Source organism: Benincasa hispida, chromosome 12 (genome assembly GCF_027475165.1).
Source record: "Benincasa hispida cultivar pf3 chromosome 12, pf3_genome.v1.1, whole genome shotgun sequence".
Lineage (NCBI taxonomy): Eukaryota > Viridiplantae > Streptophyta > Magnoliopsida > Cucurbitales > Cucurbitaceae > Benincasa > Benincasa hispida.
The window spans coordinates 15,082,238-15,154,152 of NC_143489.1; the positions used below are offsets into that span (position 1 = coordinate 15,082,238).

The 71,915-nt window shown below is 32.5% G+C and overlaps 5 protein-coding genes across 13 annotated transcripts; 3 read left to right on the top strand and 2 right to left on the bottom strand.

Annotated features, from left to right (window-relative positions):
* The first annotated feature begins 23,151 nt into the window (after window positions 1-23,151).
* Window positions 23,152-25,248, top strand: LOC120067256 (leukocyte receptor cluster-like protein). 2 transcript variants are annotated; one of them, XM_039018781.2, is made up of 3 exons: window positions 23,152-23,367; window positions 23,794-24,476; window positions 24,873-25,248. In XM_039018781.2, the coding sequence occupies exons 1-3, from the start codon at window positions 23,200-23,202 to the stop codon at window positions 24,889-24,891; spliced, it is 870 nt and encodes a 289-aa protein (XP_038874709.1). In that variant the 5' UTR covers window positions 23,152-23,199; the 3' UTR covers window positions 24,892-25,248. The 2 variants fall into 2 exon arrangements, with proteins under 2 accessions (XP_038874709.1, XP_038874710.1); XM_039018782.2 differs by having other exon boundaries at window positions 23,175-23,367; window positions 23,787-24,476.
* A 585-nt stretch (window positions 25,249-25,833) lies between these two features.
* PVA12 (plant VAP homolog 12) lies at window positions 25,834-29,379 on the bottom strand. The gene is made up of 8 exons (XM_039018784.2): window positions 29,097-29,379; window positions 28,874-28,944; window positions 28,486-28,567; window positions 28,274-28,389; window positions 28,032-28,196; window positions 27,903-27,953; window positions 26,547-26,624; window positions 25,834-26,281 (listed from the first exon to the last, which is right to left on the bottom strand). The coding sequence occupies exons 1-8, from the start codon at window positions 29,146-29,148 to the stop codon at window positions 26,171-26,173; spliced, it is 726 nt and encodes a 241-aa protein (XP_038874712.1). The 5' UTR covers window positions 29,149-29,379; the 3' UTR covers window positions 25,834-26,170.
* Window positions 29,380-32,142: 2,763 nt separating this feature from the next.
* On the bottom strand, window positions 32,143-38,116 carry HINT4 (histidine triad nucleotide-binding 4). Of its 4 annotated transcripts, none has more exons than XM_090307922.1 (10): window positions 37,977-38,116; window positions 37,773-37,830; window positions 37,463-37,576; window positions 37,258-37,304; window positions 36,645-36,736; window positions 36,248-36,324; window positions 35,286-35,349; window positions 32,848-32,925; window positions 32,614-32,726; window positions 32,143-32,488 (listed from the first exon to the last, which is right to left on the bottom strand). In XM_090307922.1, exons 5-9 carry the CDS (start codon window positions 36,704-36,706, stop codon window positions 32,645-32,647), a joined length of 363 nt encoding a protein of 120 aa, XP_090164048.1. In that variant the 5' UTR covers window positions 36,707-36,736; window positions 37,258-37,304; window positions 37,463-37,576; window positions 37,773-37,830; window positions 37,977-38,116; the 3' UTR covers window positions 32,143-32,488; window positions 32,614-32,644. The 4 variants fall into 4 exon arrangements, with proteins under 4 accessions (XP_090164048.1, XP_090164047.1, XP_038875695.1 ...); XM_090307921.1 differs by having other exon boundaries at window positions 36,645-36,739; XM_039019767.2 differs by lacking the exons at window positions 36,645-36,736; window positions 37,977-38,116 and having other exon boundaries at window positions 37,410-37,576; window positions 37,773-37,910.
* PRMT7 (protein arginine methyltransferase 7) lies at window positions 38,089-45,224 on the top strand. 5 transcript variants are annotated; one of them, XM_039019760.2, is made up of 15 exons: window positions 38,089-38,503; window positions 38,674-39,068; window positions 39,292-39,514; window positions 39,865-39,990; window positions 40,446-40,610; window positions 40,688-40,806; window positions 40,898-40,977; window positions 41,113-41,384; window positions 41,535-41,771; window positions 41,942-42,015; window positions 42,457-42,550; window positions 42,650-42,793; window positions 42,894-42,968; window positions 44,603-44,699; window positions 44,808-45,224. In XM_039019760.2, the coding sequence occupies exons 2-15, from the start codon at window positions 38,719-38,721 to the stop codon at window positions 44,963-44,965; spliced, it is 2,214 nt and encodes a 737-aa protein (XP_038875688.1). In that variant the 5' UTR covers window positions 38,089-38,503; window positions 38,674-38,718; the 3' UTR covers window positions 44,966-45,224. The 5 variants fall into 5 exon arrangements, with proteins under 5 accessions (XP_038875688.1, XP_038875691.1, XP_038875687.1 ...); XM_039019763.2 differs by having other exon boundaries at window positions 38,089-39,167; XM_039019759.2 differs by having other exon boundaries at window positions 38,089-39,068.
* Window positions 45,225-64,881: 19,657 nt separating this feature from the next.
* Window positions 64,882-71,770, top strand: PME5 (Pectin lyase-like superfamily protein). The gene is made up of 5 exons (XM_039051161.2): window positions 64,882-65,257; window positions 66,459-66,648; window positions 69,176-69,382; window positions 70,943-71,181; window positions 71,459-71,770. Exons 1-5 carry the CDS (start codon window positions 65,031-65,033, stop codon window positions 71,613-71,615), a joined length of 1,020 nt encoding a protein of 339 aa, XP_038907089.2. The 5' UTR covers window positions 64,882-65,030; the 3' UTR covers window positions 71,616-71,770.
* Window positions 71,771-71,915: the final 145 nt, after the last annotated feature.

Sequence of the window (71,915 nt, forward strand, 5' to 3'; positions counted from 1 at the left end):
CATACAAACCTGAGTGGAGAAACCACCCAAATTTTGCGTGGAAAAATTAACAATATAGCTTTCAACCAGTGGTGCAAAAAGAAGGGCCACCTGGATTTTTCCCGCAAACAAACGGTCCAATCCATAGTCAAGCCAGTAGTTCGCAACCACCGTAATCCTCGTCCTTAGAGAGCTTTTTGAAGCAGTACATTGAAAAGAACGAATCGGTGCTTCAGAATCAAGCAACGTCCATTTAAAATCTTGAAATTCAACTGGGACAAATTTTGGGCGAGCTAAAAAATAGACTGCAAGGAGCGTTGTCGAGCTCAACTGAGCTTCTGCGCAATGCTAGGGGTATGGGGAAGGAACAATGCTTAGCAGTCTCCTTGCTAAGCGACAAAATGGCTGCGGAAGTAGGGGAGGAACCTATCATGACCAACCTGAATGCAGTAATAACTAAGGACCTGTTGACTTGTACAGAAGATCCCGAGCAAATGAAACCAGAAGTTGTGTCCATCCTCAAGCCTCTAGATCATGAGACAGAAGAAGTCCAACTACCACCAACTCCACAAGGATTGAAAGAGAAACAAAATGATGAAGACAAGATCACAACATTGGCAGTAACGCAAAATTCTATGATCCCACCAAAAATGTGTGACCTAGGAATCTTCACGATACCATGCTCCATTGGAAGGGTCTACAGTGGCCAAGCACTATGTGATCTTGGGGCGAGTATAAACATAATGCCACTATCAATCTTCAAACGATTGGATATTGGCACACTCATGCCCACAAAGGAAACTCTCCTGCTGTGGACAGATCTCGAATACATCCTGAAGGAGAGTTGAAAAATGCTGCAATCTCAGTTGATAAATTCATCTTGCCGGCAGACTTCCTCCTTTTGGATTATAAAGCGGATGAAGATGCGCCCATCATATTGAGACGACCATTCCTTTCAACCGATCGAACTCAAATTGATGTGCACCAGGGGGAGATTATGATAAACATTAACGGGGAAAAGCTCCGGATTAAGGCAGTCAAGATTCCAGAGGACAAAGAAAAGAGGAAAAAGTCGTCGTGGACGTGAAAAGCCCAGCTTGGGAATAAGCAGTCCCTGAGTTACTATATGACTCAACCTCATTAGGGACACAAACCTTTTGAATATCCTTTTTCTACATCAATACTTCATGAACTTTCATCATCTTGTTATTATCTATTATCGCATATTTACTTATGTACTCTAAAAAAAAAAATCGTGTTAAACGATTGCGGTGAGCGATTTTGTTAACTTTGTTTTTTTTATATATTTGACCCTCTCAATCTTTTTCTTGCAACAATCAAGGCATACAATTGCGGAGGCACTACACGAAGATGCAACTACTTTATTCCATCACCGCAATCCAAAAGAAGAAGATCACCGCAAAGTAGGATGCGTCAACAAACAATGCGAGCAACAATGCAAATTTGGGGTTGTATTCTTCCTTGACATCGCATTTTAATTTTGAAAGCTTTATCACCGCATCCTCTTTGATTACCACAATCATTTAACATTGATAAATTTGGTGAGTCGTCGCATGTTGTCTCTTTGCCAATTATGATTTCAATGATGAAACACATGCTTCTATTTTTTTGTATATACTAGAGTCAACTTAATTTCAGGACAGTCACCTCATGAAATATTTCTAGAAGTTAGTGGTCTGATAGCTTTCTTTCAAACTAACTCTTTATGTAGCTTCCTAAGAACATCGCATGACTTATTTCACTCTATTGGCAATGAGGACATTACCGCATTTTAAATTTGGGGGTGAGGTATTTATTTTCGACCTTGCTATTTTTAGCTCTATATTAAAAAAAAAAAGGAGGAAAATTTTGAGAATAACAACTCTACTGTCAATGCAATGGGGAAACCCATGTTGATAAGAGTTAAGTTGTAAAGGGCACTTACCCGTAGTTGGATGTCCGCATGACACACGTGGGGGCAAGCCAAAACGAAAGTAAATCGCCAGGAATAACGCATAAATAAATGACCGTAACTCTGCTGCCAAGTACGTATGAGTTTAGTCAGAGAAAGAGCGCCTTGCTTGTAGTTGGATGTCTGCATGACACACATGGGGGCAAGCCAAAATGAAGGCGAGGCACTTGGATCAATGCAAGGTAAGAGAAAAATAACGATGTCAAAAATATGCAAGGATAAAAATCAATTAACACCCCGGGGAAAAAGTTTTTTTGAAATAAATCATGCGATGTCCTGGAATCTAGTAAAGTCCTTTTGAAGGTGAAGCTTGCAATCCCTAGGTCTTAGAAATATTTTAAGAAGAGACTTGAATAAGAATTAGGAAATTTTGGTATGTATGATTTGAATGAAGTATCCTTGAGAAATCTAGGAAAAGAGATTGCGATCGACTTTCTAAAAGAAATCTGTAGCTTATGCTTGAGGACAAGCATTGTTTAAATTTGGCGGTGTGCTAATGGGCAGAAATGCACGTTATTACAGTGCTAAAATATGTTAGATTGCGTCCAAAAAGCATTAAGTTCATAACATTGCGGTCGCATGCGTTCATCGCATAAGAACAATTACCTTTTGTATTTTTATGCAGAATATGCATTGACACAAGGAAAAAAGTGCGATCATAAGAAATCAATGGTCGAGCGCAGCGTTACCGCAAGGCCTTGCGGTGATTTGTGCTCGTAAACATCTGCTCAATAAGGATTGCTGTATAGAGCCGGCGTAACTTGGTGGGCACATCTGGGTGAAAAGTATAATTAATCACGATGGGACAAAAAGCTGATGACGGTCAAATCCAAATTAAGTTGACAAGCCGCTAACGATAACAAGTATGCTCGACTTTTCGGTGACAAATATTTGATGCATCAGTCAGAGAATTAAAGCCATCCCATCTGTGCAATCATAAGAGAGAATCCACCTTTCACCCCGAAGCTCTATAAATACCGAAGGCAACCTTCAGAAAAGGGGTTCAGCAAGTTCGGATACTTAGATAATTTTTCTCCATAGTTAGAATAGCCTTGTTCTTAGATTCTCTTTTATTTTAAGGCGGAAGCAAGAGAAGCGAGATTGTGCCGATAGATCGTTCCGGTGAGCTTGGGAAAGTCCCAGAAGCGTCAAGATCGGAGAGAGGACCAGCTCCTGCGGAAGCAGGATTATCTTTTGGACAGAATAGAGTTGATAATGTAAAGGCCTTGGGAAGCAAGGGATTGCTACCAGGCTCTCTATCCTTATCTTCCATTGTCATTTTGTACTCAAACTTATCTATAGAAATGGAATTTACTTCTCTCTACTTGTTCACTCTCAGTTTATTACGCATGAGTAGCTAAATCTGTTGAATGGGTTGAGAAGCACTTAGCTAGCATAACTGGGGATCTTCATTCTATGCAAATATCTTGTATTATGTATGCTTCATTTGTCCATTAGAGATACTCGGGAGGGTAGTCTAAGGACAGTATCTAGGTTTGGGAAAGTCAGGTTAGAATCTAGGCTCGGGAGAGTCAGGTTAGAACGCATAATCAAGAGATAAGAGCTTAGAAATAAGCACTGTTTGCTATTAACGCATCGCATGCATCCTAGAGATAGGATATGATTGTGTGCAATCATCTTGTCTTTGTGTGCATCTTGCATCATCGCATAGGAAAAGAGTAGAGACTTAGGAATAAGCTCTATGGACATTGTTGAATTCAACACATACGTCCTAGAACTAGGAGCACCGCATTTGCATTGGAAAATGATCTGCTGTCGCATGAGTGTAGCATGATCGCATAGTTTGACGCATTCCCGGGAAACGTTAATGATGACGGGAAATTGGAAGTCAATTTTACTCGACAACCAACTTCCCTTGGACGCGTTATGCAATGCATGTTCTTAAGATTTGCGTTGATAGTCATGCGTCGATGGTCATGCGTTGGAATGAAAAATGCGTTAACGAGTGTATGCGATGACCATGCGTCCTGCCACAAGTTTTCTTGCATTGACGCCAAGTATAACATGAACACAAGTTTCTCGGGTAATCCGAGGTCGAACACAGGGACTTGTAACTATATGTTTGCGGTGATTGTGCATGCGGCGGTTAAATAAAAGAATGGAGGGGATATTGCTACATTAATCCTACTCTTACTCCTATGTAATAGACAACGCAATGAGAATTATGCATGAAAGGTAGCGATGCGACAAACCTTGACATGAAATAAATGTGTGGAAAAATAGATAAAATGCAGAGATGTTTTCATTGCAAAACTTAATAGTGATCACAAAGGCAACCCTAGTCAACGCAATCCATGCAATCATGCTATAACCATACACGGCAAGTCATTTTCCAATGGAAATGCGGTGCTCCTAATTCTAGGACGCATGTGTTGAATGAAAAAGTGTCCATAGAGCTTATTCCTAAGTCTCTACTCTTGTCCTATGCGATGATGCAAAATGCAAGAAAGCAAGGTGACCGCATTCAATCGTATCCTATCTCTAGTATGCATGCGATGCGTTAATAACAAATAGTGCTCATTCTAAGCGCCTATCTCTTGTATTATGTGTTCTAATCTGGCTCTCTCAAGCCTAGATTCTAACCTGACCTTCCCAAGCCTAGATCCTGTCCTTAGACTACCCTCCCGAGTATCCCTAATGAACGAATGAAGCATACATAATACAAGACAATTGCATAAACTTTGCTGACCTAAGATTGTCACTATCCCTAGTGAACAATGCATACCTTGCTTAATGCATTCAACCACTTACCCTCTCAGGCAGTTGATTGTTGCTGACTTCACTCATAGACAAGCAATGCGTTAGCCCATAAACAGGCGTTGCAGCAGCTTCACACTAAGCAAATAAGATTACTCACATACTCGTACAACGCACACCTCTCGGTGGGTTGCTACATGCTTCATATCCCTAATCCACATGATTAAGTATGCAATACCCAAGCACTCCCACTAAGTATTGCAATGAAAGTAAATATGCTAAGCAAGAAGATGGAGATGAAATCGAAGGAATAGAGAAATGCATTGAAAAACACATTGTATTAATTTCTTAATTCCAAAATGTCATACAATACAATATAGAAAAAGAAAGGAAGAAGAAATGACCGGCTGGAAGCAAACTTTGCTTCCAGCGAATGCGCATCATGCCTACTGGTGGTGCCATGGATGGGCGGATGAGCTGACTCTCTCGAGATCTAGCTCCGGTCGAAGGCTCTGGTCGTCACTCGGAATGGATAAATGAGGTGAAGAACTCTCAGCGCCTTCTCACAGAGTTTGTCTGGATCACAAGGATCCGCCCCAGGCGAACCTCAGGCGAAAACCTGGGATAAAATGAATTTCAACTCATCGGCTTCTATTTATAGAGCTTAAGTCACCGACAGCATTAATTGGACTGCTTTGAGTCTGACTTTCAGCGCGTTAGTCCTTTTCTGAACCTCTACCACTAACGGCATGGTAGGTGAAATGTCAACATTAGCTTTGGATTTTCTCGAGGTAGATGCATTGATGTGTTCATTCCACCTACCTTACGTTGATCCCATTAGAATGCGTTGTCGCATAGCTGCAATCATTCAATGATCGCATTCGCTTAACATCATAACTCTACATGATGACCGTAATCGCTTGACGAGCGTAACTCCCATGTGATGGACGCATATGGCTGATTACCGCAACATCCATACGTTGATCGATGCGTTTGCCTTGCAATGGAGTGTTTCTCCGCATGCGGTCGTCTATGCAATGGTCCAGTTTCTATGTTTGCATTCATTTCCTACATTGGCTACAAAAATAGAATATTGAACGCATAATTAATGCAAAATAACGGGTTAGCTGAGATTCGAAATGCTGATCGATGCAAGCTCATATTCTTGTGAATTCTTATCATGATCGAAGCATATTCTGCCTAACAACCTTCATAATTCTAAGTAAAAGGCCTAAGATGACATGCATTTCTGCATGTCATCAGCTAACGAAAGACCTTCTCAACCCATTCCTCCGCATACTCAGTGTATCTACCGCATAATCGAACATTTCTCAAATCTGCCGCATACATTTATTTTTATACCTCAACCAACAACACAAACAACTATTTGATTTATTTGGTTACTGCAAGGTCTTCTTAGAAATTATCACCGCATACTGTTTTCCCTAGTCCCTGAGTTCGACCTTGGACTTACCAGGAAACTCAATGGGGTTATACTTGGATTCCACTGAGAAAACTTGTTGCTCAACGCATTTGCATCACCGCATCTCATTCCATAAATTCATCACATAAAAGTCTATTTTCTTGCCTGGTCACACAACGAAAATGGAAACAATGTTAATCGAACTTCCTCAGTGGAGATGTTTAGGAACACAAATATGTTGCATTTCAAGGAATTTACTTAAACAATGCAAGAAGACGAAAGGATGTCATAAACTTGTTAACGATACGAATTAAATGTTATGCTATATTATGTTTTGTATCGCTTATACACATTACTAATGGATGAATGTAATACAAGCTCATATTGCCATAAACTTGTGAGGATAAAATGGAGTGTTTTCTTTATCTATTGCGTTGATGAATGAATGAATGATGCTCTATATGCGCTCAAGTGATTTGCGATAAAGAAATTTTATGTGTTCTAAGTGTATGCGTTGATAGTGATATGTTTGTAGTATGCGATGAAGTAGTGCGTGTCACAAGTTTCCTTGCGCTGAAACCAAGTATAATTTCAATGCAAGTTTCTCATAGTGATCCAAGGTCGAACACGGGGATTTTTGTTGTTAAATACGATACTTATGTGATACATGTGACCGGTTACAATAATGAATAAAGAATTTTAGTTTGCACAAAAATATAAATTGCGCTAAAAGTAAAAATGCGTTGATAAAGTAAAATGCGTTGTAAAGTAAAGATGTGTTGATAAAGTAAATTCCTAAACTACTATGATACATGAAACATGATATAGGGGTCGAGGACTGGCTATGAAGTTGTAAAAAAGAATCTATGGATGCGATGGCAAGTTTTATGAATGAGGTAGAAAGAGAAAGAGTAAATAGTGAAAACATCACAAGTTCGTCAATCGTGTTAAGGACGCAACTAAGGTTCCGCTTTCCCTTGGCGTACACCTTTTAGTGATCGGCCACGTTCCCATACGTCTATGGTGAAATAGAGATGAGCGTGATGAAAGCAAGGTTGTTTCCATCTCTGGAAATACTTCTCGTTTTAGTTAACGCATTCTTCCAACCTTCTCTTGATAGGTGGAATAACATCTTCACTTCTGCTCTCACAGGTGAAGATGTCGTCGAGCATGCTTTAGCTAACCTTAATTGACTTCTTGACACAGATTAACTCACTCGCTTAATTCTCGCTATTTACCCCGAGGATTAAGAACACATCATGGAGAAAATGGATGATAAATGTATGGAAAGAGACGGAGAAATGATAACAATGACGATGATAACATTTAATTCTAATTAAGCGTTTGATACATGTTTGTGAATGAGAGATTAAAGAAGATGAATTAGAGAATAGAAACAAATACGGAAAGAGTATCAACTTCTTGACACAGATCCCGATCGGAGACTTGTGCTTGCCGGCGTATGGATGTGGTGGAGAGGAAAGCTTCCCTCTCAGGCTTGCTTTCCCGGTAGAATTGATCTTTTGCACAGAGCTTCAGCTTCGGGAATCGGAAGAATTCTTTGTTCGGAGACTCACCTTTCGGCATTGTCTCGTCGTTCTCCCGATTTACTCTGTAAGTCTCTTCAGACCAGCCTCTCTCTCCTTTCAGTATATCTCTCTATGTATATATCCCCAGTATCCGTATATGTATATCTTTTCAGAAATTTGAAGAAGTTATTTATAGGCAAGACCTTGGCTCTTTGAATTTGTGGTCCCCACTGTATAATTATGGTAGTTCCTAAAATGGCAGAATGGAAAATTCCTTTTTATTTCACGATCAATTCGTTAGAATTGCACAACTAAAAGTTGTAAACTTGTTAGAATCGTCCGCGAATGCGTTGTTCTTCACATCTTTGATCTATCGCCGCATGCGGTGTTGTTTTTTATTACCGCATGTGGTTAAAATGCGTTGATCACTTAAGCTCTTGATCGATTGTCGCATGTGCCGTCATTGCATTGATCATCTCTTCGTTCTTGATTGATGGGCGCATGCAATGTAGATGCGTTGTACATTTTGTCTTCGAGCCATTAATGCATGCGGTGACATATTTCCTGCAAAACAGAGACTAAAACATTCTATTTTGCCATCGCAATGGTGTTAGTAGGTGTTTTTACGACATTTCATAATTTTCGTATTTCTTAGCCAATTTTTATACTATCGACGAAACTTTCCTTTCTTTTTTCCGCAATATCTAAATAAAATAGCATAAATAACTTGTATTTCTACAAGTTATCAGTGGGTGTGCGAATCCTCACCACGCCTACTACCAAACTGTTCGATAGTTTGGATCATCTGCAGCATCACCGGTTTCATTTTGAACCTTGATCCGTCAAAAGCTGGCCTCATGATTCCTGGGGAGAAATCATAGAGGTTAAGCGATGCATAGTCCCGAATGGGCCTATTGTGGTCGTTCGCCAATAGGATGGGATTCACCATGATATTATTTTCATTTGGTGCTCCATTTCTTGGTTGTTCCGCCATGTTTGGATCTTTCTCTTGTTATTGTTGGTGGTGGCTGTCTCTTCTTCTTCTTCGAAACATTCTCTCGATCTCTAGGTCGTAAATGGGCTCAGGATTTTGTCCTTCGCTCATATGACGCCCGCTTCTTCCCTTACCTAAGGACAAGCAGTGCATAGAGACGGAGAGTCTGCAAAGAAAATCAAAAAGTTACCGTTAGCACAATGTATTGCCGAAGTCCTCGACAACAGCACCAAAAACTTGGTGCGTTTTTTTTTAATGCGATGAAATAATGGTGTAGAATGCGATGGTGGAATATGCATTGTGCAAGCAAGTTTTCTCAGTAAGACCCAAGTATAAATCCTATTAAGTTGCCTGGTAAGCCCAGGGTCAAACACAGGGACTAAGGAAACAGAATGCGATGGTAATTTTGTATTACTTTGCGGTGACAAATAAATCAATATGTTGGTTGGTTTGTTGTTTAAGGTATAAAGTGTATGTGGTGGATTTGAGGGAAAAGTTAATTATGCAACAGATACGATGAGTATGCAAAGGAACCGGTTGAGAAGGTCTTTAGCTAGCGTTTTCTGAGAATGCGTTCAAGCTATGCGATCATGCTACACTCATGCGACAACAATTCATTTTCCAATGCAAATGCGATAGCTTCTAGTATTAGGACGCATGCGATGTATGCGATGATGTCTATAGAGCTTATTCCTAAGTCTCTACTTCTTACCTATGTGATGATGAAAGATGCACACATAGACAAGGTGACTGTATACAATCATATCCTATCTCTAGGGTGCATGCGATGCGTTAATAGCAAATAGAACTTATTCCTAAGCTTTTATCTCTTGATTATGCGGCTCTAATCTGACTCTCCCGAGCCTAGATTCTAATCTGAATTTTCCAAGCCTAGATTCTATCCTTAGACTACCCTTTTGAGTATCTCTAGAGGACGAATGATGCATACATAATACAAGATGATCGCATAAAGTGAAGATCCCAGGTTATGCTAGCTAAGTGCTTCTCAACCCATTCGACAGATTTACTACTCATGCGTAATGTAAAGAGAGTGGACAGATATAAAGATGCAATTTCTATTTTTATAAATAAGTTCAGGATACAAAATGGCAATGGAAAAATAAGGGTAGAGATCCTGGTAGCAATATCTTGCTTCCCAAGGCTTTTACACTAAGTTATCTCTATTCTGCCCAAAAGATGTTCTTGCTACTGCAAGAGTTGGCCCTCTCTCTGTTTTCTACGCTTCCTGGTACTCTTCCGAGTTCACCAGGACGATCTCTCGGCGTAATCTCCCTTCACTCGCTTCCACCTTCTAAGTATGTAAAATCTAAGTATAAGGTGAAGAACAACTCTAAGTCTGAGGAGCAGAACCGAACCATCCGAACTCTTTAAACGAAGGTGGCCTTCGGTATTTATAGAGCTTCAGGGTGAAGAACTTTTTCTCTTGAATGATTGCACTGATAGGATTTCATTAATTCTCTGTCTAATGCGCTGCATATTTGTCACCGAAAAGTTGAATGTACTTGCCACAGTATGTCGTTAATGACTTGTCAACTTAATTCGGAATTGATCGTCACCAGCTTTCTGTCTCATCGTGATTTATTAAGCTTTCACCTAGATGCACCTACCTTGATGCTCCGACTCTATGCGGCCACCTTCTTGAACAGATTTTCATGAACGCAAACGTTCGCATAGCCTTGCGGTCGCAATCTCTTATGCGCTCAGACACTAATTTCCTTAGATCACAATTTCACCTTGCATCAACGCATTTTTCTACATAAAATATATAAGTTAGCTGTTTTAATGCGATGGACGTATGCGATCGCAATGTTGCAAACTTAATGCTTTTAAACACAATATTATATATTTTTACCATCGCAATCCTGCATTGTTTTATATCTTTGCATTATAATAACGTGCACTTCTGCCTGTTATCAATGACACCCGTGGGGGCAAGCCAAAATGAAGGTAGGAATCGTAATCAACACATAAACCAAGTGATCACAACTCCACTGCCAAATAAAGAAATGGGCATGAGTTTTAACTGAGAAAGAGCGCCTTGCTCGTAGTTTGATGTCCGCATGACACCCGTGGGGGCAAGCCAAAATGAAGGCGAGGCACTTGGATCAGCGCAAGATCACAAAAACAGATTCCCGTTGCGGCATTGGCCTTCTTGCCCTTTGGGCAGCAACTGGTGGGTTAGCTTTCTCCTGGAGTTACAAACACTCGTGAAGGACTAACTTGTTGTTATTGGTCTAGAATATCTAAATCGCACAAGAATAAAAATCACTTGGAAGCACCCCGGTTGGAGAAAGTTTGAAATAAATCATGTGATGTCCTAGAAATGAGAAGTTTTTTTTTTTAAGGTTAAACTTGCGGTCCCTAAAGATTAGAAATATTTTAGAAAGAGATCAGGATAGAAATTAAGAAGGCATTGGTTCATAAAATTTGAATAAGGCACCTTGAGAAGTCTAGGTTGGATAAAGGCGGTAGACTTTTTAAAGAAAATATTTAGTTTATGCTTGAGGACAAGCATTGTTTTAAATTTGGGGGTGTGATAACCGGTAGAAATACAAGTTATTATAGCTCAAATAAGTAAAACAATGAGAGAATGAGATGGCAAAATAAGCAATATCATGTCCGAAAGCATTAAACTGATAGGAATTGTGATCGCAAGCGCTCATCGCATAAAAGTGGTTAATTTACTTATTTTGTGCAGGAAAAATGTGATGGAGCAAGGGAAATTGCGATCCAAAGGAACAAGGCGTCAGCGTGCTTGAAGATTGCGATCATGAGAAGCTTCTTAAAAAGTGGCTGCATAAAGACTGCACATCAAGGTGACAGCATAATAAATCCTGATGGGATAGAAAGCTGATAAACATCGAATCCGAATTTAGTTGACAAGCCATTAAAGCCACACTATAGCAAGTACACTCAACTTTCAATGACCATTGATCGGCTCATCAGAGCAAGAGAATTGATATCGCCCATCATTGCAATCATTAGAAAGAAAGGTTGTTTCACCTTGAGCTCTATAAATACCGAAGGCCACCAGTGTAAAAAGAAAAAAAACAAGTTAGAGAGTTAGTAATTCATTCACGCATATACTCGTACATATACTTAGAGGACGGAGAAGTGCAAGGAGAGGAGGAAGCTGAGAGATCATTCCCGGACAGATCAAGAGATTGCCAAAAAGCATTACAAAGGAGAGAGGGCCAACACTTGCGAGAGCAAGAATACACATCAAAAACAGAGTTGGAGTGAAAAAGAACAGTGTAAAAGGCAACGGGAAGCAAGACATTACTTACCGGGCTTCTTATCTCTCAATTCCATTTGTTATTTTGTATTCAGTATAGAAAATGGAAATCTCATTTCAATCTATGTTCAATCTCTCCATACTTCACATGATAGCTAAATTTCTGAATGGGTTGAGAAGTACTTAGCTAGCATGACTTAAGATTTACATTTTATGCGATCATCTTGTCTTATGTATGCGTCATTCACCCTTTAGAGATACTTGAGAGAGTAGTCTAAAGATAGAATCTGACTTGAAAGAGTCAGATTAGAATCTAGGCTTGAGAGAGTCAGATTAGAATCGCATAAGCAAGAAATAGAAACTTAGACATAAGTTCTATTGCTATTAACACATCGCATGCACCCTAGAAATAGGAATGATTGTATGCAGTCACCTTGTTTTATGTGTGCATTATTCATCATCGCATAGACAAGAATAGAGGCTTAGACATAAGTCCTATCGACTTTTTCGTATACACATCGCATGCGTCCTAGAAATAGGAGTTATGGCATTCTGCATTAAGAGATGACGTGCTGGTATTTGTGTGTAGCATGATCGCATAACTTATGCATAATCTTAGGAAATGCTAGCTAGACCGCTTCTCAACCCCTTCATCGCATACTCATTGTAACTCTATGTTTTTATCAACTCTGCGTTCAACTCCATCGCATAGGAACAATTATTAATCAAAACACCATCCACTTCATTTGTTTTTACTACTGCAAGAGAATCAAATTGACTGTCTCATATTTACTTAGTAGTACCTGTGTTCGACCCTGGACTTACCAGGAAACCTAGGAAGGCTTATACTTAGGTCTGTTAGGAAAACTTGCATGATCACCGCAAACTCACACCATAACGCATCAAAAAATTACACGCATCAGTATTCGGATTCCATAGTGGAATCTACGATGCATCCTTGCTTGATGATTTTCCATACTACAGCCCCTCCATTTAGAGTGAACACTGACCCCGATGTCGATTTATAAGAATCTCTATCGGTCTGAAAATTAGAGTCTGTGTATCCTGTAAGAATCAGAACCTTATCTCCATACACGAGCATGTAGTCTCTCATTCTTCGAAGATACTTGAGGATCGTCTTGACCGCCGTCCAGTGATCAAATCTTAGATTGGACTGATACTGATTGACAATCCCTACTGCATAGCAAATGTCGAGTCTGGTACACAACATTGCATACATTAAGCTTCCTACAGCTAAAGCATAGGGAATCCGTCTCATCTTCTCAACCTCTTGAGGTGTCTTAGGACATTGATCCTTTGACAAAACGATTCAATGCCTGAAGGGTAACAAACCCCTCTTGGAATCTTGCATCCTATACCTGATCAATATTTGATCGATGTACGATGCCTGAGACAAGGCTAACCATTTGTTCTTACGATCCCGAATGATTTGGATCCTTAGAACATACTATGCCTCACCCAAATCTTTCATTTGAAACTGGGCGGCTAGCCATTTCTTAATGTCAGTCAGATACCCTACATCATTCCCAATGAGTAAGATATCATCCATATACAGTACCAGGAATGCTACTGAGTTGTTAATGATTTTCAAGACTCATCAACGTTTTAATCAAAGCCAAACGACTTGATTGCAGTATCAAATCTGATGTTCCAAGATCTAGATGCTTGTTTCAGCCCATAAATGGACCTATTAAGCTTGCAAACTTTTTGCTCTTGATCTGGAACTATGAACCCCTCTGGTTGAGTCATATATAAGGTCTCCTCAAGATTATCATTAAGAAAGGCAGTCTTGACGTCCATTTGCCATATTTTATAATCATAAAATGTGGCTATGGACAAGAGAATCTGGATAGACTTGAGCATGACAACAGGTGAGAAAGTTTTCTCATAGTCAACTCCCTCAACTTGGGTATAATAACCCTTTGCCAGGAGTCAAGCCTTAAAGGTTTGCACCTTTTCATCCACACCTCTCTTTCGCTTATAGATCCACCTACACTCAATAGGTCTTACCCCATTAGGTGGATCAACAAGCTCCCAGACATTATTGAAGTACATAGACTCCATTTCCTGGTTCATGGCCTTAACCCATTCATCTTTTCAACATCCTCTATTGCTTTCTTAAAAGACAACTGATCCTCGACACCATCATTCGAAATGGCGTTTTGGGCTTTAGTCAAACCCATGTAGCGATTCGGTGGGTTCATAACCCTTTCACTACATCGAGGCAGTCTCAACTCTTGAGCTGGTTGACTAGACGTTCTGACCTCAACAATTCTTGTTGATCTGTCGGCCTGTTCAACAACTCTTGTTGAACCCTCAGCAGTCTCAGTCTCACTAGAAATCTCACACAAAACCAGATTACTTTGTGGCTTATGATCCTGGATGTGGTCTTCTTCCAAGAAGATAGCATTTTTAGAAACAAACACTTTATTCTCACTCGGATCATAAAAGTATCCACCTCTCATTTCCTTGGGGTAGCCTACAAAGAGGCAAACCTTCGAACGCGGTTCCAACTTATTTGGATTAGTCACGAGCACATGTGCTAGACAGCCTCAAATCCTGAAATGGCATAAACTACTTTTACAGCCTCTCCATAACTTAAAAGGTGTTTCAGAAACATTTTTCGAAGGAACGTTGTTTAGGATATAACATGCAGTCTCCACTGCAAAACCCCAAAACGAGTCTGGAAAATGAGCATAACTCGTCATAGACCGAACCATGTCCAACAAAGTTTTGTTTCTCCTTTCTGATACACCATTCTGCTGAGGTGTACCAGGAGCCGAGAGTTGGGATGCAATCTCATATTCTATCATATAGTTCTGGAATGGAGGTCCATATACTCTCCATCACGATCAGATCGTAGTATTTTTATCTTCTTACCTAACAAGTTTTCAACTCCAGTCTTATACTCCTTTAACTTGTCAAGGGATTCAGACTTACGTTGCATTAGGTAGAGATACCCGTATCTTGAATAATCATCTATGAAAGAGATGAAATATTCATACCCACCCCGAGCTCTAACATTTATCGGACCACAGAGGTCTGAATGTACAAGCTCTAAGGCTTCCTTGGCTCTGTAACCTTTTCCAGTAAAAGGTAATTTGGTCATCTTGCCTTCGAGGCATGATTCACATACCGGCACGATGGTATACCCTTGTTCAATGAGACAAGAAACTGAGATTAAGTTCCTCTTAATATGAGGAACTACGAAAACATTATCCAGTAATAAATAACGTTTCAGGTCAACAAATAACTTCAGCTTGCCTACAACAACAGTTGAAACAACCTCACCAGTGCCGACTCGTAGAGTCATCTCTCCCTGTGGCAACGTTTTCCAGGAACTGAATCCTTGGTAAGAGGAACTACCATGATTAGTAGCACCCGAATCTAAGATCCAGGCAGAATTATCATTCTCTACCAAACACGTCTCCAAGATCAATAAATCAGATTTACTGTCTTTTCTCCTCTTTTGGAGAGTAGTGGGATCAGTGTCAGAACAATTGACACTACTGATTTTGTCATCTATCCCTTTATGCTCGACAAGTAAGAACTGATGTTCAAACAAATCTTGCAACGAGTCCATGATCTCACGTGCAATGACCACGTTCTCAACCCTTTTGGCCAAAACATCAGGTATGTTAGCCAAAATGTGAAGTCGGGCCAACGAATTAGCCTTCATCCACACCTCATATGCATTGTGAATACTTCGCGGTGCATCAAGGGTCGTGACTTGAGAACACTCCTCAACCATGACAAATTCGAGGTCGTTTGCCACGAAATATGTTTTTTACACGATTCTTTCCACTGTATTTAATCGATCATATTAAAAGCACTAAACAGAAATACTAACGAGTTGCTGAAAAGAAAAATACATTGACCTACGTTAGGTTTTAAGCAAATACCCATTGTAAAATAAACAACATCCAATAAGGATTTAGTAAAACTAATATGAACCCCGTGTGACATCTAGTTTCGCAATGACACTTCAAAGGTTTAGGACAAAAGTTGCCGAAGGGAGGTCAATTATCCCTCCTCTGAATTGAGAAGTTCTCAACCAGTCATTAATACCAGAATAACTCTTACTCCTATAACGATTAGCCATCATTTATTTGGCCAAAAGATCATTAACTTACTTAACAATCTCCTGCAAGTGTGACCCGCCATTTTAGGCCCTAGAGATCCGCCCCAAAAAACCAATCCGAAAGGAAAAAATCTAATTGGGGAAAAACCCAAAACGACCCTATCCATTTCTGGAGTTCACCTTGACTTGACCAACTGCACAAAACCCATCCGAAGGGGGACGCTCCCAGGGCGCCACGAGGGAGTACAGAATGATCTCACGGTGTGAACCAATGACAGAGACCATAGGACGTGTTGACACACACCCTCACCCACTTACTATAAACACTCTCCGTCCACCTTGATATTGACTCATACAAACACCATCCGAAGAGGGATGCTCCCAGGGCACCACGAGGCCAAGCATGAATCTCACGGTGTGAACATACAGGGAGAAACGTGAGTGGAATCATAGACATATCAGATACATCTCTTCCTCCCACTGAGTATTTTATAACCTAGGGTTTAGTTCACTTAGAAAAAACACGGCTAAGGATTTTAACTAAGTGGCTTTTTAGGTTTGCTCAAGAGTAACTTTTACCTTGGATAGTTAAACAACTTTTAATCATCATCCATTAAAATATTTAACGGAGTCTTTGATCAAAATTTTGCATGCTTGTTGAAAATCTATCTAATTCACCTTTCCAGGTAGGTTCCCAGGTAGAAGTGTTACGTTTCCGTCAATTTAAGAATCACAGCCTAGACAGAATTCGCGTTAGATAAAAGGTCCCTTATAGATAGATTTAAAACAAATTTAATATTTTATACTAATCAATTTAATCCTATTAAACCAATTTTAAAAGATCAATCTAGGTTACTAAACTCTTTAGAACCATTTAAACTTAGGTCTATCTCAATCCAATTTTAAAACCCTTTTAAAAAACTTGAGTTCACCCTAAGTCCACATGTAGCTCTTTCTTATTGATTTTAGTTCTAATTTCCTTTATAACACCTATAAATGGAAACAACCAAAACCACAATGCTAAGCTAACACATGCAAGGCATTCATAACGATTATAAACAACCTAAGTGTCATGCTCAATACACTGTTCATTCATTGCTACTTCTTTTATATAACACTTATACAAAACAGCAACAAAACAAGCAAAAGATGCTTTCATTCACCCTTAAACTATAACACTTATAATAAAAGGATGATGCATGGTAATGCTTACTGCATGCAAAATATAACTCTTATATTTCATGATGCATGCGCATGCTTTCAAGTAATTTCTTCGTGCTAGATTATAACATTTATAATACATGATGCAAGATTCACAATCTAAGGTGGGTTTTTAAACTATATGTCAAACACTTTGCCATATAAGCACCATACATCATATGTATAATAAATAAATGTTGATGAACCGGGTAAAATTGCTCAAATTCACAAAATTAAAGCTAACTATTACAAAACAAAGGAGTCTCCGGTTCAAACAAGCGAATTGGGTCTTGAACCATCTGGGCGAAGCAACGCTTCTCCAACCATCATGTACTAAACTCCCCGCGATCGTCTACACGATAGAACAAACACTTCGCTCTATCGCTTATCAATGTTTCCAGAGCTAAACGATCGTTTAGCAACGATCGTATACCTTTTACTAAGCGATGAAGGTATGAGATCGTCTAGCGCGCTCTGCACAAAGCCTGCCTTACGTGATCATCTAAACGACTACGATACGGCAAAGCACCATCGCCTAAATGTTCGCTTAGTGAGTGCCTTCATATCGTATACTGTGCGATCGTGTAGGTAGTAACTAAGTGATGAGGCTTACTAACTACATGATCATTTAGTGCGCGCCTTTTACTAAACGATGAGCATCAAATGCTCCCACTACGATCGTCTACCTCCAGCGTCTACGCGATCAGGCAACCAACGCTACGCAATAAAGTAAACGATTTACCCATCGTTTAGCATTAGCTAAACGATCGTTTAGTAAATACTACACGATCGTATAGAAAAATCTACACAATCGCTTAGATAAATCCAAACGATCATTTACCTTAGGCTACATAATACGACCAACACTTGGTCTTCTTCCTCGTTGAGAGCCGCATCTCCATGTTTTGAAACTTCATCACAAACGACTTGACTAACCAAACTCTTTGAATTACAGACTCGATTGCATGTTAATTATGCCCAAAAAACATAGGGGTCCTTACAAATTAACACTTTGTAATTGAAGAAAGCTTTAACCAAAGGAAATTAAACCCAAAAACATTCATCAACTCCATCTACAAATGCATTTAACAATTAAATACAAATGTAGAAAACCCATCAAGATTGTAAAAGAAGTTCAAAACAGAATTGAAATTTGGAATATCAGAACAACCTGGCTCTGATACCAATTGTAGGAAATTGAACACGAGGATTTCCATGAGCAAGAGAAAGATCATTCCAAATTACAATCGTATATGAACTTTACAATTACAATCCCAAACGGAAACATATGGTTATGCAAAATATATAAATTACAGCATGCTATACATATGATCAAGGACAAGAGTAACACACTTTTGTTGACTCATCTTCAAGCTCCTTGATCACGAATGCTCAATCACAGCAACACAGTTCCACGCGAACGCTCGTCCAACACGACCGCTACATTACACAAACCCCGCGCACTCGAACTAAGTGATTTCCAAAGTCACGAACCGCCCAATCACCACGAACGGCCTCCACAGAACCTTGACAGTGTCGATTTGAGTAAGACACCACCAAGAAGGCTACCTTGGTATTCTTGATGTGAGAATCCAGAGGGTGGGTTCTGTGTGGACTTGGTTTGAGGCAGAAGACCAGAAGAAACACAATTGTGTAAACGATTGAGCAAGTGGGAGATGGAATAACCTATCGTATAGGTTGATGCCCAATCGTTTAGGAAAAGCTAAACGATCGTCTAGCAAAAGTTATGAGATCGTTTAGCTTATCGCTTAGCTCAATGTCTATCGCTTACTAACACTCCACGATCGTTTAGCTCACTCCAAGTTGTCGCTTAGTAAATCCAATTTACTTGACAACTTCCCGTGAGAATTTTTCCAAGATTGGAAATCTCAAATCATCAATTTTACCAACATTACTAAAATTAGGAAAATATTTTTTCTTTTATCTCACGGTTACCATGAAACTACCAATAACCTCTCACTCAATTGGTTATTAGAGAAAAAGAGATAATTATCCAATAATTAATATTATTATAAATATAAATGATAACTAACTTACCATAATATATTTATAACCTATAGTTTTAATATTTCATCTCATGAAACATACAAACCATAGCTCTTTTTCTATTCCATGGCACTTAATATAAATCAACTTTACATTAATCCTCCACTTGATGTATCTCATACACCATACCGATCATATCATATATAATAGAATTACCTCTTGTCAATTTAAACATTTCAAATCAACACCAAGAACTGATCCTCAACTTGAATCCATTGAGCTACCAAGGGGACCTTATGGATCTGTAGGTCGAAGCTCCAACGGTACGTGAATAACTGACTAAACTCTTTAATCACGAGATCCACCATCTGTTAACTACCAGGCACTCCACTAAAGGCCGACAACTGAACTCTCCTTACCACAGATATATTGTGTGTCCATCTTAACCAATCAACAGAGCGACAACCCTTCACAGATTGCTCGTAAGTATAGCTCGGCCAATAACCGTTATGCCCCTGTAGTTACATCTAACTCCTTAAGTACCACTGACCCTCTAATAAACATAAGTCATAGTCCTACTATCACTAAGTACTTTCTTCCAAAGAGAAGTTGTGGCCACTATGTTCAAGCCCCATAATCAGCCCTTAAGTGAGCAATCTATCTACTTATCCCTGCTTCGAAAAAGGAGTGAATTCCATCTTGTGTATTGAGTTTCCAGGTCCCAAATCAGACAAGTCCCTAAAAAGGTAGGCATGTTAAGTTGGCAATATGGCCACTCTCACCCATACTAATCAAAGAACCGCCCTCAATGGCAGGAGTTTCCAAAACACTCGGGATTGAGGTCATGTCACCTATAGTCGTTTAGGTGAGATGTAAGTCTCCAGTATCAACAGCGTTATATACAAAGTCTAGTCATCTCATGGTCCGGTCTTATACAAACTCTTTGTATAGGACACCCCCGTTCGCATGTCTCCACATGAATAGTCAGGATCTACCATCTGTAGTAGTTTACAACACTTGCAAACCTCTACAAAGCGGACCGTATCCGTAGTGTCACCAGGATCAGATATCCCACCTTAATCCTTATACTACATATCTATTTAGGTTATCACTTAAGGCATGATCCATTTGTATATCACATATACATGCGTAAGTTTACATAAGATAACCATGGAGCTTTGTTTATTGGATATGAGTAAATACCAGAATGAAATAACAATATTTTATTCATCAAACAATGTGTATCATTACAAACAATGAGACTCCGAAAGAATTAGGACACCAATCCCAACAAGCTAATCGTTGTACACGATGGAACCAAATTATTAAACAATAGACAAAGAGCTTTTCAACTTTGCCTCTTCGTATTCTTTTCTTACATTGAAGGGGCAGCATGCCCGATTTATACATTGTTCCCTATTTTAGGGATTCAAAGAATTAAAAAATTATATACTAAATGATTAATAAAATGAGGACACATGGTCCAATACATGAAGAAAGAATATTTGTTTGTTATCACCCAATCCTAACAGAAATCTGAAGCACTAAATGAATAATCTTTCATGACTCACCTCAGTGACATGGCATTTTACTGTTACAACATGAGAATTATGAATTTGTCGCATTTACTATTATTGTTTCTATTATCGTTACTGTTTGACACTAAATGGTAACGATAGCGATGGTAACGATAATGATAATGGTTATAATAAATGTGATAAATTCATAAGTAAACGTGATAACAAACAAGCGATTGTGGTCTATTAAGATTAATCAAATCTCATTACGATCATACTAATTTTCATTACATATTAGTAAATATAGCCTTAAAACAAACTTAAAGAATTAAAGTGTAATTTTCATGAAACATAATAATAATAAAATTTTAAAAATTTGAAATATAATTTTAAGGGGGAAAATAAAGAAATGGTTCGAAATAACACCTTTAAGTTTTTACCTTACAAAACTAGCACCCTTTTTTAAAACTGCTTTTCTCGATCCATCTTTGGCAATATCGACCACTAAGATTTAGTTTTAAAAGTTGATTTTTTTTAACTTATTGATTGTAAGGGCCAAATTAGGTTTTTTCTAACTTATTAATTATTTTGGCCCTTTTGGACCTTTCTCGGTATATAATCTTATACCAAATCTAATATATATTCTTAAATTTTCTCCATAGTCGATTATATTTACCAAATAATAAAATCTTATGTAATTTTTTAAATCTTTATCCAAATTTCTAATTTCCAAATCAATTTATCAATTATCCAAATGAATTATTTTAGATGGATCTCAGGCCGATCATCCATCTGAAAAAAAAAATCTAATTGATAAACTCATTTGGAAATTTATAAATTCATATAATCTTGAAAACAGAAATTGGCCTAAGATTACATAAGAATTGAATATAATATTTGGTAAAGATAACCGAATCTGGAGAAAATTTAAAAACATATAAGATTTGGATAGATTATCTAAAATTTGGAAAAATTACTAAAATCTCGGCATTTAATCTCATCAAGATGTACCCAGAAAGGCCTAAAAAGGTCAAAACAATCGATAAGTTAGAAAAAGTAAATTTTTGGTTAATTTATAAAAATTGTCTTTAAACTTTATACTTTGTGTCAAAAATGCCCCTGAAGTTTCAAAAGTTTCAAAAATGCCCTTAAACTTTCAAAAAAGTACATAAAATATCCCGTTAGTTTTAGATGGAAACCGTTAAAATTTTGTTTCAAAAATACCTCTGAACTTTCAAAATATTTCAAGAATACTCTTAACTTAATAAAAGTTCAAAAATATCTCAACCGTTAGTATTTGAACAAAAACCGTTAATTCTTGGGAACAAAAACGACTTTAAAAAATTTAAAAAAATGCTCCTACCGATCAATTTGTTTGAAGTTTTTTATGTTCGAAAAGAATTAGTTTTCAAATAAATTATATAGATATCCTCATTATTTTTTCATATATGTACTCTCATATTTCTCTTAATTTTCCAATTTTTATCTTGCACCAAGTTTCTCCACAACCAAAACATACCAAAACGCTGCAACGCTGAAGACCCCCTCATGAAGCGTCTCGGAGAGCAAATTGGAAGGAGTGCCTCTTCATGTGTGCGTATCAAATGGAGAGCGTTGTGGCGCCGCAAGGTAGCACTACAATGCTTGCCTAGCAGACTGTCTCTGTGGATGGCGCCGCCCACAAGTGTCGTAGCATTTAAGCAACGTCGTGCCTCCCCTTTCTCGATTTCACTATTTTGTCTCTCGTTGCTTGCTAATTACTCCATTTAAGCCTGAATTGCATCCGAAAACATCCAGACAACTTCTTTTGCTCGATAACCTATCTAAGAATCAAAATAAATATTAAATTCCTAAGAACCAACACAATTTAGGCTGATATTTTTTTAATTTGACTATTTATAGTTTTAATATGTTTCAAGTGGAGATTTTGATTTTGAAATTTTGTAAAATTTTGTGTTATTTTATGTTTTAACTCAAAATTTTTATTTTTATTTTGGTTGTTTAAAAAATTGGTGTAAACTAGGAATTGGAAAATTAAGAGAAATATGGGAGTACACTTATGAGCAAAATGAGAATATCTATATAATTTATTTTAAATTGGTTCTTTTCGAATTTAAGAAAATTTCAAATAAATTGATCACAATGAACATTTTTTTTTTTAAGTCATTTTTGTCACGGAAATTAACGGTTTCTCTTCAAATACTAACGATGGAGGTAATTTTAAATTTTTATTAAGTTAAGGTTATTTTTAAAACATTTTGAAAGTTCAAGGATATTTTTGAAACAAAATTTTAACAATTTTCATCCAAAACATTCAGTAAGGGTTTTTTTTTTAACTATTTTTAAAAGTTTAAGAATATTTTTGAAACTTTTGAAATATTTTTGATACAAAGTGTAAAGTTCCCTGACATTTTTTTTATAATTTAACCTAATTTTTTTTAATTACATCTCGGTAGTCGATCTCGCCTCAAATCGGAAAAAAAGTTGTCTTAACTTTTGAAAATGGAACAATTTCCAAAAAAAAAATCTTATATTCTCCCCACGGCGCACCCTTTCCCCTTCTCTTCGCCATTCCGCCTTTCCCCTGCCCGCCGACCTCAACGCCACTGGCCGAGATCACCGCCACCCAACGACGGTATATATTGCATCATCAGCAGTGATCGAACTCAGGTTTTGCATCCCTTGCTCTTTCATTTTACGTCTTTTTGTTTTGTTTTTTTTCCAGCTTTTAATCGTTTTTCCCCCTTCTTTTGTTCTTGGTCGATTTGATTTGGTTTAGATCTGTTGAGAATTCATGATTTGGAGATGGATTATGACGCCCACCCCCATTTTCCCTACCCTTTTCTAATCTGTTGCGAACGAACAACTTCCTATTCTGATCTTGAAATTAAATTCAATTACGTGTTGCCTTAGAAACCCTAATTTTGGCTATCGCACTCTTCTTCTTTTTCTTCCTGGTTACTCTTAGCGGAATCTCTGGAAGTTGCTTGGCGAATTTATTTTTTCGTATGATATTGTGTCAATTTTATGAAGAATCTGCCTTGTGCATCCAATTATTATTACAGGCACTTATTTCTAAAATTTTATAGCCTGCAGGTGAATTACAATCTTAGTTTCTTAGATTTGGTGATTATGGGAGGTCATGGAGGTTTAAATATTCTTCCCCAAAAGCGATGGAATGTGTATAACTATGAGAACAGAGAGAAAGTACGGCGAGATGAAGAAGCAGCAGCCAAAGAAGAACAGCTTAAACGCGAGCAGGCTAGGAAACGGGACGCTGAGTTTCGTCTCGAGCAGCTTCGTACCGCACGGGGTTTAGCTGCGGTAATTGACACTGCAAAGCCTGTAGAAACAGATCTGAAACCTGGTCACATAAATCTATTTGAAGGCATCAAGATTTTTGACCCAGTCAAGGGTTCAGAAAATGGGGGAGTTGAAGATGGGTCTAAGAGGAAGAGGATGAAGAAGGAAGAAGTCGAAAAAAAGGTCATCACACCTGAAGATGAGAAGTATAAGTTAGGTTATGGTGTTGCTGGAAAAGGAGTCAAATTGCCATGGTACCTTGAGAGGCCCGGCAAGGATGATGCCGAGAGTGACGAAAATGATGGATCTTCGAGAGTAGGGAGTGGAAATGTAAAAAAGGGAGAAAAGAAGACATTGGAAGAATTGAGGGCCGAGCGTCTGAAACGAGAACAGAAGGAGAAGGGAAGGGAGCGTGCTTTAATCGCAGGCCGGAAGAGTGGAACAGCTTCAAGGGAAGGAGATTCATCTTCTAGGAGGTAAGCATATGCTAAGCTAACAACAATTTTCTTGTCATTGTTCTTTACTTTAGAGAGCTCATGTTACATTATTTCTCAAGTCACATAGTATTCAACTTATAATGGGATTCTAGAATCTAGATGATTAGATCATAGGGAGCCTATTTTTTTCGGCAAGCTTCAATTCCACATGAAAACGAACTAAAACTTATGTTACTTACATTTATCAGGTAACTGTTAGATCAGTCAAATTAACATTCACTTTTCTGTAGCTAGCAATTTTGTTGAATCATGTTCTATCACTACATTTCATTCACCTAGCTGCATTTCGGATCATATAGACCCTATTGATGGGTTTTGGACGTGCTAACGTATAAGCATGCTTGGAAGAATAAAGCATCTGCCCTTGCTATGCAGGTGGAAATCCAGAAGATAAAGACGTAGGTTTTCTGGATTATGATATCATCTTGGTTTTAGCTCAGTTTTTGAAGGATGCTGACTTCCGAGTATAATGAGATATCGTTTCAAGTGCAAATCCCATGTGCAAACTCTAAAGAGGATTGCTTTATGTTCAAAGGCCTCCCGAAAAACTTGATACCGTGGCTAAAATTTATGCCTAGTGAAATTTGTAATTTGCAGTTCATTTGGACAAGATTTGTGTACATAGAAGGTAACGTTCATCATTGAGATACCAATGACCATGACCATATCAATTCTTTCTCCCCTCACCTTGGTCGGCTTGTGCAAGATCTTTGTAAAAACATTATGGTTGTAATAGCTCTTTCGGTTGTTACTTGTGATGTTGTCGATGTTCTTGCAAGTCAAAATGTGATCAGAAGAATATGCTCTGTGCCTTCATATTAGTACGAAAAAATGTTCTGTGCCTTCTGAAGAAGGTTATCAAACGCCCCAGCTAAAATGCAGTTTGTTCAAATAACATAATTAAATGGTAAATTATCACCATCAATCATCTTTTGAACTGTTGGTCTGCTAGAGAGAGCTATTCCATAGAAAAAGCTTCGCGGGTGATTTGAGTTAGTGTAAAATATAAACTTCAAATTAGGTGGGGTAGGTTTGATTTGAAAAGATTTCCTTTTTTAACTAACAAGCTGCATTAAGAGAACTTGCACTCAAATTGATATATATGTTCAAGATTAGATGAACACTTTTACACTGGTAACCATCTGTATCTTGACATCGAGCAAATTTGTTAACTAAACACATTTACCTTTCAATTCTTGAATTCATTCTACAAATCGAATCCGAGAAGGAAACACTCACCAAGAACATTAATATCTATTTTTTATGACAACTCTAATCAAGATGCAAACTGGAAGGGAAAACAAAAACTAGAGATAAGAATAACATGTTGAAAATCTTTGTGAAAGAAATGCTGGACAATTGGGGATGTAAAATTATTAAATCAACGGTTTCACAAAATATAACAAGTTGGATGGCAGGAGAGGCGGAGGGAGAAAAAATAGAAAAGGAAAAAAAAAAAAGGAAAGGAAAAAAAAAAAAAAAGAAAAACTCTTTTAAGTTACAGAAAGAGTGTGCTACCTTGCAAATTCAGCAACTACAAATTCTTGAACACCACCTAACAATTTGCTACTTCAACAAATTAAAACTTGCTACAGATCCACCCACTGAACATTAGTAGTTCCCTTTCCTTAGAAATTATAATGATATAAATCCAGTTTGCTGCAAAGAGATTCTCAAGTCTTCTTAATAATATAGCCAAAGAAGATTCCGATCAATCCGACTAATATGACGAACAAGAAGGAGACGCCACCAGCATTTTTCCTGCTATCATGCTTCAAAAGTTCCTGCACAATGCAAACCTAGACTATAAGAAACTAATGTAACCCTGGTATTCTAATAGTCCACGAAAATGAGAATCAAAGTTGAGCGTAATCTTATTTGCAACCGTACAAAGAAAGTTGAATGTTATAGTAAATATTTCATTTGCGTAATAGTCAAAAGGTATTTGCAAGTATATCTCAAAAGTAAAGTTGTTTCCACGTAATTAATATACGAAACTTCTTGAGAAAAATTGCATCTAGTGAAGCTTCAAATCATCCCTCTTCTTACCAATTCCTGACGAAGTTTGTTATTCTGTTGCAAGGCATTATTCTTTTCCTCTGTGAGTTTTGCTATGAGGGCTCTAGCCTGCACGTATTGAGTAGCCATCAATAAGCATCCTGCTAGAAAGAAAGTATAACATCGAATACACAAAAACACACACACATGAACACAAACCATCAGTGCAGTGCTGAATAATTTAAAAACATCTGAGAAGCATGATAAAGGTTTGAGAACATGGCACAAACAGAGAAGAAAAACAACATTTTTGTTTGAAGGAACAAGGAGAACAAGAGATCCAAACGTCATTGGACTTATGAATTACGGACCAAGGTACTTTTCAGGTTTCAACAAAGAATTTTGAAGCAAAGGGAAGGAGTTCCCATATTAAAAGCTGAAAAGAAACTATATCTTGAAAGATTGAAGCAGTTTGTCTATTGTTAAAAGGGGGCAGATACCATGTCCTTAGCTTAGCTTAGGCATCTTTGGGCAAAGAGAGTTACAATTGATTAGTTGTGTAAGAAAATTTAGTTGGGTAGTGATGCCAAGGAACAGAGTTTCTGTGGAATTTGATAACATTCAATGAACAAGCAAACCAAACTGAATGCATAAAACATACTTTAGAGAATCAACTAGTTGCCAGGAAACTTTGGAAAGAGTTCTAATACAAGGCAAGAAGACAAGAATATAGCATCATTCTATCATAGATAAAGCATCGTTTAAGTCAACAGTTTGGAAAGGTTCTCTCCAAGTGGATGATGTATCCTAACCTAAATATTTATTTGGTACTGGAAAAAAGAAAAAAAATATTTAATGGTGACGGTCCTGGCTTGAACTTATGACCTCAAAATATGATCAAAGATCATATATACGCGACAAACCATTATAAGAAATCCATACAAAAAAAATACTCAGCATGTTTAAACAAAATCTCAAAAGTAAATCTTCAAGTATTACAAATATGCAAAGGAAGTTGCATCCATCTGTACGTTAACACTAGGAGGAACTTCTATATCGAAACATAATGCTTTCAGTTAAGATTAGAATGCAATAAAATATGCTGATGTATAGCTAACCAGTTTGAGCAATCTTTGCAAAACAAATACTTCAATCACGTAACAAGTTCACCCAAAACTTCACAGGTGTATGGTCAACTACTTCTGTCCCAAGCAAATTTTATTGTTTACTGCTCAGAGTGACACTCCAATCACAAGGTCATATTAGGAGAAAAATTTAAATACATCAGAAGATATGCACATAAACCAGGCATCAGAATTACAGAAAAGAAAAGAGAGAATCATCCATATATCTGCAGGCATAAAATTTCACACCAATAGCATACCAACGATCATCCTATTTTTTTACCTCTGCAGATTTATCCAGGGGCTCCGACCGTTCAACATATCCCCTTGTAGCCTGCAAACAGAAGGTGAAGGTATGTCAATCAACTGTGCTGAAGAACGAAAAGGAAACAAAGAGAACCCAACTACTCACAGTATTCAAGTCAGCATCATTGAAGTTTCCATTCTCTGAAACGGAACCTCTTGGGGAGGACCCTTCTTCAGAACCTTCTGGTACTGGAGAAGGTGGTTGAGGTGGAGAAACATAAACAACTTTCAATTTGAATTCCTCAACCACATGCCCAGCCTCTTTATTAAACTGCAAACCATACGCCCATAAATAAAAGTAAAATGCTAATACTAACCATAAGCTCAAAACGTTGACACTATATTTACCATTTCTGCGGTAATATCCTTTGCAGTTGCGCCATCAAATGTTTTGACACTCTGAAGGAGGAATTTGTCTTTGCATTGCATATCAGCAGGAGCCTCTTTCTGGGCTTGCATGGTGACTACACAACAAAGTACTCCCTATATCAGTAACCAAAAAAAACTTATTTGAAAATTAAATACTACGAATTACAACAGTTGATATTGGCATTTGTCACCTATAACGTCGCATGTTGACCGTGGCGAGACAATTCCAGTGTTTGGGCGAACACAGTACTTTTTAGGGTTCGTAGTTTTCACCTAGAAAAAGATCAATTTCATGTTAAGCGGACAAAAGACGTAGAAAAAAGTATTCAAATACAAACTAATTGAAAATCGACGAAATTAACAAATTTCACAACGTGATCTGGCGCCAGAAAGATACATCAAGAGAGAAGGTAGGTAAAAATAAGAGAGAAGAAAGTGAAGACGCCAACATTCCAAATCCAGAACAGCTTAATACTACGAGTACCAAAGCCTTTCACAGTAGAAAAAGATCAATTACGCAAATCAAACAAATTGAATCATACCCAAAAGGATTCAAACAGAGAGAAACAAGACACGCACCTTAAATGCAACGCAGCTCTCGGTCTTGTTAGACAATTGAAGGGAACAAGAGATCTGCTTCTTCAATTCGACTAACGAGAAAGAAACAAAGAAAACAAAACAAATTAAGCAGAAATGAAATTAAAACAAAAAACAAAAAAGATCCCTCAAAAGATTACAGATCCACAAGAAGGAAATCAGTCCCTCCTTCCACATCCCAGAAAAGAAAAAAAGATGAACTCACAGGGAAACTTGAGCTCGAGAGGTTCGATGCTGAGGAGTTCTCCCGTACTCATTGTTGAGAAGAGTGAAGCAGGATCAAAAAAAGGGAAGATGAAATCAAAGAGATTATAGAAAAAGAGAATCTGGAAATGAGTTTTGCTTGAGAGCAAGTTTCGCGAACAGATCGAGAAAAGAGAGGAGCAACAATGGCGAACGTGCTGCGGACAGGAGAAGGGAGAAGCAAAACACGTGCCGCACAGACCAAGTAATACTGTTACTAACTCTTTCCCTTTCCTTTCTTTAGCCAATTCTTCATTTTTCATGGGCCTTTGGCCCATTATGCCTCTCCAGCCCATTTTCACTTGGTCCATTGGACTTTTCGTCTTCCTGACCAACTAGAAAAGGTAAAATTACAATTTTAGTCTCAATTCTTAAAAAAAAAAAAAAAAAAAAACAAGAAACTGTTTAAAATAAAAGCACTCATCTTGGTTACATTTTCTCAAAAGTGATTTTACAAAAAAAAAAAAAAAAAAAAAAAAAAGAGTTTAGTTTTCCATTAATTAAAGTGCTTATATTAATTGGTTGTCAAAGTCTCGAAAGTGATTTTTATACCAAAAAAAAAAAATGTTTAGTTTGCCATTAATTAAAGTGTTTATATTAATTGGTTGTCAAAGTTAATTGTTGAAGTTGGTGGACGGAGTTGATAGTTGTAAAGTAGCCGCTAATGGTGATTTTGTCATTGGGTTGGTTGAGGGAGGTGATCATGGGCAACCCATGGGGAAGTGAGGAGCGAAATAGTATGAGGGTGTTTTGGTAATTTTATATATTATGAAAATTAGAGAGATAAATTAACCTTTAAACATTCAATCATCCTTATTCTTCCTTTTTTTTTTTTTTTTTGATAACGTACGAAACAAATCACTGATCTCAAAGATTTATACCAGTTGAGTTGTGTTCATGTTGGTCAAAAATTATTATTTTAATAATTTATTAAAGAATTTCTTTCAAACTAGCTTATTTCACAAACTCAATTTTTTTAAAAGTTATTTTGAGTGGTTGCTAAACATTCCAAAAATATCTTTTTAAAATAAAATATACTTGGAAAATTAAAGCAAACACGTCCTGAATCTATGAACTTCAGAAGTGTTGAATACTTAAACTCTAAAAATTATCTAATGAGTCTTTGAGTTCTTAATTACGTGTCCAATAGTTTCATAAATTAAAATTTGAAAATTTATTAAACATTTTTAACATTTATGATTATATTAAGCACGAAATTGAAAGTTCAAAAACACATTACACACTCTCTAAAAAGCTCAAGAACCAAATAGTCATCACCTTGTAAAAGACTAAAAGTCCAAATATTAATTTTGAAATTGTAAGAAAAATATTAATTTAAATTTGGTAAAAAATAAATTGATGATACTTTTATGGAAATTCTTTATTTGAACTAGTGATTATTATAATGGCTACTCATTTACCTATTTTGCTAAAGAGAACTAAAACGACTGATAACCAATGGCAAGTCATTTAATGGTTCATGATTTCGATTTTCATTGAAAAATGAACTATATATGCAATAATGCAATTACTTAAATGATATATTTACAAATATGTTTATGGTGTAAATCATCTAAATTTTAAGCCAGAATTTGATAATAATTTTATTTTCATTTTTTTTTTCTCCGAAAGTTTTAATTACAAAATACGAGTTAAATTACAAATGTAGTCATGAATTTTAAATTTATTGTTAGAAAATATACTCAAATTCTGACTTTAGCCTGAATAAACTGTGATTTTCATCATGAACATCAGAATCCACCTTTTAAATCAAAGATAAATGATAACTTTTCAACCCTTCATAATAAGTGAAAGTGCCATTGACTAATTAAAAACATTTTACAAAATCTAACCACTAAGAATTTTAAGGAAATCATTAAATTCAATCCGAGCCCCATTGAATTTTAAATGTCTGGAATAATTAATTTATGTGTATCAATTTTGATACACAGGATAATTAATGTTTGGAAATTCAAAATGTGTGTTCAATTTACTTTGTAGAAACTAAAATTAAATAATTACTTAATTAAACACAAGAGATCAATTATTGTAAGGGGTCTTTTTAAATATAAAAAATATTTAAATATATTTACACTTTATAGCAAAAAATTTCAAAATTACAAAAACACTTTTGAAATATTTTGCTATAAAACATAAATATTTCTAGGATTTTCCTATTTATAAGAAATTTCCTTAGTGTAGTCATCAAATAAATTTAGCATTATTTGATCAATAAAAATAATGGGTTATTTTCAAATATAAGAAAATGAATCAAAATATTTATAAATATATCACAATATCAATGTCTATTATCTATGTCATGATAGATACTGATGGTAGTATCTCTTGGCCTAACACGACCTATCACAAATAGATTGTAATATTTTTTTATTATTTGTAAATATTTACAACAGTTTTATCATTTAAAATAATTTTTCCAAAAAAATAATATAAGTGAATACTTTATATTAAACTTTTATTAAACATAATTAATTGATTTAAATTACTACAAATAATTAAATTATAATAAATTAATTAAAATATTGATAATCATTATCATAATAATAATTTATATTAAATAGTTAAGATAACATAAAATATTAATTATAAAGATATTAATTGAAATTTATTAAGTCTAATTAAATAGGAAAATCCCAAAAATATTTATACTTTATAGCAAAAAATTTCGAAAGTATTTTGTACTTTTGGAATTTTTTACTATAAAGTGTAACTATTTTTAAATATTTTTTATATTTAAAAAGACTTCTACAATTAATTAAAATTAATAATAATAAGTAATAGATACTAATTTATTAATTAATTAAGTTATATTGTTATCGATCATCTTTCCGATATAAGAATCTCACACTTTTACAGTGTATTAAAAACTCATGTTAGATGAGTTTTGAAATTATCTAAATAATAATATCCCTCATTTTAAAAGCTGAAATTTTGTAAAAAAAACAAGAATATTAAATATCTGCATGTGAAAATATATAAAACAAACATGCTCCAAAAGAAAAAGATTCAAACTACTAACTGCTTTCAAAAGAAGCATTTGTTTTCCAGAATAATTTTGTAGAATACTTCCCCTAAAACCATTATTCCCAAGAATTATACCAAACTCGCACTACCTGGAAACTAAATATTCTCCCAAGGGAGAAAATATGAGCAATTGTACATTGATTACTCATTTACACATTCATCTTTTACTTCTCATTCCATTGAAACAATAATAAAAAATAATAATAGAAAGAATCTTGATAATTTTAGGCCAGCCATTTGTCCCTTTCCTGAATCAGAAGCAATAAAAACAAAGCCTTTCTTCCAGTGAATACTAAAAATGAACAATTCCTGTAGAGATTGACACAACTTTGAATCAATGAAATAATACAGTCATAATAGATGCCTCAATTTTGGTTGGACGTATCAAACTTTTCTGCTCTTTATAACAGTGAACAATCATAAAGGATACATACTGGCTGCAGCTGAAGTGATCTGGTGTGTGAGTTAGGGCTTTATTTTCTCCAACAACTTCTCAGCTTCAATGAATCCGATCGATCCCAATGATAAATATTTTACGAACTTCCACCTGTTTGCGCCCCCGTTTTGGTTTAGAGTTTTGTTGTTGAAATAAACAGTATCAATTGGACATTTCTTGAAGCGCTATCCTAAGCATTTGTTAATAATGTGAAAGGTGAAAAACTGGTTACCTGGGTGTGTAAGGCAGAGCAAAACAATGGAGATGTAGGTGATTGACACTGTTCATTGGTGGCTGATGGAAGCCAAATCTTACAGAGAAAGAAAAGAGAAGCATCAATTTAGAATCATGCTGCTCTGAAGTAAAAGATAAGAACTAAAAGTTAAGTTGAAATCAGAACTGTGAAGCGTTTAGTATTTCATTTCATTTATAAAACAAAAGTTTAAATACAATTGGCTCTTTTTGATCTTTGTGCTTTCAACTTTTGTTGATTTTAGTCTATTTCAAAACGTGACAATTTTCCATCTCTACTTGTAAAATTTTAAAACAAATTTTATTCACAATGGAAACCCTTTAATGCAAATGTATGGCTATAGTTTAAGAAAGTTGGTGAATAGAATGGCATGCTAAAATTTTGATAGAAGTAAATGATTTAAAAATAAAAGTGAAGGAACTAAATTGTTCGATTTTTAAAAGTACAAGGAGCAAAATAGACATTTTGAAAGTATAAGGACTAAAATGGACAAAAGCCGAAAATACAAAGACCAAAATAATATTTAAACCTAAAATGGAATATACAAAGAAAAACCCCGAAAACCAACCGTATTACAAATCTCTTTACCCTGATGGGTTGGCCCTAGTAGTGCAAGGACTTGGTATATTTGGAAATACCTTCAAGATCCAGATTCAAGTTCTACATGAAAAAGCTTAATGACTTAAGAGTCTGATTGTCTTCTAGAGTTGGCTTGAGGACGGAAATGCCTCCTCAAGAACAAGTGGGTTTATATTTCATATCATCGTTGTTCCTATCTATTTCTTGGGAGACTGTTCTATAACCTTTTTATCAAATTTCCAAAAGAAAACCCCAAATGAATTTAGGTAAACACTTTAGTCTATAACGGCCAACCGTTAAGGAGAAATAATGCATTCAACACCAATTCAAGCCTGCCAACAAGGAATTTGGCTAAAACTTCAAAAAGAGAATGAGACTTCATGAGACAAAAATCGAATCCAACCATCAAATCAGACTTTTTTTGGAAAGAATCAAACGTATGCCGATAAACACACACGATGGGCTCACTAGATCAGTCTCACTGACAAGTTGATTTTGTATTTGAGCAGCTGAGGGCCGGATAGAACCCGAACAAAATTACTACAAGGTACTGTAATATTAAATAAGAACTTACAAGATAGACTAAGTAATTTAAGAAACTTGAGCCCTCTCTTTCTGATCATTCAAGCTCTAAAGCCCTAAATTGAATCCATGCCTAACTTCCTCCATCTCCGCCCTTGCTATTTATAACAAATTAGCACAACCACATCTCTAGTCAATTACTAATATACTCTTTAAATTCTAGTAATATTCCTAATCTTATCCTAATGCCATTCCTATAACAATTCCCTTTTAAAGAAATCCAAATCAGAACAATTCAACTCTGGAAGTTCATTACAGCCGAAGTTTCTCAAAGTCATCCACACCTCTTCACCTTGGAAAGAAACCTCTGGTTGTCATTACCTGTTATGCTCAATCAGATTCCAAGAAATGCCTGGAAACTATGTAAAAGAAAACTACTGCAAATCTCTTCAAGTATCTATCCTACATCCCTTCTGCCAATCAGAAAGGCCATCCATCTCTGATACTCCATCATCCCATCTAGGAAATGAAGCTCTATAAGTAAGATATCTTTTCACATTGGACGAAGTTTGTAGTACAACTTGAAAAACAAAACCCGCAGGAATTCACAACTATGGTACATCATTCATCATTAGAAAGAACTAAGTTGCTACCAGGCATCAAGTCCCTAAAGTAGCTTGTTAGGAGATTGGTTTTCAAACACTACTAAAATTTTTCACGATGAATGACCAAGACCATCAGCTAGTGCAAATATTAACAAATTTTTATAAGTTTCCAAAATAATATGTCACAGGCACAAACTAGCCCTATATATAATATTATAAACCAAAAGGCAAATTGCAAAAACCACCCCCGAAGTATAGTGGTAGTTGCAATTATGCCCTTAAATTTTCAATTGTAAAAATTGGGCCCCTAAACTTCTACAAGTATTAAAATTGGACCCTCTACTTACAATAATTGTATAAATTGGACCCAATGATAAAAATTGAACTTTCAAACTTACACAAATGTTACAATTTATACAATTATGTATATTTGAAAATCCAATTTGACACAATTTTAACATTTATATAATTTTGAGGGTTCAATTTCTAAAATTGAAAGTTTAAGAGTATAATTGCAACTACCACCATAGAAGCAATTTGCCCTAAACCAAACATATGAAAGGATTGATACATTGTTAATTCATTTAAATTCATGTTTTCTTTAGTTTTACCCTGCTTTAGCACTTGATTGAAGAGTAAAATATAAACACCGTTTTCCTCCTGAAGACTAGCAACGTAAAGGTTTTGAGAAGTGGTTATCATTTAGAGTACCTGTGCTTTAATCGAGGGGAATCTTGGGATAAAAGTGTCTGCCCCACCTCTAACATGTGACTTACTGATGAAAATAACCAAGATAGAAATGAGCAAAGTCATTATCAGAATTGGCAAGCTGACCAAAGATTTAAAAATGCATTCTCTGTGGGAGGCATTAGGAGGATCTAAGTCATTTGCTGTGGACTGCAGGAGTGTCATTTCACAAACTGCCTTTCGGATCATTGGTGGAGTCCTTTTGGGGTTAGTGGGGCTCGTAATAGGGATAGGCATTCTTTGTTGGAGGAGGTGGTTTTGCTCCACCAGGAAGAAGAAGTTTGGGACATTGGTCACTAGACCATTTTGTAATTATGATACCAATCTTTATCCCTTTGGATTGTAGGTTTTTCTTTTCCTCTTTTTTGAAGTGTTGGACTCTTGTTTTTAAGGCTTGTTTTCGGTATTCCTAATGCCAGGTATTCTTTCATTTTTTGAATGAAAGTTCAGTTTCTAATTCTTATTAAACAAAAGAAAACCCTTGTTTTAGAAGGTGTGCCTCTGGTGTTGGTGCAAAGCACCTATATGGCACACCTGGTTTTTTTTTCCTTTGAAAAGAAAGGGAGAAAGTTGTTTGTTTGGATATCTATATCTTTACTATTTTCTGAAAACGTCAGGGCCACTCAGCATTATGCCCCTACTAACTGTCGTGCAGTTTTTTCCCACCCCAAGACTAGCTTTGAGAATGAGAGGGTTAAAAAAGGGAGGTCAAAGGAAGGAGAGAATACGGTAGGGTGAGGGAATTATATTCTGGTTCTTGTGAAGGTTTAATGCTGATAAAAAGATACCAATAGGTTTTATCAAGTTATAACATGTAAATATACCTTTTGATTTTTAAGGACTTGTTCCCTCACCTCATTGCCTCCCCCTTTCACTTTTTTTTAAACAAAAAACCATAAATGAATTGCAATTAATGATTACATTACCGAGTGAGTAATCTTCGGCTCTTCTCTGGAGATTCCTAACTGTGGGAATGTGCTCCTTGGGAATTACCAATAAATGCCTATAAAGTAATAACCCAATGTAAGAATGCTCTGTAAATGTGTCTTTAATTGCAGAAGATCAGTTGCAACTAACATTTTTGTGGTGGAAAGTCTTAATGCAACCTAGTACAATATAATTACTAGCAAAAAGAACAATAGAAAGAAATAAGATGGCCAATTTCATGTAAATGATTCGTAACTGAAGAAACAAGAACGATTGAAAAATGGCAGTCAAAATCAAAAGATTGACAACAAACCGACTATTTCTTTGTTTCTTAGTAAGTCGTGCGTATATCTCTTTCTAGACTCTCCAAAATTCATAATGGCAATTGACACTCACCATTTAGTGGCCTTATAGAGGCCATCCTCAGCACCTTCGAGATGACAACTCACGAAGGTCATAGATGGCCACTCTCGATGGCCATTCAGAACCTACTACAAACATGTCATAGATGTTAAAAACCAACAAAGTACAAAGGAAAAACGAAAGGGAGAGTATTTAAAAGACTATGATTGAAAGAAGCGAACAATAGCCCCTGAACTCAGCAGATTATCATCGAGGACTTCAATTCACAATCACATCCAATATAATGTACATTGTGAACTAGATCACAACAATGGAAATATTTTGAGGCAGTTCAAAACTTAAAATGTGGAAGACCCTTATGAAAATAAATCCTTTTGCTCACGCATCCAAAACATGGCTTCTTTCTAAATTTTTCCTGCCGCCATTGCTATGCAGGTTTAGATGTGGATTGTACATTGAATATCAAGCAATCAACGAAATGGGTTTACAACAGTAGAATAATTTTTCCTAAAGAAGCTAAACAAATGCAGAAATGAAGATGAAATTGACACAGAAGTATTTTAGAAGCCTCATATCGATAGCAAAACTGAATTAAACCCTAGAAAAGAAAAAGGATTCATTCTATAGATTAAGAGGTTCAAAATACCTGACAGCAGAAGGGTTTATATCTTCAAAAGCAACAACTCTCTCATCCTGCAGAACCCATATATTTAATCAGAGACCCTTCATTCAATCGCCAGTATAAGAGAAGAAGAAACACAGAAAAATGGCTTTATCAGAGAAACGAAAGGAGCAGACAAAATGAAGAAGGTTATTGGCTGTAGAATTAGAAGCTTTCTGGCAGAAAATACAAGATGAAACTGTTGCTGCCATTTTTCTTTTCACAAACTTCTCCGACCAATTTCCCTATTTGCCTCCGAGCTTCTTGATTGGGTATGTATGGCGCTCGAGCAAATTAGCTTTGCCTAAATTAAATCCGATTAATTAAGATGAAAATCAATTATTAATAAACGGGATAAACGGCCTCAAATAAATAAATAAATAAAAGAATAATGGTATGAATCGAATAGTCCAAAATATTAAGTTGAAATGAGATTTGACCTAATGTTGAAATTTTAAGATTTTTGTTCTTTTACTTGCATTAGATCTGAGTGAAATTACCATTTGGGAGTGGAGTGGTGTGGCGACCCATCTCCTTCGTCTTCTTGTCTTGAGAAGTCTTCCAGATTTTAGATAGATAAGCGAAAGTTAAAATTTATTGTTGAAAATTTTCTAATGATCTTACTCCCACCTTGTGTGACCTTCTTTTTAAAGAGAGAATCTGTGCAATGATATATGCTTTGAGAAGGGAGTGCCTGAGCTTACCATTCTGGAGAGCTCGATTGAAGTCCATATTCATGATATTGTGGGTAAGGGTAGAGGTCTCAGGGGGTGTATGTGCTTTATCCACGTCGGACTTTTCCTCTTCCAACAACATCTGTCCTCGTTCATTTATGCTGAATGTGAGTTGTTGGAAGCTAAATATTGATGTGGCCTAGTTTGAAGAGAAAGGTTCAGGTGGGCTCAATGGATTATTTGTGATTATATTAGTCGGTCGATCTTAGGGATGTAAGAGTTTTAGCAAGGATTGGAGTGTTGATATTTTGAAGGGCGAAACTATTTTGGAAGATCTAACCATGGTCGAGTGTGAGTGTCTGGGACCAATCTAAGGTGGATTCTGATGCTTTGGAAGTTATTAATATGTAGAATAGAAAGGAGAGCTCTTTTAAGTGATATCAAGGTCCCAGTGAGAACATCATTTTTATTGCAAACTCTATTAATATCTCTTATTTTTATCACATCTTCGAAGAGGAGATAAAACAACTCATGCTGTTGCAACTTTGATCTGTAAGGTTGTTCTTTGTTCCGTAAGATGTCCGTGTACTTTCCCTCTCATTCATTATAAGAAAGTGAAGGAGTAGTTGGTTAGGTTTCTCTTACGGCAAAATGTGAACTTTATTTCTTAATTAATTTTATGTTATTTATAAATTATATAATTCCAATTTGGGCGCCGCTTCTGCAGCTAAAATTTCTAAATGACCATGATCTTTAAATTCCTCCGTCTCTCATGGCTACTTCTCTAGTGCCCAGATCCTTGTTTCGCATTCTTCATCTTGTTACCACAAGCCCCTTTACTTTGGCCGCTCAATCGTTCAATCCCTTCAAGTTCTGTGCAGCTCGAGCTATGAGTTCTGAGTCAACTCAGTGCCTTTTTCAGTTGAAGTTTGATCCACTTACCGGCAACTCGGAGTGGGTAGTCATCGAAGAAGAGGTTGAAGGAGTTTCAGAGAATTCCCAGAAACCCCTTTTGGCCACAACTTCATATTTGGATATGCTCAATGATTCCACTAGAAACAGAGCGTTTCGCGAAGCCATTGACAAGACTATATCAAAGCCTTGCCGTGTTCTTGATATTGGGTACTTTTTTTAGTCCTGTTTTGAGACTTCTTGCTTTGAAAACGATGAAGAGAAGACGACGGTCCTATTGAAGTTACTGTTTTATGCTCTTGGGTGCTTGTGCGTTTTTCAGTTGATCAAATTTTGTTGTATCTTTTATGAATTTTGATTTTGGAAATGGTTGCTCAGGCTGCAAATGGTTTTTATAGGTGTACTGACTTTGTGGTTAATCTACTATTTCCAGTGCTGGAACTGGTTTGTTATCAATGATGGCTGCACGAGCAATGGACTCGGTCATGGGTGATTCCAAGGGAATGGTTACGGCTTGTGAATCTTATCTTCCAATGGTGAAATTGATGAGGAAAGTCTTGCGTCTTAATGGGATGGAAAGGAAAGTAAAAATTATTAACAAACGCTCTGATGAACTTCAGTTTGGTGCTGATATTACTTCTCGAGCTGATGCCCTTGTGAGTATTCAAATGGTCTTCAACTTTTTTTGGAGAACCCTGTAAACTACAAGATATTCAAAATCAAACATTTGTGGGTAATTATTAGAGGGTGAATAAACAAAGACATTTTGAGTTGTTAAGACTCAAGAAGAAGACAAACAGAAAATTTTGAGTTGTTTCTCACTATCTTGGGTTGTTTCTTCTTCTCTTGTTTGTTTACTCAGTCTTTTTGTCGAGTTTCTTGTCTACTAAAATGTCATTAATATATAGGATATCTTTCAATACAGCTGATCGAAATAAATAGTTTCTTGGACTTTCCTTTGTGAATTCTGAATATTCCAGTGATTGAATCTGCCAAATAATTGAAGGTTAGTGAGATTTTGGACTCAGAACTGTTAGGTGAGGGGCTTATACCGACCTTACAACATGCATATGACAAGCTTTTAGTGGAAAATCCACTGACTGTGCCATACAGAGCAACCATATACGGCCAGGTATTTAAAAAGCCCTTCATTACTACCAAACCTGTCATATTTTTTGTATGGAAGTTTCATTTTCTTCTGAACTTCATATTGTTATGGGTCAAACCATGCAGTATGGGACCTTTTGTATTCATTTCACCATATCAACGAAATGGTTTTTGTTTCCTATCAGTTTGTGTATATATATGTGTGCGCATGCATGTGTGTATGTATGCATGCATGTATGCAGTATGGGACTTGACTGCATTTGCAGTTTCCTTAAACAGTAATGATAACTGTTTCATTGTACAAGGACAAAAGTGATAATATCAAGATTTCAGATTTATCTCTGTTGACTGCATGCATCCGACGGGCTGTGATTGAATGGACTGCAAATCAATAAGTTGATAAAAATACCGTTTTACATTGTTGAAAGTGAGAAGTAGTTCCAAATCCAAAAATTAAGAATCTCTCTCTGTCATTCTCAGCTGGTTGAGAGCACATACTTGTGGAAGCTTCATGATTTATGTAACAACGAAGCAAATGCATGTGATAGCATCCATCTTGCTCCAGTAGGGATGGATCCTATTGTATGTATCAAGCCACAGCAATATGCAATGCATTGTGATGCGATTGCCAATGAAATAAAGCTGGTAATGACCTAAAATTTTGACTTGATTCTCATGATCTTCAAGTGGTTTTATTACTATTTGTTTCAGGGCTTATCCAGCTCTCAGAACCCTTCAGAGTTTTTGAATTTGATTTTTGGAAACGTCCAGAGAGTCATGCTGAAAATGAGTTGCGCATCAAGGCAACTGACAGTGGTAGAGTTCATGCTATAGTGTCATGGTAACCACTTCGTTGTTAATTTGTGATCTATGTTTTCTGCCAAACTTCTTTGACCGAACCACTGCAATTGATTTCTAATATGTGTCTGTAGGTGGATGCTGCAGCTCGATCGTGAAGGAACAGTCTTTTATTCCACTGCCCCAAAGTGGATAAGTCCACCTTTCAATGTAGGTGAGTCATAGACAAGTCATGAGACACACCTTCCTTTGGTATGGTGCCATTTAATTCTACTATGGCCTAAAATCATAGACTTCTTTTTGCTATTCAATTATTCTCGTGTAAAATCAATGTTCCATACTTCGACAGGAGCTGGTGACTGGTGTGACCATTGGAAACAGTGTGTTTGGTTTATCCCAGGCAACGGTGTGTCGATATCCAAGGAAGAAGAAGTTCATTTATATGCTTCTCATAATGATACTACATTCTCATATCATCTGAAGGCTCAAATTCCTGGAGGTGAGGTTTTGCAGCATGGCGTTGATGCTGAGAGTTTTAAACTCATATTGTCACCAGAAAGAATTGCGGTTTATGGAGATAGAGAATGGAGGACTGCAATGTTAACGGCAATAACAAATGTGGTATGATACCCTTTTTACCCCTCCCTTTTTTCTCCCCATTTCTTAAGCACATAGCACATTAATTTGTGCAATATGTTTGCATACCTCCTTATACTTGAACTCTACTATCTGCTGAACCAATTGTTGTCGTCATCTTTGAAATCTTTGTAGTTGCAGGGAAGAGCTTCCTCTGCATGCATGATTGCAGATGATAGTGTTTTCTTAACACTTATGGTTGCTTGCTTTTTGAAAACAACGCTTGTTTTGTCATTGTTTCCTGGGATTCGAGAAAAGGGTGCCAAGTATTTGCAGGCTGTTTCTCATGCAAATGGTATCTGTACGGATAGTATAAAAGTTATTGAAAAGAGGAAATCATGGTTGACCGTACATGATACATTTGAGAAAAAGGTGATATATTTACTGACCCACCTCGCATTCCCCACTTTCATGCACTGCTGCATGCTTCTCTTTATTTAACAGTTCATTGTAATTTAAATATGTTTTAAGGTACTTAGTGTTTGAGTTTGAACCTTTTGCTCCACCTAAGTTCTGCTTACTGATTTTTGTTCAATCTTTAGGTTGACTTGCTTATCAGTGAACCATTCTACTACGGAAATGACAATGCACTCCCATGGCACAACCTGCGGTTTTGGTGAGAAATTTGCTCAGAAATGCAATCTCGTCTATTAGATGTTAGAGAACACAAAGACATGTTATCTAGATACCTATTGGCAATGTTGAGTACATGGTTTTCTCTGTGACAGTTTTTACTCAACTCGACGTGTTTAGATCCAAATTACATCTTTAAACTGCAATATTGCAACCATTTTGGCAAAAGAATTTTTTTTGCCCCCTCCCCCCCAAAATCTCTATGCAGTTCCTAAACGAGATGCACAACTTTCTAATCTATTAGGACATACAAAATAATTCACCATAACTCAAAGGCACAAGTTGCTACTGGCTGTTTCCCTGTAGAGTTCACCCTTGTTACCAAATCTAAATTCAATTTTTGTCACTGTTGGCTAGTTCCGTCAATTGGCATAACTTCAGTCAAATAAGTTTAGTGTTTAACTTGTCTAAAATGCTTTTCCAGGAAGGATAGAACGATGCTCGATCCGGTCCTGTCTGATGATGTGCTAATAATGCCTAGTAAAGGCATCTTGAGAGCTTGTTTAATGTCATTGCCTGTAAGACCTCTCTTTTCCTTGAAAATGCATGATCCAGGCCAAAGTTGTCTTTGTCACTTGATGGAAATTCTTAGTATGCTTGTTCAATGCCGTTTCAAGGATCTATGGAGCAGCCGTCGTCGATTGGGAACAATTGAAGGTTTTGATCACTCTGTTACAAATGGCACATTGGGAGCTTGTGGACCTGAAGGACAAGAAGGCCCATGTCTGGCTTTCTACATCTGGCAGTGTGGAGAATATGAGGTTAACTTGTTTAAACAAAACATTAACAATAAAAATTTCTTGAAAAGAACAAGAATATCAATGACACTGATATTGGTGCAACTGTCTTGAAAACTTTCAGGAACTCAGTGGGATATTTACATTGATGGAGTTTGATTTCTCGAAACCAATAAGCCCTTGTAGCGGGAAAAGCCAGGTATTGCAATACTTTTCATCCCCATTTTGTCTGGTTTTGGGCTTTTGAGAATATATATTTGTTTTTTTAAATATTCTGTGTTTGAGAAGCAAGCTTCTAATTCTAAATGGCTCATCGAATATCTGAATAAACCCACATTCTTCAATAAATAGAACTGTCTGAATGAAGCGACAATTTTTTTGTTCGTATGTTTCTAAATCCAAATGTTCATGTTGGAAAAGGACAAGAAGAAAATAAAGTTTCTCTTCTGTTTTTGAATTTGAAAGAGGATCAGTAGCCATTGTGAAAAATTCTCTTGGGGCTTTTATCTGAGGAATAGGAAAGTAGAAAGATGTTTTTTTCAGAAAAAAGAAAAAAGAAAAACAGGGACAAAAACCTATCACAATGTGATACCCTCTCCAAACGAACTTGTACAAGCACACACTCAAATATTCTAGGCACTGTTTGATAACTATTTTGTTTTTCATTTTACGTTTTTGAAAATTATACTTGTTTTTTTTTTTCACAATTTTCTGGTGAGCCTTTTACCTTCTTTAAAAACACATTTGAAATCTAAGCCAAATTTTAAAAACAAAATCAAGTTTTCAAGGCTCCGTTTGTTAACCATTTTATTTTTGGTTTTAGGTTTTTGAAAATTAAACTCATTTCCTTTCAATTTCTTACAATGTTTTGCATCTTTCTTAAGTACACGAGTTTAATTCTTAGCCAAATTCCGAAAACTACTTTATTTAGTTTTCAAAATTTGACTTAGTTTTTAAAAACATTGATAAAAAGTAGATAACAAAACAAGAAATTTAGAGGTGGAATGAATGTTTATAGGCTTAATTTTCAAAAACTAAAAATAAAAAACCAAATGGTTACGAAATGGGGTTTAAGTTTTCAAATTTTGGCTTGGTTCATGAAAATGTTTTTGAGTAGATAATAAAGCAAGGAAGCTATAGCAGGACAGTAGTAGTGCTAGAAGTTTAATTCTCAAATAATAGAAAAAAAGAAGTTATCAATTGGGGGTCTAATAATTTAAAATTCTTATTGTCTAGTCTTGAGTAAACAAAAAGCCTATTTGAGACGTAGTATGATGTGCCACGAGTGTAATAATACAAGGAAAATATACCCTCAAGATGCCCTAGTTATCATATAGACCCCAATTTTCTTACCACTATCTCAAGGTATAATTATAGGTAGCAATCTTGTTAGATGATATATAATTAAATTTATCTTCATCCAAAAGTTTAAGTTTTTTGGTCAATTGATGATTTAAGATGGTATCGAAGTAGGTGGTCCAGGAAGGTTATGTGTTCAAACCCCTGCAATGTGATTTCCTCTCCAATTAATATTTGATTTCCACTTGTTGGGTTTTCTTCATATTTCGAGCTCACAAGTGAGGAGTATTAGATGATATTAAATGTGCCTTCACCTATCTGCCTAAGCTTTTGAGTCAATTGGTGATTTACGATAGTATCAGAGCAGATTGGTTTAGGATATCCTGTGTTCAAACCCTTGCATTGATGTTTCCTCCGCAATTAAATATATATGATCTAACAAATCTCAACTTCAAGCCTGATAAACCATACAAATCCTGAGGAATAGGACCATACTCCATTGATATATAATCAACATTGACCTTTCTCTTTCAGGTTAAGGTATCCAAGGCTGGAATATGTCATGGAATTGTACTGTGGATTGATTGGGTAATAGATTCAAAGAATTCCATTGTCATATCCACAGGCCCAGGTACTAGCCTTCAATCTCTAAGAAATTCTGATACTGACATTGTTTGCTGGTGATTTAACTCCTCATTTCATGTCATAACTCCTCATTTCATGTCATAAACTGATTCAGATAAAAGATACTGGAAACAAGGAGTTAAGCTTCTTGCCAAACCCGTGGCAATTGGAACTCGAGCTTCGGGTGAGGACACCGAATCCTGCTCTGCTGCCATCGAAGCATCCTTTGATCCATCAACGGGTGAACTCGACATACGACATTCTTTTTTGTAATACAGTAAAACTTTTGGTTCTCGATCTCTGAATTGCAACTTCTTTGTTCAAGAGGCATGAATCAAGTCAAATCTCATATGATTTTCTTCTTTATTTAGATGAAAGGGTCATTTAGAGCTCCTTACAGTCGGAATATTTGGCATTTTTGGTGATTTAAGATCCGAATTGCAACTTCTTATTTATTTTTAGATTAAGTTGCCTAAATAGGTTGTTATGGTCAGTTGTTTTATTTTAGTTCTCATACTCTTTATAGTTCTCATATGCTCGCATTTATTTTTAGCAAAGTTCGTCTAGGCAAAACAATATATCCTTACAAAAGGGTAAAGGGTGTGAATTCTGTGTGAATTCTTACTTCCACATTTTAAATTAAAAAGTAAATAATTATCTGAATTTTTATAAATAATTAATGACAAAAATAAAATTCAAAGAGAATTATTCTAAAAAATAGGGTTGCTAAATTGTAGATGGAGTACACGAGTTCGACAAATAGTGTACCATATCTACTATTTAGGGGTAAATCGTGTAAATGTCCATGATTGGGTAAATCATGTATTTGGTACATGAGTTACGTTACATGGATAATAGATTTGTCAATTGAATGTCAATTAATGGTGCATGGGGTCATATGCACATCAAAAAATCATGTAAATAATCCACAATTTGTGTGCATATTTCTCCTTGATTTTGAAAGATCTTTTTGGGTTGGTAATTTGAAAATAGATTTTTATTCTACATTTTTATTTCGCGTTTGATTTATTAAAAATATATTTTTCAATGTTAAATAAAAATATTACAATAACAGTCTAGTAAATTTTTGATTAAAAATGGAATCAAAATTTTAATTAAATATGGATTTAGTCCTTAATAAAGATTTAAATTAATTACCTTAACTGAACTTAGTCAATTAGAAAGGGCAAAAATAACCTAATAACATAGAGAAATAGTACTTAAAAAAAAGAAAGAGAAATAATATTTTGAATGAAATAAAGTCTAGATTAGAAAATTTTCTACAAATTAGGTTTTTCTTTTAAAAAAATTAATTACCTTAAATGAATTTAGTAAATTAGAAAGGAAAACCACGACTTAATAAATTCGAAAATTTTTCACAAATGTGAATTTTTTTAAAAAAAACCACAAACCTAGTTGAAAACAATCTAGGAAAATCAACATATCTTACACCATTCTCTCCTTAATTTCCTCGATTTGGTAACAATAACGCACGGTAAGAGATTATGTGAAGGACCCTAAAGCAAGCTATTGAATTTGTCCTAACCAAAAAAAGTCGATCTATCGATTACGTTCATCTCATAAAGATGTTCCTTTTCACTCCTAAATGAAAGCTAAACTAAACAACAATAATACCAGTGAGTGGTATTATTGGACTGATCTTTTGGTGGGAAATATTCTTCATTTTAGATAATGAAACCATTCCATTACTACCAACCCAAAGAAATACAACCTCTCTTAGATATACGGTTTATGCCGGAAAGGTACGAAGTTGGACTAATTTGGAAACATTGGGCAATTTACTTTATACCTACTATTCCGTCTGGTTTTTGGTTTCTAGTCTGATTTTATTAGTAGCCATGATTGGGGCTATAGTACTGACTATGCATAGGACTACTAAGGTGAAAAGACAGGATGTATTCCAATGAAATGCTATTGATTTTGGGAGGACTATAATGAGGATGACGACAGACTCACTCATGATCTACTAAAGGGCAAGTAGCTTGATTGGTTCGAATCCAAGTCGTGAGATGGCAGTGACGGTGAGGAAAAGGCGTAGGTTGGCCTGGCTTTGGCTTGCTCTGGTCATTATGGCGATTGATGATCCTAGTGCAAACAATAAGTCAGAGTCCCAATCCTATATATTAACTAAAGAAACTCGTGTATCGGTAGGGATGACCGGCCCTGCAGGTACCCGCCCCGAATGGTGCAGGAAATCCTCGATCAGACGGGGAGAGAGCAGAGATAATTTTTTTCCCGTTGGCTAAACGGAGACGGGGACAGGGATTATATTCCTCGTCCCCGCCTTGGTTCCCCACCTCACCCCGATGAATATATTATATAATTATATTTTTATAATAATAATTACTTAATCTACATAATATGAGTTTATAATAATTATTACTATTATAATTATTATAATAGTTATTTATTATTATTATTATTATTATATCTATATACTTTTTATAAAAATTGTAGTATAAAAAGTTAGTTATTTTCTAATTTTCATTTCAATTTTTTCGGACTTTAAAACATTTCTAAATTGTTTTAACATTTAAGACTTCCTACCTCAAGTCATAAATATTGTAGTACTTAAATGGAAAACTTAACTATGATATTGTAATATTTAAATTCTAACTTTTAGAACTTATAGGATTAACTTATATTTTTACACATATAATAGCATTGTTTTTATAATGAATTTTTAGACTATTTTCTTTGAATGAAAATTTATTAGAAATAACCCATTTAATATATATAATTTTATTTGGTTGAGAATAAACGAAATTGCTAAAAATAAATATATTAAAAAAATAAACAAGGAACCCGATCCCCGTGAATTCCCTATGAGGAATCCCCACGTGAATTTCACATAGACGGGGAATGAAATAGGGGGCAGGGATGGGAACGGGGAAGCCTTCCCCGTTGCGTTTCCGCCCCACCCTGTAGACATCTTTATGTATCGGGTACACGATTTAGTGACAAGTTGATGCTGATTTGGAGGATTGAAACTCATGTATGATGTACCCGACTTTCAACTACCCTATTTTTTCAATAATTTGTGTTTCTACCTTATATCTGAAATTTCTTTTTATATTTACGTTACTTTTTAAAATAATTAATCAAAAAAACATGTGCATATGCATGTGAAAATCATGTATTTTTTTCTTAAAAAAAAGAAAATAGTATAGTTTAATTTAAAATTTTTTAAAATAGTAGTTTTTAGCATGTAATAAATAAAATATTACATTATTTTTTCTAATTACTATAAGCTTTTAGATTTTAGAATAAAATGTATATAATAAACATATACCTTTTAATTTTTTTCAGCAAATAAATATTTGACATTAAAATATATTATATAATTAAAATAGAATTTTTAAAAATTGATTTTAAAAAAGTGATCAAAATTTGAAAGATGTGATAAATTTTTGGAAAAGATAAAATCTTTGACTGAAAAAATATGTCAACATAAATTTGACAAAAGCATCTTTTCTACAATTATGTAATTTAATTTTTACAATTATGTAAGCTTAGAGTTTTATTGTCTCATTAATATTGTAATTGCACAATCAATGTATTTTAAGTTGATATATATACAATTTATCCACTTTTCTATTTTAATGATGTAGCTATAGGACAAAATATATGAATGAAATAATGTGGATAATATAAGAGTTTTTCCTCAAGTCAATAAAAGGGATGTATGTTTCTCATTTGGCATTTATAAAGGTTTCAACAAATCATCTGAGGGTGAAATATATAATTATTAAATGTGAGGATAATTAAAGTAGTTACTTTTTTTCCAAATTTTTTTTTTAGATTTTTTGTTTTAAATTATGCAAAATTTTAATTGTTTGAAAAAAGATAGCATTATACAAATCGTTATTTTAGTAAAAATATTTTATGCTATAATTTAAAATGGTAAAATAGATATTTCATATATAATATTTTTAGTAAAAAAAAATTTTTCTCTATAGCTTATAAAATATTAAATTTAGAATTTAGGCCAATATTTATTTTTTGGAAAAAAAACTTATTATTATTATTATTATTTTCAATAAACAAAATAAATATCAATTATATTTTATTTTTTAAAAAAATATATGATAAGTTGCCATTCTTCTTCAATAAAACTTCATGAACTAAAATTTCAAACAAACTTTTATCTACAGAATAAATCTAAGAAAAAAATTGAAGAATTTGTTTCTTTAATACAATAACTACGCGGTTGGGGATTGAACCTCCAACTTATAGAAGATTAATACCACTAAGTCAAACTTACTTTGAATGAAGAAATTTGTTAATTAAAAGAACTTTTAAAATTTTCATTTTTAAATTAACTATGTAAAATCTTTACCTTTTTTTAGGGGAAAAAAAAAAGAAGAAGAAAATTTGTTCTACTATTGATCTTTGTCCCTTTTGAATGTTACTTAATATAAGGAGAATATATATGAAGTTAAGGATTAAAAATATGTTAACTAAAGAATTATGTGAATTTTATATAAAATAAATCTTAAACTAAAAAAAAAATCTGCAGTCAAACTATATATAATTATTACAGATTCAAGAAACATCTTTTAATAGATTATAAGTATTAAAGTAAGGATAACTGAAATGAATAGTTATTTTTTTAAAATAATTTTTAGATTCTCCTTTTTTTTTATGCAATATTATATTTTTATACCAATTAAATCTTAGAAAAATAGTCTTTCTAAAAATAATAATAATAATAATAAAATAGTTACTTTTTCTTTCCAAATACATTTTAGATTTTCCGTTTACAAATTTTGTAAAATTACTAATTTCTAAAAATAAAGATATTATCATTTCTTTTAACAAATATAATACAATTATAGTTAACCTCTTTTTCAAATACTTTTCTCGAATATCTATTTTAAATTATTCTTTTATTATTTGACGAAGATATTATCACACAAGATGGTGGATTTAGAACTTAAAGATTGACCTAAAAAGCTCTCTATGAAATCACTAATTTGCAAAATTCCACTACCATTAACATTTTGTACAGAATGTTGCTTGCTTCTCCCAAGTTTTGATTCGAATAGTAAGTTGAAACAAAATAAACCAAAAAAAAAAAAAAGAAAAGAAAAAAAAAGAAAGAAAGAAAGAAAGAAACAAACAACTTGAAATTGTTGCTTTGGAATTCAATATTTTCTGAAAACTTAAATATTTGAACTTCCTCATTCACATCTATTGGTAGGGATATTTCCCTTCAAAATTGCCTTAAATATTTTATAAAAAAAAAACTCTAAATATAAATATTAACAAATCATAGATACTTTTACCTTTTTGCCATAATGAGTTGGATGCTAGAAAATCTTTTCTGACTATATTAAATCTGTTATTAAATAAAAATTGTTAAACTAATAATAGAAAAACTTGAATGTAAGAACTCGAACAAAATAACAATCAATCCCTTACTCAACACTTGGTAAATTGTTAACAATATTGTGAATCTGTCACTTCTCCACACCTACAAAATATAAGTCACAAAAAGTTATCCAATTAACCAAAGTAAAAATTCCACTATCGTTTATCTCCACAAAGTAATTTAAACAAACATAAAAGAATTTATTGAACTTACTCAATAACATTTATTGGCCCAGATATTTCCTTTGAAACTTTTTTTTGTCTTCAAAAAATTTATTAAAAAAAAAACCCCAAATATGAATATTAACAAATCAATATAGATATTCTAGAAAATCTTATCCAACTATATGCCTTTCTACGAAGAATTTGTAATCAAATAAAAATTGTTAAACTAAAAACAGAAAAACGTGCATCTAAGAACCTGAACAAAACAATAACTAATTCCTTACGCCAACACTTTGTAAAACAATGTCGTGGATCCATCGCCTCTCAACAACTACAAAATGTAAGTCAGAAAAAATTGTCCACTACCATTTCTTTAGAAAATTAACTGAACAAACATAAAAGAGAGGAAAAAAGAATCTAAAATTGTTGTTTTGGACTTCAACCTTAATTTTGAAATTGTTGCTTAAGAACAACATTCGACAAAAACTGAATTTTGTGAAGAGTTAAATAAATAAATAAGTAGGCTAGAGCGGTTGTTGTAGAAGGAGTGAAGTCTCTTTATAGAGAGGTATTGTGATGAAAGATTTCGATTGGTGAGGTGTTTGCCATAAGATTTTAACGAAGAGATACAATAGGGATAAAATAGGAATTTTAAAAAATTTAAGGACAAAAAAGAAAGGAAAAAATTCTCCTCTTATTGTCCCTTTTAATGTAGTGTAGTTTTTTTGAACCACCATAAACATGTCATTTTTTTTTCAAAAACTCCATTATTTAAGAACTTAATTCTCTACCTTGTGATAACAAAGCAATAATATTTAGAGTTTTTAATAAATGAAAATTTAAACATTTGTTTGAGATTTTAGTGTCTAACATCCGTTGTGGATGGTATAATTGTTGTCGTAATGATATCATCACTTGCCCCTCAGGACGATCAAGTTGCAACGACACTCCTCTTCACAGGATTTGAGTTCCGTTCTTTCCCTTTTTTTAAGCAACGACACACCAACGTTGAAAATTTAAGTGTGCGTGTAATTCATATATATAACTTTAAAAAACAGATATTATTTCATAGATATAGATATTAAATATCTAGATTTTACATGTATGAGATAATTAATCCTTATAAGTTAAATGAATGTGTTTGATTTACCAATTTTGTATATAAAATCAAAACTAAATAATTATTTAATCAAAAGTAAAAGAACAAGTAATATAGTCATGATTAAATTTAACTATTTAATATACTGTTATCATGATTAATTATTTAATCAATTAAAATATTTTTAAATTAAACATTATTTAAATTATTTTATTTAAAATTAATAAATTAATTAAAATATTAATAATAAAATTTTATATTAAATAGTTAAGAAAACATAAGATATGAATGGTAAATGTATTATTTGAAATTTATTAAGTCTAAATAATATATTTATTTTTTAATAATTAATTAATCCGATTTTATCTATCTCCAGTATAAAAATCTAGGGGTGTACACGAGTTGAGTTGGGTTGAAGGTGTTTTTAGGACCAACTCGAAAATTCGGGTTGGTTGGGTTGACAATCCAAATGATCCAAATAAAGTCTCCAACTCAACCCTTAAAATTCGGCTTGGGTTGTCGGGTTATGAATTATTTTTCCTTTTTAATTAAAAGTATGTAAATTTATATAAACATATGACTAATAACTAAAATCTCATAAAATTCAAATGCTAAATACCAAATATTATGATGTTTATTACAAACATTAAACAAACAAATATCATAACAATTTGAAAAGAAAAAATATTAAAAAAATCACAAAGTAATTAATGCAAAGTAATCAAACTTTAAACAAAGATGTACATATATTATTAATATATATGAAATTCGAATTGGTTTGGGTCAACCTAAATATTTTTTAGCCAACTCAACTCACCCAATCCAACCCAAGAACAAAACTAACCCAAATTAACCCTTACATTTTGGGTTAGGTAGTCTGGATTATTCGAGTAATTTGAACACTCTATAAAAATCCTACAAATATGAGGTATTAAAAAATCCATGTCACATAAGTTTTAAAGTTCCATAGATAATAATATCCTAGGTTTTAAAAAGTGAAATCCTATAAAATAAACACAGATATTAAATGCCTTTGAAATTTTATGACAATATTTGTAAAACAAATAGACCCTTGCAAGCATTTTTCATTGTATATGCATAAGTCAAATAAGAAGTTCATCAATGAGCTCTTTAAATAAAATGAGGATGATTACCATGGTTTCTTGAGAGCAATCTCAATGGTCAATGTTTTGTTCTTAACAATCCTAACTACTTAAAAGAATCACATCCTTTGATTCCAACCATCATAAACATTCCAAGTTATAATCTTTTATCATCCAAGTAATTGTAGAGTTTTTATTTGGTTAATATACACACATATATACATATAATATGCCTTTGAATTTTGTTCTTTTGAATTAAAAATACCAATAAACTTTCAAAAATTTGTACCCTTAAGCTTTTAAAAAGAGTTCAAAAATACCAATTACTTTTAATTTTGGATGAAAATTGTTGATACTTTATTTTAAAAATACTCTTGAACTTTCAAAAGTTCAAAAATACCCTCAAGCCCAAAAAAATATTTTTAAAAAATACTCATAAACTTAAAAAAATATTTTTAAAAAATACTCATAAACTTAAAAAAAAAAAAAAAAAAAAAAAAAAAAAAAAAAAAGATAAAAAATACTCCAATGTTAGTATATGAACAAAAATGGTGGTTAATACTTTTAGATTTTCAAAAGTTATATTGGTATCCTTACCTTTAAAAAAAATATCATGATCATTAAAGGTCCCATTTATATGTACCTCATCACCTCCATCTTCCATTTCCTCTTTCTCCTACTTCAATCTATGACCTAAAACTTCTCTATTCCCCGTGACCCTCTCTCTTTTCTTTATTACCCTTTTATTCTGCTTCTTCATTTCCTCTGTCCCTCAATTCTCTTCTAGTTACTTATTTTGTTGCTTCATGTTAGTTGTTTGACCTTTGTTGACTTCAATGAAGTTATATAGATTACAACAAGAAGAAAACAATGGAACCACCAAGGAATCTTAGGGCTTAAATACTTTAACAAGGTTATATGCATTAGTAATTGAGTGTGTATTAATGCGTTTGAATTTAACACACAAAAAGAGAGATATATTGAGCATTATAGATAAGTTGAGATTTGGATCATTATTGTGTGGACAACTCATTGGAGAATAAAAAAAGGAAACATGTACATTATCAAATTTATAATGATAAGACTTTGTTGGTTCTTTTTGCGATTCAAATTAATCTATTTATTGTGATTAGTTAAGAAGATTCACCGTGATCAAAGATGATATTTCTTGATCAATCCTTTTTGTATTTAGCTATTTATTGTTTTGTTAAATTTTAAGAGAGATTTTGATTTTGAAATTTTATAAGATTTTGCATGATTTTTTCTTTAATTTATTTATTTTTTGTTTATATGTGGTTGTTGAGAATTAAAGTGGTGTAAGAATTGGACAAATAAGTAAAAAATGAGAGTATTTATACAAAAAAAAATGATGGCCTCGAAATAGGTTGTTTTAAAATTGATTCTTTTTCAACTCAAATTAAATTAAAATAAAATGATCACTATACTAATAGTATGAACATTTCTAAACTTTTTTTTATTGAAGGGTTAAAAGTATTAATGCAACTTTTGAAAGTTTAAGGATATTTTGAAACAAGGTACTTAATAGTTTTCGTTTATATATTAATAAGGGTATATTTTCTTTTAAAAGTTTACGGGTATTATTAAAACTTGAAAGCTCGATATTTTCTAAACAAAAACAAAGTACTAACTCTTTTCATTCAAAATCAATTTTAATACTACTTTTAACCTTTTTCTTTTTTAGTTTAAGAGTGTTATTGAGATTTTTTAAAGTTCAAAGATATCCTTGACACAAAATATAAAGTTGATACAATTTTTTAGAAATTCTATTAAGCCCAAATAAAAATATGCATTGCATCTGTTCCATATTAAAGATGACGTGTTAAACAAGGGCGTGATCTGTTTTGTATATATTTACAATAATGTTTTTTTCAATGTTCTATTGATATATTCAATTAATCATTAAAAAAATCAAGGTTAAAAGACGTAAAAGTGAGTATTTAGTGAAAAATAATGGTTAAAAGGAAAAATCTTGAAACATAGAAACTAAATTATAACACCTCAAATTTTAAGGATAAAATTGTAACAATATAAAATCTAGGAACTAAATTGAAATCAAATTCAAAATTAAAAAACTAAAAGTATAACATTTTAAAATCTAAAGACTAAATAAAAATTTGAGAGGTTCAATTAAGGTCCATAATAATGATTAATTGACTAAGTCCTAGACAAAGATTAGAAATCTTCATACATTTGTGTTCAAATTTAGTACTACTTTTTATCTCATAAGAGACCGTCATGTTTGCCTCAATATTTCAAAATTGCCCGAAATCTTAATAATGTTAAATCACATTTATTTTAATAAATATTTACCTTTTTCCAAAATACTGCCAAATTATTCCCCTGTTCTTTGTCTTTCTTTTAATATCTTCACGGCAACTTCTATATGTAATTTAAATTTCTTTTACACAATGCATCGATTACTTCATTTCTTACCCAATAGGATTGCTTGTTAATTCATTCAATGTTCTTGGCTCTTATATGAAGAAAAACCATTTTAAAATTGTCAACATTTTTTTATTAAAAAAAAAAAAGCCATAGAGTATAAATGAACTTTTAAAAGTTTTTTTTTTTTTTTTTTACAAAACAACATTTTAAAATTCTTTACATGTCTCTAACTTTATCTTTTACTACTTAATATATATATATATATATTTCCGACTTTGACTATCTTCCTTTAAACGTATCTTTCTCATCTTAACATTTCTTTTTATGACCTATCTCCTTCTAATATTGTGTATAAATATAAAGAATTATCTATCTCTTTCCATTAGATTACATTTTATTGACATTGTTGATATTTCTACGGGGTTTGTATCAACATGAAGGATAAATCAATATTTTTTAAAAAATCCAATAAACATCAAAAAAAAAAAAAAGACACTAACGTGAATAAAATATAAATAATAAACATTTTGACTATTTAAAGCTTAGAATATACCTTTATAAATCGTCAATCTGAAATCTGTAAGCGCATTTTTCTAAGTCTGTCCATTTGTGCCTCGTTAATAAAAGAATTCATACTTTTTTTTTTCAAATTTTTTGTTTTAACAATTTTTTCTAAAATACTAATTGACATTGACATTTTCATAAAATTGAGACCTATACATTTTTTTCGACATCGACATTTTTAATCTTACAATCAACTATAGAAAATATGTCAAATTATGTATGACTTGGTGTATACAACATCAATTTTCATCTCTAAAATAGATCGTTCGACCCGACACCACTCTTACAATTGTTGATGAAAATAAAATTTGAAACTACAACTCATAAAGGAAAGAAAAGAAAAACATCTAACTACTCCAATTATGTTATTGGACAATTTTTATATCCTCTATTATATGCTTTTGTTGTTTTTTCTGAGGTACATGTGTTCCAACGTTAAGAAAATAATAATAATAAAATGTGGGCCCTATGATTGTATGACCATGTTCGGAACATCATTCGACATGACGGTCACATTTATAATATTTTAATATGACCGTTTAACGGATTAAAGGGGAGTTTTGCGAAGTAATTAAAGGTTAAATTACAGCTCTCCCTAAATATTTCAACTTCTCTAAATTCTAAAAATGTCTAATAAATCAATAAAAGCTTTTAATTTTTGTATATCACGAGTTTCTAAACTTTATAACATATCTAACGTGTTCTCAAACTTTTAATTTTGTGTCAAATTAGTTTTTAAATTTTCAATTTTGTATCTGATCGATTCTTGATCTATTCAATATTTTTAAATATTTTATGGATATAATAGACACATAAAATGATAAAATTAGGTTAAAATCATTTTTTGTCCGTAAACTTTCATACAAGTAACAATTTAGTCTTTAAACTTTGCTTCGTAATGATTTAGTCTTGTACTTTTAAATTTGTAATAATTTGGTCCCTAGACTTTAGTATGTAATAATTTAGTCCTTATATTTTTAAATTTGTAACAATTTAGTCCCCGACGTAAATAAATTTATCAAAATTAAATGTCAATTTTGATTATTTAATGATTATATTTTGTATTTTATAAATTATTGAGTTTCTAATTATTTTATTGGTTTATATTTATGCACGATATCTTATTAAATCTTAACATTAAAGTTTAAAATATGGACTAAATTGTTACAAATTTTAAAATATAATGACTAAATTGTTACATAGTAAAATTTAAGGACTAAATTGTTATAAAATTGAAAGTTAGAAGATTAAATCGTTACAATCTAAAGTTCAAGGACTCATTTATTACTTTTACAAAAGTTTAAGGATTAAAAGTAACTTTTAATCCACAAAATTAAAAGTTTAGCCCCTGAAATTTGTTAGTTTGTTGACTAATCATTTTGCTATCCTTGTGGAGAGGATGAGTTTGGAAATCAATTCGCTAGTTGTTTCGATCTTCGACAAGTTTCATCCTTTAATAGTTGACTCTGGATTTGATGGTTCAAGGGAGGTCATTGTGCATACTCTATATTGTAAGGAATCTCATCGAGGATCTGTTTGGATTGATTTGAGAAAAAAAATGTTTTTTAAAAAATTTATTTTTTATTTAAACATTTTTGACAAAAAATTGTTAAAAAAATCTTTTCAAAAACTATTTTGAATGGTTGTTAAACACTCAATTTCTTTCTAAAATAACTTATTTTTTAAATTAAGCACTTGAAAATGCATTCCAAATACACTCTAAGACTTATGGATCATCAGGATCCTATAATGTATTATTCTTTGACTAGTTGATATATTCTGATCATGCTTCATGTTGATTAGGGCTATGAACTTGGTTTGTCTTTGTTTTTTTAATTATCTTTTGTTGTTGTGTATCTGAACTTGTGATCGTGAGGTTTTCCATGATCTTATACCTCCTTTTAAGGTTAAAAAATTACAATAGTTCATATGGGAGAGTTGTCACTATAATCAAGGTTTAAAATGTCGATGTCGACTTTCTTTTTAAAAAATTGTTGATATGGATGGAAATATCAAGATCTCAACTTTCAATTTTACGAAAATGTTGATGAATATTTTTTGAAAAAAAAATTATAAAATGGGGATTATCAAAAGTAGAAAAATAAAGGAAACTATTTACACAAAATAACAAAATTTAATATTCTTTGATAGAGGCTAATAAAAGTCTATTAGGGGTGTTTGGCTCACCAACATGAGTTGAATTGAGTTGGTATAATATACTAACTCATTGTTTGGCCCACCAACTTTAAATGTTGGTGGAGTTGAGTTTATTTTACCAATTCACCCAAACTCTCCCTTCTTCCCACGTTTTCAATAGTTTTACCCATCAGCCACTGTCACACTTTGAGAACTAACTCCAAACTCCAACAACCACCTCCGATGACAACTTTGGCGACCAACTCCGGGCTTCGAAAACCACTTCCGATGACAATTCCGTCAACAAAATCTAGACTCTGGCAACCACCTCCAATGACAGCTCCAGCGACCAACTCCGAGTTCCGACAACCTTCGTGCGACCAACTTCGATCCCCAATTTTGGCCTCCGACGGTCACCTTCACACTACCAACTCCGACAACCACCTTTGCGCTACTAACTCCGACGACCAATTGGCTTAAACTTCGATGACCAACTCCGACTACAAATTCCGATGAAAATCACCTTCGATGATCACCTTTGAGCGGGCAACTCCGACGACCAACTTTGGGATTTGACAACCACCTTTGACGACAAACTTTGACAACCAAATCAAATACTACCTTCATGCGACTAACTTCAGGCTCTGATAGTCACCTTCGATTACAATATCCAGGGAAAATCATCTTCGATGATCAACTTTGACGATCACTTTCGCCTGACCAACTCAAAGATTCGAAAACCACCCACGATGATAAACTTCAAAAACCAACTCCAATACACCTTCATGCAACCAACTTCAGGCTCCGACAACCACCTCCGACTACAAACTCCAGCAAAAATCATCTTCGATAATTAACTTTGACAACCACTTCCAACTACTATAAGACTGATGACTATTAAAGTATGTTGTAGGGTTGTTGATTATATAAAAAATATTATTTTGTCTACATTAAGTGCAATATTGATATTTAAAAAATTGTAAAAGAATTTTTTTTTTTTTATTTGATTGAATTCACATATCAAATGAGTATTAAGAATATTTAGATGAAAAATATATATGTAGTTGAGAAGTATGTAACATATAACAAAAAAAACATAAAATGAGAAGAAATTTCTTGGAACATTTTCAAGCAAAAATTAGTGAAAATAGAGATTTGTTCTCCGATGATTCTCTAAATTTAGAAGAAATAAAAGTGAAATTGTTGAAGAAATGTGGTGATATTCCATTGGCTATTAGGAGAGATTTAATTTAAAAAATCATGTCATAATAAAAATATAGAGCAACAATAGGAAGAAGAAGAAAAAGAAGAAGATGATAATGAAATTCATGGAGAAAAATTAGCTAGAATCAAAAGTTTTGATTTTGTTTTGGCTTTTTATTTTATTTAAACATATTTCTACCGGAAATGTAATGGGTTAATTGTTGCTCATTGCCCAAAAAATAAAAAAAAAGGAAGGAAGGAAGGAAGGAAAATTTTAAAAAATTAAAAGAAAAAATTATAATCCATATTTTACTCAAACAAAGATGGGTATAATTATTGAATAAAGAAAATTCAAAACAAAAATAGTAATTATAAAAGTATATTATTGAATAAAAAAGTTTTTTTAAAAAATCTGCATCGGATACAAAGAGATATAAACTCTGCACCCAAAATATAGACATATGAACTCTACAGATATATGACACAGACATATGAACTCTACAGATATATGAACTTCACAAGCATATGAACTCCAGATATCTCATCTCAACTCTGCGCCCCAAGCAATCCTTTAGTATCTATCAATGATAGAAATGGATAAAAATCTATCATTGATATTATGTGATAGACGTTGATAGAAGTCTATCAGTGTCTATCATTATTTGTTTTGGCTATTCCTATAAATAATTTGATTTTTTTTCTATCTATGAAATTTTTTCTATATTTTATTTATAACATATTTACATTAGCGATATTGTGTTACTTAATAATTTTTTAAAATTAATTTTTTTATAATATAATAAAAATATCAATTAAAATTTTAGTATGAAGATTATAAATTGGCACGCATTGGTATAATTTAATTTTATAAATACCGTAGTTATTTTATTCTTCTTCTCTGACATTCCATTCTGTTTCCGTATGGGCAATCTTCAATTAATATATTTGTACTTTTAACCCCTTCAACCACTAACAATAAGATAAATGATTATATAAAATTGTAGGTTCAATTAATTTCTTTTTTTTTTTTTTATCTACAATCTAGTGGGTTAGGAAGATTCAAATACGAGTTAAATATTTTACATTACACTTTAACCGTTATATTTATAGATTCATTTGAGAATGGTTTTTTATTATTAGGTTTTTTTTTTTTTTTTTAAATTAAGCTTATAAATATCTCTAATTATGATTTTTTGTATTCTACATTTTATGAGTATTTTTAAAACTAAGCCAATTTTTGGGAGAAAAAAATAGTTTTTTTATTTTATTTTTGTTACCTACATTTATTTTAATAGTTTTTATTATTTGCATACCTTTGTTTTGTTAGGTACACTTTAAAAGTGTAAACTAAAAAAAAAAAGTATATTTAAATTTTAGTTTTTATTTTTGAAATTTGATAAAAATTCTAAGAATTAATTAGAAGAAATGAAAACTATAATAAAGAAGTGGTAAGAAAAAAAAAACATAAGTTTCAAAAATTAAAAATAAAAAATCATATAATTTGGAGCCTAAATTACACCTATAAGATTTCATTTGATAATTATTTGATTTTTAGTTTTTGGTTTTTGGGTTTTAAAAATCAAGAAAACACTACTTTCATGTATTGAATTCTTTATTTTATTATCTACTTGTTTCAAGAGTGCTTTAAAAAACTAAGCCAAAATTTGAAAACTATTCTTAAAATTTTTCTTTTATTTTATTTTTTGGGCAAATATAAATTAATACCCTAAATTTTACGAGTGGTATCAATTTAAACCTGAACTAATAATTATATCAATTTAAACCTGAATTAATAATTATACCAATTCAAACTTTTAACTTTTATAAATGTATCAATTATTTATACATTCTATCAGATTTTATTTGGAAAAATTTCATGTGAAACTTATAATTGTATAATTAAACTTCTACACTTTCATAAATTAATTATCAATTTGGACTCTAGACAAAATTTCTTTGTAAATTGTCCACGCATTTACTCTAATCGTCCATGTTGTTAAACCGACATTTGAGATCTAATACATAAATTAGTTTCAAAGATAATCGTAATGAATGATCTAAATTGACTGGCTTATAAAAATTTATGAGTTAATTGACTTAAATATAAGTTGCATATGATATTAGTCAAATGAAAGCTGAAAGAAGGTGTAAATTGATACACTTGGAAAAATTCAAGATTAATTTAAATTGATGCAATTATTAGTTTATGTTTTAATGTATTTACTTAGAGTTTAAGAATATTAATTAATATTTGCTTTTTTTTTTTTTTTATTCGAGTTGTAAATTAGAACAAATAAGGTAATAAAGCTGTAACTTGTACCCTTTTTTAACAATAGTTTTGATAGATAGTGTTATCAACTTCCATTATTTCACTCAACAAATTGGTGTATCACTTTATGGCCAGCCACTCATTAATAGCAGAAATTATTCGTGACATTAATTAAACTAGCAAAATTGAATCCTAGATAAAAAAAAAAAAAAAAAAGGGTAAATTTGTTAAAAATAAATTAAAATATTGTAGAGACAAAAAGGCATTCAATAAACTTCAGAACTAACCCCACCCCCCCACCCCCCCCATCCCAAAAAAAAAAAAAAAAAAAAAAAATCTAAACTTAACATTTATTTTTATTTATCATTCTTTTTTGTAAATATTTATTTAGTTATTATGCAATTAAATTTAGAAATTTACCATATATATTAAGTCTTCTAAAATACAATTAATTAATGGGGTCTTTTTAAATATTAAAAATATTTACAAAAGGTTCTAACTTTTGGAACTTTTTAACTATAAAGTGTAAATATTTTTTAGATTTTTCTATTTATAAGAATTTCCCTTAATTAACATTAAAATGATGGACTTCTTGAAGATTTGGCAAAATAAATTTAAAAAATTAGGTTCATAGTCTACACTTATTATTTTTTTCAAAAATAGCAAAAAAAAGATCAATCCACGCGATAAACTTGATACCCTTGATACACTATCAATATACACTTGGTAGTGGTACACTGCTAGTATACGCTTGATACATTGCTGATACACACTTGATATATTATTGATAGATACTGATACACTATTGAAATACTATTGATACACGGTTGAAAATGACTAGTTATTTAAGAGTTTTTTTTTTAATAACAAAAATGATTTTTTTTTTTAAAAAAAATCTTTTTTTCTCTAGTTATTCCAAACACCCAATTTGTCAAAATGAGCATACTAAACCGAGTGTTAGTGGTCTTTAAGTTGAATTTTCTCTGCTTATTTACATTTGTACTTAAAAATAAAAGAAACAACATCCTTTAAAAAGGAAAAAACTACAAAAAGGATAAAAAAAAATGTAACAAATACAAAATTTAAAATGAGTAATAACTCATATTGCTGCAAACAAATAATATAAAAGGTATATAAATCAATAGGAAAAATACACAACTAATATACTTTAAATGTGATATATTAGTCGATTGATATACCAAATGTGGATTTATTAAAAGGAAAAAGTTGGAATATGGAATAAACAAAAAATTAAATTTAAGAAATTTGTCATATCTACGATTTTTCGTATGTCGAACAAACCTTCTAATTATACCTTTTGGATTACAACCATTGAAAATTCCCTAAAATGATTTTTGCATTAAAAGAAATCCTATAGCTAGACAAGATGAAAATAATATATAATTTTATCATGAAATATATGTAATCTTGTAGTTCAAAATAAAATTTAAAGTAAATATTGAAATGTTGCTGGTTAGTCCCTCTACTTTAGATTCTTCTATTCTATTCCATTTTAACTTCTATATTCTCAATAGTTCAAATTTAGTTAATAACTTTCAATAAATTTTAAGTTTCATCTATTTACTTTCAATAAATAATCTTGGTTAAATATTGATAATAAATTTCATGTAATAAAAGATACTGAACATATTTCTAAAATTAGTAAAAAAAAAAAAAAAACTTAATAAAGTTTTTTTATATAAATAATGGAGAATAAACTAACAACCAAAATTAATTTTAAATTTTATTAAAAATATATTGAGATTAAAATTAGATATTAAAACTACATAAATAAAAAAAATTAAAATGATATTTTAACCTTTTCAACCAACATAATTGGGATAGGTGTTTGGGAGACGGTCATATTATATTAATTATAATATAGTGGGAGGATTTCAGAAGTCAAAAGTTGCCTACAAATATTTTATTTTCCTGTCCTTTTCCGAAAATTCATAAATTTATTCAACAAAAGTTAGTCCACTTTTGAGAAACCACTTGTTGGTAAAATCATTTTATTAAAGTATTATTTTGTTTTGTGTATTAATTTTATTTTAATTTCAATATTTTAAGTTTGTGAAAATTTAGATCTCATAATCTCTATAAATGTTTAAAGCTGTTCAAACTCCGTCATATTAGAATTTAGAGAACTTATTATAAATAGAAAAATCTAAATATTTTTAAATATTTTTTATATTTAAAAACACCTCATAATTTACTTTTCCAAAAAATAATTAATCTTTATTATCTTTTCCTTTATGAAACTTTAAACATTCTCACATTATCTTTTTCTTCAACAAAATTTCATTCAAAACTACTATAAAAGGACTAAAATTAGAGAAATTTTTACAAATAAAAAATGTCAAAATATTTATTGAAATAAAAATTAACGTGTGATATCAGCGATAGACTTCTACCAATGTCTATCAATTTATATTACTGATAGACTTCTATCAATCTTTATAAAAATATTAAAATTTTACTATTTTGTATAAATCGTTTATCTTATTTTTTTATTTATTATTTTTGAAAAAAACCCTTTAAAATTACGATTGACTAAAAATGCATTGGCTAAATTTAAACATTTGGAAGTATGACGGACTAAAATACAAAAAAATTCAAAGTATGAGAAATTAAAATAGTATGAAAACCAATTTAGTCTTACTTTTTCATTTTTCAATTACTAACTAGTTTGTCATATACTTATTTTTTAACTGTAATTTCGAATCTGCTTCATTTTAGTTTTATTCGTTAAAAATATATGTAAAAATATTTTTTTATAACACTAATTACAAAAGTAGAGAATCAAACCTTTAACCTAAAGGTCACGTGAATTGAAATTAACCCTTTAATGCCTAATGTGTTACTTTTTTTTTTAATGCATGTTCATTGGTTAATTATTTTCCCTTACTAAGCTTTTTATGCTTTTTTATTTTGCCGTTATTTTTGTTTTGCATGCCTCTTTCTCATTAAATAAAACAAACTCCGCGCTCACTTCAATTTATTTACTATTTTTAACTTTTTGACAAAAAGGCCTTTCTCATCTTTTTACCCAAAGCCTCTCTCTTTTCATTTTCTCATAAAATTATTAAGTCTTCCAAATTTTAAAAGAAAAAAAGTAAAAAATTGTGGCTAATTATGAAAATACTCTTAGAACTTTTTTTCTTTTTTTTTTAAAAAAAACCCTCATATTTTAATTTTCCATAAATATTTCAAAACGAAAAATAGAAATCTCTAAAAATATAAGATAAAAATTGAGACACAGAAAAATGAGATAGTGAGCTTGAACAAAAATTAGAACTAAAATATCTCTATATTGTTCTAACTCACCACAACATCCACCTTAAATTTAATTTCATACAAAATTCAGACGAATTTCTACTTCAAAGTAAACTTTGAAGCGTGTATAAAAAAATTGAGTGCAAGACAAAGTGTGTGTATTTTAAGATAACGATGAATATAATTTAAGTTGTATTTCATTGAATACTCTTTTTTTTTTCTAACATAGTAAAATAAGATAAAATAATTAATTAAAAGATTTATCACATGACATTTTTATTGGGGTAGCTTGGCCAGCACTAGAAGTTTCTGATAAGCCAAAAATATTTGTCAACGGACTAATTTTAATCATCTCAATCAACTGCGTCAGTTTCTCAGTCACTCACTCCCTTCCGCGGGAAAAAACGTCCTTTTCATCTCTATCCTCAAACCAAAATCCCCAAAACACCCTAATATGAAAACAAATATTACCAAAATGCCACTGCCGTTTTCTTCTTCCAATCAGTCCCCAACAATCTTCTCCTTCAGCAAACTCCCCAAAAAATGACCGTTATAAAGACACCAAAATAGTTAAATAAACAAATAATCATTTTTTTTACAACGAATTAATAAAGAAAACATTTATTATATTATAATATTATAATCATTCCAATCCATTCCCTTATTTATAGATTCGCAAAACATTCCCAAATTCCCCAACAGAGAAAAACACCTCTCTCTAAAATGGCATTCTTCGTTCGTTCATTTTTCTTCTTCACTTTCTTTCTCCTATGCTTTTCCTCCGCCGCCAAGCACCGCCACCACTGGGTCGGACCCACCGGCCACCGCCTGATCAAAGTGAACGTTAACGGTGGCTCCGATGTGTTTCTGTCAGTGCAAGCCGCCGTGGATGCAGTTCCCGATTACAATACCGTCAACACCGTCATCCGAATTAGCCCTGGATATTACGTGTAATGCCCTCTTCTTCTTCTTCTTAATTATTAACATTCATCATTTTAATTTTCCCATAATAATAATAAATAATAATAATTCACATTTTATCTTTTTTTGTTGCTTTCTTTTAATAACTTTCGCTTTACGTATAAATCTTTCCCTCTTTTCTTAGAAACTTTCCTCAAACGCCGTGTTCGAAAATCTTCTCCCCTCCAATTTTTTATTTTTATTTTAGAACTATTTAGCCATATTTTCCTTCTTCTATTATTATTTTTTTTCTTACTCTTCTTCACCTACAAGCTTCCGAATTAGTTCGTGCTCTCAAAAATGATACTTACTTTTCTACTCGCCGAGGGGGTCGTCATTATGATTTTTATTTATTTATTTTTATTAAATTGTAATTTAGTTTGAGAAAAAACAAATTTAATCTGTAAGATAAGTGAGGACTATTATTTGTGATGTTTTATCAAATCATAGAGATTAAATTTTAAAAGGAACTAAATTCTAATTATAAGGACAAAAATGTGTAATTTAACCTTTTTTTTATGCTCTATTAACCACCATTCAATTTAAAATTCTTCAAATTAATAAAAAAAAAATTCAGAAAAGAAGGAGCCAAAAATATTTTTTTCGTTTTTTTTCTCTTTTCTTTTCTGCATCTCATACCTAAGAATGAAATTGATACTAACAATAAGCAGGCAAATATTATCTTCATATAATTAAAAAAGGGAATATTTGAATGTATCATAGTCTACACCTATAATTTACTGTCTAATTTAGTGGTCTCACTACAATTTTATAAAATATTTTTTATTTTTTTCTGTGGTCTATTTAGAGTGTATTGTAAAACAAAAATGTACGTAGGATGTTCTCGAACTCTTAAAAATATATGCTTTTGAAGATAATAAATTTTTTATATCCACTAAATTTCTTAATATTTTCCTTTTTATTTATCATGGAAATTAAAGGATATAAACCACTAATTTTCAGGTATATATGTTTGTGAGGAAGCAATACGATAAACTCACAAACTAATAATGTTGGAAGGATTATAGTAAAAGTATCTAAAAATTTAAATGGATAGAAAAAGTTAATTTAATATCATATCATCTCGAGACTATCTGATCTGATACCATATCAAATGACTTAAAAATTTGGTAAAGACAAATTTAATATATATCATCTAAAAATGAATGGTTTTATTATTAATTAATGCAGGGAGAAGGTGGTGGTGCCGGCGACGAAGCCGTACATAACATTTGAAGGAGGAGGGAAAGAGACGACGGTGATAGAGTGGCACGACCGGGCAGGTGACCGTGGTCCCAGCGGGCAGCAGCTGCGTACTTACAGAACAGCCTCTGTTACCGTTTTTGCTAATTACTTCTCTGCCCGAAACATCAGCTTCAAGGTAAATCCATTACCCCACCATATACTTTCCAACTTTCCTGCACGTGAACTTCCCTACAGTTATCTCACTTAATAATATTAATAATAAAATACCATTTTCGTCTTGTACTTTATGACCTATTTATTCAATTTTAACTTTGTCTAATTTTAATATATTTTTTTTATAATTAAAAAAAAATCTTAAATTTAGTCCTAGTATATTGTTAAATTTTATCATCTATAATATTTTCATTATAAAATTTAAAAATATATTCACAAATAGTAATTTAGAGATTTCAAAAATAAAAATATAAGATAGCAAAATTTAGTTATAGTTGTGCTATCATAGATAAACGTTGATAACAAAACTGATGCAATTCTATCACTAGACATTGATCTATCTATCAGTGTTTATCAGTGATAGAAACTAAAATGAATAGAAGTCTAAACTAATTATATGACTTAATTCTAAATTTTATTGAAAGAAGGTAGGTTAAAGTTGGATATTTAAAATGATAAGGACTACATAAATACATTTACATAATTTATAGAAGAGAAAATGCTAATATTGACTATTTCTTAAAAAAAATAAAATATATAATAAATTTAACCTAAAGACTAACTTTAACATTTATTGAAAGTATATGAAATGGATATCGGAATGCTATTTTAATTTATAATTAATTTAACAAGATGGCTTTTCCCCCTTTTCTATAGCGGTGGTTTGCTAACCTATAATATAGTGGTTAATTGTTATGGTATTTTTTTCAATTCAATCCTTGTCAAAGTTTAAGTTTAGTTAAATTATGAAATTCTTTTGTCAGTTTGATTTTTCAAGTTTTTAATTTTGAAAATAAATTATTTTAAAAAAAAATTAAATTAAAATTTTCAAAATAATTTTTAAAATATCTTTAACGTGTATTTTAAACCGCTTTTTATAAAAGAATTAAAATAAAAATAACATTTCTTAAAAAACATTTTTTTAATCAATCCAAACTAACTCTTAATCTAACTTAGATTCAGCTAAAATTTTAAATTTTCTTTATTTGAAGAACCTAATTTCTTCTCTAAATTTCTTTAAAATCACCAAGTATCATGCTGAAAGTGATCAACAAATTTTAAGATTCACTGGTTACAGAACATTAAAAAAAAGTTTAAAGAAAATAAAAGGAGTAAATTAAGCTTCTAAAAAAAAAAATTGAAAAACACTCCAATATTATGGGTCAAAGATAGATAGATTCCTTTTAGCTATAAATTTATTTTTATCAATTTATACTTGGGAAAAAAAGGTAGTTTTGGTTTTTTTTTTTTTAAGTAGTTTTGATTCAACACATAGAAACAACAAAACAAAATGATTTTTTACTGACCTCAATGTTTCCCTGATTTTGTTCTGAATATTTTTAGCCTTTTCGAAGATGTTTCATTTAACTTATTAAAAAAAAAACATGAACATAAAGTTACTTTCTTCTTGAAAGAAGATAATGGTTATGATAATAAAATACACTTTACAAATTAAGAGGTCCTTATGAATTAGAAATCTTAGTCATAGATAAGAGACAACTAACCAGCTTCTTTTACCAGTACAAAGTGCTTTTATTTAATTTATTCATACTATATTTAATAATTGGTGGGAGTCTACTAAATATGTTTATGGTTAAAATATAGCTTTGGTCTTTGTCTTTTGGGTTTTGTTTAATTTTTTTAATTAATATATTGTCCACCAAAATTATTATTATTTTTAATCAAAACTTGTTTAATGATAATAATAATTTTCATGTCAGAAGATACAATAATATGTGAACATTTTTTTTAAGTTTATACTGGATATTTTTTATTGAAAAATTAACAAAAAAAAAACTAGCCTTATTGATTAAATTTAAATTTTTTTGAAAATATATAGACTAAAATTAGACATTTAAAAGTACAAAATTTAAAATTAGTCATAAAGTACGGAGATCAAAATTGTATTTCAACATATTGATTCCTTTCTTTTAAAAAGTTGGTTAAATTATGAGCTTAAACCTAAACTTTTTTTCTTTTTTTTTGAAGAGGTATTGTAATTAAAGTGTGGGGTGGGGAAATTGAACTTTAAACCACGAAGTTGATAATATAAACATTATGACAGTTGAGCTTAGACCTAAACTTCTTTAATTGAAAAAAACTAACAATAATACAGATACTAAAATTAAACAGTTGTTGAAGTACGGATACCAAAATGATATTTCAAATATATTGATTTTCTTTTTATTAAAAAGTTGGTTAAATTATAAGCTTAGGTCTAGATTTTAATGTTTATAGATTTTTGGTCTCTAAACTTTGGAAGAATCTAATAAATTTTGAAACATTTAATTTATTGTATTTAATAAGTTTCTCAAATAGATTTGATTGAGAAAGGAGGAAAAGATGTTATCTTAGTTTTAGCTTATATTAATTAATTATATATTAAGAGATCAAGACTTCCCTTTCTAAATTTTTAAAATTAAAAAAAAAAAAAGAAGAAAATAGATAAACAAAAAATGTCGTGATATTTGGTTTTCACGTGACGGCAGAATACGGCACCGGCGCCGATGCCCGGAATGCAAGGGTGGCAAGCGGCGGCGTTTCGAATCTCCGGCGACAAAGCCTACTTTTCCGGCTGCGGATTCTACGGCGCACAAGATACGCTTTGCGACGACGCCGGCCGCCATTACTTCAAAGAATGCTACATTGAAGGCTCCATAGACTTCATCTTTGGAAATGGCCGATCCATGTATAAGGTAATCTAATTCTAATTCCACTCTTTAATTTTTCTTTTTAATTTCAATAAAAAATTGTTCTTTCTAATTAGCTTTAAATCTTATTTTAATTAAGATTTTTTTTTTGCCAACATAATAAGCATAGCTGATATAAAATTTATAGTATGAACTTTGAAGTTAAATATTCAAACTTCCATCCTATATATTGTAAAAAAACAGGTATTTTTAAGATTTTTTTAAATAACATCATAGTATTTTTTTTTAAGTATAAAAAAGTTTAATTACAAATTTGATCCGTTTATATAAAATTAGAATTTAGTTCTTATAATTTAAAAGTTATAATTCATAAGAATGAGTTTCTCACTATTAAAACTATAACCTAATTTATAATCTTTTTTTCAATATAAGGACTGAATTTGTAATTTATCCAATAAAAATAAGAGACAGTTACAACTATAGCAATCAAACCGAAAATATTTAACGATATAGTACAATTCAATTTTTTTTATAGATATAGTAAATTTTAAATTTTATTTTGGAAAGTTATCAGTGATTGACATATAGTAGGGATCTACACTGGTAGAAAAAATAGACAATATCACTAGTAGCGATAGAATCTATCACCGACATATTTTGTTATATCTATAATTCTTTTATAAATATTATATATTTAATTATTATCTCTGAAAATACTACGTAATTGTAATATTAAGAGGAAACATTTTGAAATCCGAAAGTGAGGTGTATTTACGTAGACATAAATTTGAGACCTATATTGTCTCCGTTAATTAGCGTTTTCTTTTTCTTGGCAAAGGAAAGGGGCAAATATTATTGGGGTTAACATTTTTTAAAGTATTTTCGTGAGAAAAAAAGGTTCTAAAAAGTAATATTTATAATAGAGTTGTTTTTTTAAAGTAATGATTAGAAATAGGTAAATTTAGCAAAATTTTGTGGTCAAACTCATGTAACCTATCGTTAAATCTCACTTTCCCATAATGACCTATTTTTGCCGTTAGATGTGTAAAAAGTAACTTTATTTTAAAAATTATTTTTGAATTAAACTATTCCTAATCGTGACAAAATAATAGTATATATCAAAATATTTAGCTTTTTTAAATGAAAACACTAAATTTTTATAATAAATATTATGAAAATTTAGATCAATGAAAACATTTACAAAATTGGATCAAAATGCATTTAAACCCTTAATTCTAATTAAAGTGAAAATAGTACATTGCACTTTTAGTTTTGGTTCATTTTGATATTTATATTTTTTAACTTTAGTTCATTTTTATTCATACAATTTCAAAAGGTTCAATTTTATCATCGTATTTTTCAAAGTTCAAAGAGATCATTTAGACCTCCTTAAAAATGAAATAAAAATAAAATTGAAGAGGGTCAAAATGGTCCTATTTTAGAATTGAAAGTATATTTTAAAAATATATGGATTATTTTGAAAGTATATAGATAAAAATAAATCGAAATTGAAAATACACTGATCAAATGAAAACAAGGCAAAAATATCCTAAAACTAATCACAAAGTGAGCTACACTCTTTCGACTTTTTCCTTTGTGGTGTAGGATTGTGAGCTACACTCAATCGCCACCCGATTCGGTTCCATAGCGGCACAAGATAGAAACTCGCCGTACGAGAAGACCGGGTTCGCTTTCGTCCGGTGCAAGGTGACCGGTTCAGGACCCGTGTACGTGGGCCGGGCCATGGGCCAGTACTCCAGAATCGTCTACGCATATACTTACTTTGATGACGTGGTGGCCCACGGTGGATGGGATGACTGGGACCACGTCAGCAACAAAAACAAGTAAGAAAAAACAAAAGCCCTATTCTTTTCTCTATTTTTGAGAATGATTCTCTTCTCTTTTCTGCGTCCCATAAATATAATGGGCTGGACTTACCCATTGGCCTGTAATCTTGGGCCCAGTCCAATTGGGCCAGAGCCCAAGATGGCTAAGTAGGTTTGTTTGTTTTTGTTTTTTTTTTTTTTTAAAATTATTATTTATTTATTTATTATTATTATATTTGAAAAAAGTTATTTTTATGTGTTTGTTCAAATGGCTAATTTTAATTTTAATTTTCAGGACTGTATTTTTTGGAGTATACAAGTGCTGGGGGCCAGGGGCAAGTAAAGTGAAGGGAGTATCCTGGGCCAGGGAGTTGGAGTTTGAAGAGGCCCATCCATTTCTTGCTAAGAGCTTTGTGAATGGCAGACACTGGATTGCACCATCTGATGCTTAGTTATTTACATGCAATATATTTACTTCATACTATATATTTTTACTCATTTCCAAATATTTATATTACATTCATTCAATTTCTACTCCACAATAATACTCTTGTAATATGCTATTTAATTTTTATTATTTGTTATTATCTATTTTTATTGCTCTAAATCTCAAACATCTAACTTGAATTATTAGTTTGGCTGTTTAACTTTTTCCTTTAAAAAATTACCTGCATACAGATTTGATGGAGTTACGGAAAAATAATATTTTTTTTACACATGAAGAAATGAGGTTAGAATTTAGATTTGCGTTT

What these genes read in the sequence shown, in the direction of transcription:
- PRMT7 (XM_039019759.2), top strand. Translation starts at nt 38,719, where the DNA reads ATGGCTACTTCTCTAGTGCCCAGATCCTTGTTTCGCATTCTTCATCTT. An exon ending in TGCCGTGTTCTTGATATTGG is followed by an intron (nt 39,069 to 39,291) that starts GTACTTTTTTTA and finishes TACTATTTCCAG; the next exon opens with TGCTGGAACTGGTTTGTTAT. An exon ending in TTGCCAATGAAATAAAGCTG is followed by an intron (nt 40,611 to 40,687) that starts GTAATGACCTAA and finishes GGGCTTATCCAG; the next exon opens with CTCTCAGAACCCTTCAGAGT.
- LOC120067256 (XM_039018781.2), top strand. Translation starts at nt 23,200, where the DNA reads ATGGAACAATTTCCAAAAAAAAAATCTTATATTCTCCCCACGGCGCAC. An exon ending in TCAGCAGTGATCGAACTCAG is followed by an intron (nt 23,368 to 23,793) that starts GTTTTGCATCCC and finishes TATAGCCTGCAG; the next exon opens with GTGAATTACAATCTTAGTTT.
- PME5 (XM_039051161.2), top strand. Translation starts at nt 65,031, where the DNA reads ATGGCATTCTTCGTTCGTTCATTTTTCTTCTTCACTTTCTTTCTCCTA. An exon ending in ATTAGCCCTGGATATTACGT is followed by an intron (nt 65,258 to 66,458) that starts GTAATGCCCTCT and finishes TAATTAATGCAG; the next exon opens with GGAGAAGGTGGTGGTGCCGG. An exon ending in CACGTCAGCAACAAAAACAA is followed by an intron (nt 71,182 to 71,458) that starts GTAAGAAAAAAC and finishes TTTAATTTTCAG; the next exon opens with GACTGTATTTTTTGGAGTAT.
- PVA12 (XM_039018784.2), bottom strand. Translation starts at nt 29,148, where the DNA reads ATGAGTACGGGAGAACTCCTCAGCATCGAACCTCTCGAGCTCAAGTTT. An exon ending in AGGATATTACCGCAGAAATG is followed by an intron (nt 28,197 to 28,273) that starts GTAAATATAGTG and finishes TATGGTTTGCAG; the next exon opens with TTTAATAAAGAGGCTGGGCA. An exon ending in ACAAACTTCGTCAGGAATTG is followed by an intron (nt 26,282 to 26,546) that starts GTAAGAAGAGGG and finishes TGCATTGTGCAG; the next exon opens with GAACTTTTGAAGCATGATAG.
- HINT4 (XM_039019767.2), bottom strand. Translation starts at nt 37,484, where the DNA reads ATGGCAGCAACAGTTTCATCTTGTATTTTCTGCCAGAAAGCTTCTAAT. An exon ending in AGCCGAAGATTACTCACTCG is followed by an intron (nt 35,350 to 36,247) that starts GTAATGTAATCA and finishes TATTTTCATCAG; the next exon opens with TAAGTCACATGTTAGAGGTG. An exon ending in TCCCCTCGATTAAAGCACAG is followed by an intron (nt 32,926 to 35,285) that starts GTACTCTAAATG and finishes TTTCTCTGTAAG; the next exon opens with ATTTGGCTTCCATCAGCCAC.